Here is a 71,419-nt window from a genome sequence, read left to right on the forward strand (position 1 = left end):
TAGATAAATACCATCACCCTGAAATTTTCCTGAGGTTTCTTCAACTGAAGTTGCTTACCGAAAGGAATGTAAGTTTATATTGTGATGCCTAAATGAGGCAGACTGCCTTTAATATACAGGATTTTTTCCTGACAAGTTTAATTACCCTACTTTTAGCAAAAGGTGGTATTTGACTTACCTGTTTGTCTTTAGTGGTGTCTACATGGGGCCTTACAGAGAAGCACTGTCAAAAATACAGTGGGAAATGAATGGAATGAAGCAAGAAGAGTAATAGCAAGAATGGCAGATAGCAGAATAACAAGGGATGTGTGTGAACAGGTAAAGTTACTAGTCTCTTAGCTTTCTATTTGATGGAGATAACGGCTATGATTATACCAACAACTTCATGAAAAATGTGGCTGTAAAGGGATTTGAAGGGGGCACTGCACAGAAGTAGTTTAAAGGGAGTTCCAGGCATAAGGAGGCATGGGTGTTGTTTCAAGGTAATTTAGTAATACATTTAGGGAAACAGAGGGGTATAACTTGAAAAGAGCTCGCAGGTCCATGGGTAAGAACAAAACATTTGTACAAGATTTGAAACTAGGAAAGGACAAGGGAGTTGAATTGTTTCGGCAAATCTGAATAGAGATGGGTTAGAGCGTACTGGAAAGTCAGAATTAAATTTGCTTTTGCACAGTTGCTCTGTTCTTGGTCTGTTATTTTTTCCTCTCTCTGCATCTGGTTGTCTTCTCCCTATTGCTATCTTTTCTAGAATTAAAAAATAAATAAAACTCATACAATATTTTCGTTAGTAAATGCCAGGAAAATTGTGTCCAGGCAGCACTAGTGTAGAAAAATAATACTTGCTCCATAGTAGTTCCATTTCATTTGCCCAATTGGATGACAAGCATCCTGGTATTATTGACAGGAGCCCCCACCCCAACTGAAAACCTGCTTAATTTACTATTTCTGAAGGAGAAAGAATTGTACAGTGGATCTCTTAATATGTCCCAGAGGGAAAAGTTTATACTGTTAAAAGCTTTCCTTGTACTTCATGTGAGGCCTTGGAATAATATGTAGTTGTACAGTACATCTGGTTGGCTGCTGCATAACTGCACAGCCCTGCTTTCTGCTTGTGTTTAGAATTACAGGCAGACAAATATTTTCTTTTTATACAAATGTGACAGTAAAAAACTTTTAAAATTTTTGGTTACTCTATTATAAAAACCTAACATCCCAACTATCACTTCCAATATAGTTGTTTTATTAATAGCCTTGGTCTGAAAATAACTGCTTGAAAATAATCACACAAACCAAGATGTACCAGTTGATGAGCCCATACAATATTCTGAAGCATGGTTTGTGTTTGCTTTGCAAGCATATGTTTGAACATTTTCTGGATTGGGTAGTAAATGGGTGGATCCAGTGATCTGTCATCAGAATGCCCTGATGGTTGTGGATCTTGCATATATTCCCTGCCCCTCTTTGACCCTAAGAAAGTTGTTTGCCAGGTCTCATCTGAACTATAATAGCCCTGCAGGTCAGTGGGCTGCAGTGTGGAGGGGGGAGGAAACAACGTTCTATCTCTTTTGTCAGTGGATCTGTCCTGCCAAAAGGAGGATGAGAAAGTGACTTTGTCCCCTTCTCATTCTCAGTACATCCTCAGTACATAACAATTGATGTCATTGCAGCTAAGGTATTCCCATTGAACTCTTCCTTATATAAGGCCAGAGTGTTCTCAATGCAAATGTCGTTCTAGTCTTACAATAAAAGTCCAGTGGCACCTTTAAGACTAACAACATTTATTTAAGTATTTCTAGTATCATTTCTAAGACTCTTGTGAGCCCCAGTCTGATTTACAGAATGAGGCTAATACTGAATGATGTGAACAAGTCAACAAGCAGGGTTATCTTTATTAATTTTTTTAAGCAGCTGGTTCTATGCATACTCTGTATGCATTTGTGCAGTTAACAAAACTGGAACAAGCAGTTCAATCATTCCCAAAGCCATATAAGAAATTCTTACTGCTTGATTGCTTGGCAAGGTGGATAGTTCCCATGGTGGTTTTTCTTTTGGAAAGCATTTGCTTCAGATGTAGAGGAACTGGTTGCAATAAATCAAAGCATTAGGAGAGTGGATTATTTTTTGTATCACTAATTTATTTAGATCAATTTCCTATCCTAGAACATGGCTGAAGTCCTGTGGTAGCACAACATAAGAAATATTTAAAATCAAGTCCATATTTTGTATACTTTGAAAAATTATTTACATGTGATCATCATGAATGCATTTATGAATAGATTCATTTGGATTTTTTAAATCCTACTTTTACTCAAGGGGCCCCGTGGCGCAGAGTGTTAAGCTGCAGTACTGCAGTCAAAAGCTCTGCTCACGACCTGAGTTCGATCCCGACGGAAGTTGGTTTCAGGTAGCCGGCTCAAGGTTGACTCAGCCTTCCTTTTTGATAAAGGAAACTTTATCAAAAAACATCTAGTCCAGTTTTCATCAGCAGCCAGAATCCTGAGTGTTCACAAGAAACCCTGAAGCAAATACTAAGTGTTCCCAGCATAAGACAGAAAGAGACATTTCACCTCTGTACATAGGCTAGCTCAATCTTGTCAGATCTCAGAAGCTAAGCTGGGTCGGCCCTTGTTAATACTTTAGTTTTGAGACATACTTTTGAAGATCTACTCCACCTGCTCTGGGTTTTACTATCCTAAATGATTTAGGTTTACTGGCAAATTTGCCTGCCATTGTTCATCTCTCCTCCAGATCAATTTAGAACCAGTTAAATAGCACCAGTCCTAATACTGATTAATTGGGGAGCACATTATCATCTTTCAAGAGAGAAGTAGCCTTTTTTCCTTTGACAACCTGCTTCTGCAGCCATGGGATAGTTGCCTTGAGTCCTGTCTTTAGAGAAAGGCAACTTTTAAATGCCATAAATAATGTTATCTTTTCATGGGCTTAATACAGCATCCCAGATCTTTAAGCACACTACTATACCAGCACTGGTCGTCAGTGTGGGTGTACATGAATGTGTATGGGGAGGGGCCACAAGAGATTGGGTCAAGTCATTAGATGTCTGCAACAGTCCACCAAACGATATGTGTGTGTGTGTTAAGTGCCGTCAAGTCGCTTCCGACTCATGGCGATCCTATGAATGAAAGTCTCCAAAATGTCCTATCTTTGACAGCCTTGCTCAGATCTTGCAAATTGAAGACTGTGGCTTCCTTTATTGAGTCAATCCATCTCTTGTTGGGTCTTCCTCTTTTCCTGCTGCCCTCAACTTTTCCTATCATGACGGTCTTTTCCAGTGACTCTTGTCGTCTCATGACGTGACCAAAATACGATAGCCTCCGTTTAGTCATTTTAGCTTCTAGGGTCAGTTCAGGCCTGATTTGATCTATAACCCACTGATTTGTATTCTTGGCAGTCCACAGAATCCGTAACACTCCTCCAACACCACATTTCAAAGGAATCTATTTTCTTCCTATCAGCTTTCTTCACTGTCCAGCTTTCACACCCATACATAGTAATAGGGAATATGATGGCATGAATTAATCTAGTCTTGGTGGCCAGAGTCACATCCTTACACTTCAAAATCTTTTCTAGCTCCTTCATGGCTGCCCTTCCCAGTCTCAATCTCCTTCTAATTTCTTGGCTGCAGTCTCCCTTTTGATTGATGGTGGAGCCAAGGAATAGAAAGTCTTGAACAAGTTCAATTTCCTCATTGTCAACCTTAAAGTTGTGTAATTCTCCTGTAGTCATTACTTTTGTTTTCTTGATGTTCAGCTGTAGTCCTGCTTTGGCATTTTCTCTTTTAACTTTCAGCAGTAGTCATTTCAAATCTTTACTATTTTCTGCCAATAATGTAGTGTCATCAGCATATCTCAAATTATTAATGTTCCTTCCTCCAATTTTCACTCCACCTTCATCTAAATCTAATCCAGCTTTCCTAATTATATGTTCTGCATATAGATTGAAGAGATAAGGAGATAAAATACATCCTTGTCTGACACCTTTGCCAATTGAAAACCATTCCGTTTCTCCATATTCTGTTATAACTGTGGCCTCTTGTCCAGAGTACAGGTTGCGCATCAAAACAATCAGATGTAGTGGCACACCCATTTCCTTTAAAACCAGCCATAGCTTTTCATGATCCACACAGTCAAAAGCTTTGCTGTAATCTATGAAACACAAGCTGATTTTCTTCTGAAATTCTCTCGTATGCTCCAGTAACCAGTGTATATTTGCAATATGATCTCTAGTGCCTCTTCCTTTTGTGAAACCAGCTTGAACATCAGGCATTTCTCGTTCCATATATGGTAACAGCCTTTGCTGTAAGATTTTGAGCATCACTTTACTTGCATGAGAAATTAATACAATGGTCCGATAGTTGTTGCAATCTTTGATGCCTCCTTTCTTGGGAATTGGAATGTAAATAGATCGTTTCCAGTCTGTGGGCCATTGTTTTGTTTTCCATATCTGTTGGCATATTCTTGTCAAGATTTTGATGGACTCCGTTTCTGTGGCTTGTAATAGCTCTATTGATATCCCATCTGCTCCTGGTGATTTTTCTCCCGATTGCTCTCAATGCAGCTTTCACTTCCTTTTCTAAAACTGTAGGTTCTTCTTTAAAAGATTCTTCTTGGAAAGAATCTTTTATCCTTTCATTTCTTCTGTATAGTTCTTCAGTGTATTGTTCCCACCTTTTCTTTATTTTATCCTGTTCAGTTAATGTATTTCCATGCTGATCTTTCAGCATGCCTAACCGTGCTTTAAATTTCCCTTTGATTTCTTGGATCTTGTGGAACAGATCTCTTGTTCTTCCTTTTTTGTTGTTCTCTTCTATTTCTTTACACTGGTTATTATAATAGGTCTCTTTGTCTCTCTGTGCGAGTCGCTGGAACGTTGCACTTAGACTTTTGATTCTATTTCTGTCACCTTCTACTTTTGCTTCTCGTCTATCTCTGGCAATTTTAAGAGTTTTCTCAGACATCCATCGAGGTTTTTCTTTTCTTTTGGCTACAGGAATAGTCTTTGCACATTCTTCCTTGATAATATCTCTAGTTTCCACCCATAGTTCTTCTGGTTTACATTCACTTGAACTTAGTAATGCAAATCTGTTCCTTACATGGTCTTTAAACTCTTCCGGAATATTGCTTAGATTGTATTTTGGTGCTATGAACGTTTTGGTGTTTTTCTTAAGCTTTATCTTGATTTTCGATATTACCAATTCATGATCTGTACCGCAGTCGGCTCCTGGTCTTGTTTTGGCCGAGAGAATAGAGCTTCTCCATCTTCTGCTTCCAATTATATAATCTATTTGATTTCTATACTGGCCGTCTGGTGATGTCCATGTATACAATTGTCTGTTTGGTTGTCTGAAACGTGTTTGCAATGAACAGATTGTTGTCTTCACAGAATTCTACGAGGCGTTCTCCTTCTTCATTCCGTGCTCCTAGCCCAAATCTGCCAACAACATTTGATTCTGCTTTGTTTCCTACTTTTGCGTTCCAATCACCTATGATTATCAGCATATCTTGTTTAAGTGTGTGATCAATTTCTTCCTGAACACTGGCATACAAACTTTCAATTTCTTCCTCATCAGCATCTGTAGTTGGGGCATAAACTTGAAGGATGCTTATGTTGATAGGCTTTCCCTGAAGTCTGATTGATATTATTCGGTCAGACTTTGGATTATAGCTCCTGACTGCCTTTGCTACATCTTGCTTCACTATTAAAGCAACTCCGTTTCTTCTCTTTTTGTCATTCCCTGAATAAAACACTTTGTAATTTTCTGATTGAAAATGTCCTAATCCAGTCCACTTTAATTCACTTACTCCCAGGACTGAAATGTCCATACCTTCCATTTCTTGTTTAACAATTTCAAGCTTACCCTGATTCATGCTCCTCACATTCCATGTTCCTATTATATGCGTCGAACAGCTTCGGACTTTCCTTTTGCAAACTATATACATATCCAAACTATATACATATCCTCCATTGCTGCACTCCTGGTTTGTGCTCTTGTGAACTAGTTTTGGCTTTTCCTAGATTGTGTTTGAAGTGTTAGAGAAACTACAAAACCAGCATACATGTTCATTTTCCTATCCTGTCACAGTTTCTGGGCAGTGAAACTGTCTGAAAAACTGTTGTCCCTATGCAACCTCAAATTAGTATTTGGAACAATTCATAAAGGCAAAAAAAAATGACCATTAAAAGGTCAGACAGAAAATGTTTTTGTTTTATTGTGAATATTGACCTACCATTTTCCTTAGATCATCTGGAAATCAGGTGTTAGAGATTATATTTACACTGAAATATGTCAAAATGTATACATATAAAGTTTTTTCTCTCCTGTTATGCATAAAATGATTTATCTCCAGAGAAGATGAGCACTTAAATATATGCACACACAGAGAGAGTGTATATTCTGAACTATACTATGTAACCTAAACCAAAGAAAAGGAAATAGACAGCTGTAATCAACAGTGCATCCCTCCAAAATAAATTACATGGCCTTTTGGATTGCCAACAGTTTGCCTATCAAACGATTTTAGGGTTACAGTTTGTAACTGAAGACAATTCACAAATGGTATCCAAGTAGTTAGCAGTATTAAAATTATGTCCATAGCACCACCTACTGCCAGTTAACAGGTTTGCAAGTTCTTATTTGTAGCTAATTGTATTACACAGAGAAGCTAATTAAATAAGGGCCAAAATAGACATGAGCGGAGCATCAATGTGTGCATATTGCATCTGCCTGTTCAGATAGAAAGTGATGAATGTATTGGAGGGGGTTTCCTTTTTTTAAAGCAGACAAAATAGTACATAGGTGAAGGGAGCTGAATCTCGACCTCCTTCTGCTTTACTATGCTGTGCTCTGGTGTTCTACAGCGTTTTTTCTCCCCAGTCAGGCTTACTTTGAGTAATTGAGTCAGGCTCTCCATGGGAATGGGAAAATGCTTGATATATTTAATTTTTAAATTTATTTAATATTTTTATCTTCTCTTTACAAAAAGCTTGGTACTTTACAATCTATAACACGACAGCCTAAACAATACAGAATAAACATCCAAAAGTCAACAAAGAAAAACCTAGCCCGAAGTCCAAAATGATGTTGAATCTTTTTAATTATTATTGTTTAGGTTGGCTTTTGCTGGCTGAAATTAAGCCAACAGGATTTGTATTGCTTCGTGACATTTTGCGTTCCTTGAGCCATTGATCTGGAGGTAAGCTAACAATTTCTGCCTGCAGCTCACAACACATGATAGGGCAGTCAAAATGATTTGTGAATGGAGAAGTATGCGCAGCAATGTAACTAAATAATGCATAAATTAAAGCAATGTTGACCGTGTAGGCCATTTGTGATTATTTGCTTTCGTGCCAGGCCATCTCTATTCTCCCCCTGCACCCCATTTCCATTCCTTTTCTGTCAGTTGTTCTCCAGAGTTGTTCAGAGCTGCCCAGTTCAGGGAAAATAAATAAAAGTGAGCCGCATCTTCATTTTATGAAAAAGGTTTGTAACTAGGAAGTTTGAAGTCATATTCTCAAGTGCTGCTTCACAGATTTCCCTGAAGTCATAACATTATTTATTAATAGACTAATTAAGAAGCAAATGTTATGCTCTTGCTTCTCAGTCCATGTACTTTGAACGCCTGAAGCTTGCAGACAAGAATTACATGCGTTAAGGAGAGGTAGCCTGTCATTGCTAGTAAGACTTTAAAAAACCCCTCCCCACGGTGCTGCAAAGGGAAGGAGGGTGGCAGCACCCCACCCCTTAGTTTTCTGTTGAAAGACATTTTGGCACACTTCTGCACTTTAATGTACAATTGCAGCCTTGGGAACTATTCCTGGAAAAAGAAGGTGGCCAAACCCAGTGGTTCTAGGAAGCCCACAAGAAAGCAGCTTATTCTGCCTTTGTGCCACAGTCCCTAATACAATGGGCATGCTCCTCTGATACTGGAGAGAACACGTATGCATCATGACAAGTATCCATTTTGACTAGTAGCCATGGATAGCCCTATCCTCCATGAACATGTCCACTCCCCTCTTAAAGCCTTCCAGGTTGGCAGCCATCACCACATGCTGGGACAGGGTGCTGCACAATTTAACTATGCATTATGTGAAGAAATACTGCCTTTTATCTGTTTTGAATCTCTCATCCTCCAGCTTCAGCAGAGGATCCTGTGTTCTAGTATTATGAGAGAGGGAGAAAAACCTCTCTCTGTCCACTCTCTCCATACCATGCATAACTTTATAGATCTCTATTATATCTTCCCTTAACCGCCTTTTTTCTAAGCTAAACAGCCCTAAGCATTTTAACCGCTTACGGCTGTCCTATGAGGATATGACAGTTGCTCTAGCCCCCTGATCATTCTGGTTGCTCTTTTCTGAACCTTCTCAAGCTCTGAAATATCCTTTTTTAGGTGTGGTGACCAGAATTTAACACAATATTCCAAGGTTTGTATAAGGGCAGTGTGATAGCACCAGTTTTATTCTCTATTCCTTGTCTAATTATGGCCAGCATGGAATTGTCTTTTTCACAGCAGCAGTACACTGGGTTGCCATTTTCATCAAGCTATCCACTACCACTCCAAGATCTCTTTCTTAGTCTGTTGCTGCCAGCATAGATCCCATCCATATATGTGTGAAGCTGGGATTTTTTGCCCCAATATGCATCACTTTACACTTGCTCACATTGAATCTCATTTGCCATTTTAATGCCCATTCCTCCAGTTTGAAGAGATCCTTTTGGAGCTCTTCACAATCCATTTTTGTTTAAACCACCCAAAATAATTTTATGTCATCTGCAAACTTGGCCACCTTGCTACTCACTCCCACATCCAGGTCATTGATGAACAGGTTGAAAAGCACCAGTCCCTGAGGGACCCTGCTGCCCCCATCCCTTCATTGTGAAAATTGACTGATAGAGAAGCCAGTCTGTATGGACTGAAAGCATAAAAAGTACCGGAACAGAAGAACAACACTGATTTGTTGCAGAAGGGTTTTTCTCTATCTTCTATTTTACCTGCAGCAGGCAATAAAAGGAAGACTGTTTTTGTACCTGATAGTCTAGGACCACTCCCATTTCTGGGCCAAACTCATTTAGATTAGCAATCGTGCATTAACTCTGTCTCACTCCTGTGGCCAAATGAGCTCAACTAAGCAATGCAATTGAACCATGGCATAATATAAATCAGATATGTGTTGATAGTGATGCACAATTGAAGATTATCTGACCTACATTTTTTCAGACACAGCCAACGCCAAGGATTTCTACACAGTTGTCAATCTGCATTCTGTGCAAAACAGGTCTCCAAACTTCCCACCAAACTTCTTTTATGCAAATGAGAGTTCTTTAGTACACATGGAAGATACGCCAAAAGTGTTAATTATTGATTTTCAGTGTAAAGGGAAACAGGAAGTGAATCATAGGCTTTAAACTTCCACAGAATATGTCTGCTGTATCCTATCATTCGGATCAGCTAAGGACAGGGTGTGCTGTTGGTAACAGCATGCCTTGCAAGAGACTCCTCCAATGGCAGGTTGTATCTTGTGTGTACCGTTGGAATATGCCACCCTTAGATGAGCCAAGTAGTAGGATATAATCCATTGGTTTTGAAGATTAACAGCACAATCCTGGATACAGCTATGTCCTTTTAAGCCCATTGACTTCAAGGGCTTAGCAGAGTGTAATTTTGCATAGGATTTATTTATTAAAATATTCTCACCGCCGCCTTTCCTCTTGGGCCGAGGTAGGTTAGAGTAATAAAACATTACAAGTTGAAAGCAAAATAAAATAACAACCCTCACATACCTCCCTCCTCCCCTAAAAGATGCCTGATATTTATAGCCCAGCAAAAGCCTTGGCAAACAGGTCTTGCAGTCCCTCTTAAAGATCTCCAACAAAGGGGCACCGCTTACCTCTTCAGGGAGCCCATTTCACAGAAACATGATGGAAAAGGCCAAAGCTCTGGTTGATGCCAGGCAGGCTATTCTAAATATTGGAACAGCCAGCAGGTGACAGCCTAAAAACCGTAGTTGGCACACAGGAACATATGGAAGGATATTGTCCTTCAGATACGTGGGCCACCATTAAGGAGTTTAAAGGCTATCAACAGTACCTTGAACTCAGAAACAAATTGATAGGTGGTGTAGTTGTTTCAAAAGAGGCAACATATGCTCCCATTAGCTAGCCCCTGACAATAGTCGTGCTGCAGTTTCTGGGTTGTCTTCAAGGGTAAACCCAATGTAGAGTGTGTTACAGTAGTCCAACTGTGAGGTTAAGGAAGCATGGGTCAGCTTGGCTGGATTGGTTGAAACTAAGAAAGGAGAGAGTTGGCATACCAGATGCAGGTGATAGAAGGCACTCTTGGCCACTGTGCCAGCCTGCTTTTCAAACTGCAAGGCTAAGAGCACACCATGCTCTTAACCTGCTCCGAAAAAGCCAACTCCACTCTGCCCAGGATGAGTGGATCCAGTACCTAGAGCATCAGTCTTCCTGACCAGGATTCAACTACAGCTTTAGGTACCTGACTACAACCTCAAAGCACCAGTTCAGAACCAAAACTGACACATCCGGAAACTTGGATAACTGAATGTTGGGCTGGATATTGTTAATTTGGTCCCCTTAAGCAAATGGACTATCTTTTTTATGGGTAAATGATTATCAGTAGGAAGATCCAGGCTCCAAAGTGTTACTGATAAAAATTAAAAGGTTTATTGGAAGGCGTTACTGCAGAATACACTACAAAAGCAATTTGTACATTGCAACCTGATTCAAATGCATGATACATATGAAAAAACATGAATACAAAACCATCAGAAAAATGCATATGGCTACTATACAGCAAATAATATGGAAAACAAGCATGAATAGATAAAAAATGAGTTTTATCCAAAGCCATCGTTCTAAAACTTCCTTATGGAAGATCAGGCAGTTTCCTGGTCTGGCACAAACTTCGCCATAATCTTTCCTTCTTTGCTCAGTGTTTTCTATTAGGCCATTAGAGAATGCTGCCTGAGCTATATGTGCCTGTTTCAAATTATGCAGTAAAGAAAGCCTAAGGAACACCCATATGCTTCTCAGAGGATATTTGCTTCCCTGTCTTCCTCAAGCACTCAAAGTATGTAGCACAAAACTTTTTTGTAAATATTTTCACTGTTAGCATAGGAGGGTGAGCAGCATGACTAAGGTCTCTCTTTAAAAGTCTGTGCAGGCTACATGAGTGCACAGATCACATCTGATGTGCATCAAGCCTAAAGAGATGTGCATCAAGCCTAAACAGAACATTCATATTCAGAAGCAGTAGTAAACATCAGTTGCTGGGTGGCAGATGTTGACCTTTATTCTCTGCTTGTAGTGGGCCCTCTGGAGGGCATCTTGTTGACCACTGTGGGGAAGAAGATCCTGGACTAGATGGACCTTTGGGCTCTTACAGCTTGAGCCTGTCCATGTTAACTCAGAAATACATCCCCCTGGATTCAATGAGGTTTACTTACTCTCAAGTGCGTCCACAGGACTATGGCCATAGCAATTTTCTGATTATTGTAAGGTGCTTAACTGTGTTTTATCCTCTTTACACAATATGCATCACATACTATGGAGAACATGGTTGTCCATGTACAGGGAGCTGTTTACGTGGGGATTGCACAGCAGCTCCAGTCACCTGTCAGGATTGTGGGGGGTTGGCATGGAAACACAGCAGGGCAATTCCTGTTAAGAAGAATTTCCAGGTGATTCCATGGGGCAGCCCTAAGGTAAGTATTATAGTTCAAGAGTCCAGTAGCACCTTCAAGACTAACAAAAATATTTTCTGGCAGGGTATGAGCTTTCGTGCGCCACAGCTCTGAATAAGTATCTGAAGAAGTGAGCTGTGGCTCAGGAAAGCTCATACCCTACCAGAAAATATTTTTGTTAGTCTTGAAGGTGCTACTGGACTCTGGCCCTTTTCTACTACTGCAGACAGACCAACACGGCTACTGTTAGGTCTTAGTTAGCGAGTTTCATTGTATTTCAGACAGTCAAGGGTTAAATTGTTTGTAACCAAGCTGACCAGTTCAAAGGTGATGTCACCAACAGTATGTGTCAAGTAGCTATTGGTTAAACAGGACAGTTGTAAAAGTATTTGCATACTAGGGCTTCTTTGTTTTAGCAAGAAGAAGCCACCGCCATTGTATTTTAGATTTTACCATGTGAAGATGTAAAGTTGTAGCACTCCCAGCTGCTGGGATGTGATAGGAAACTTCAGCTACCCACTGTGAATTACTACAGTTCAGTTGCAGTGCAATCCGAGGCAGAGTGACAGCGGGCTTCAGAAGGTCACAGTGCTTAGGGCCGCCCTGTAAATCACACAGGCGGGCATCGGACCCTGATTCATTTAAAAATATATATATTATTTTTATAATAAAACATATAAACACAAAAAAAGAAAAAATATATAAAATACACACATATATATATAAAAAAGAAAAAATTACATGTACAGCACACTACTTATCCACTAATACAATATTCAATTCACTTTATAAATCCCATAGTGCCCTGAATCCAAATCCCACCCCCCACCACAGTGCTCTTCACCATTGGACTTCCGATGGAGTGTTATGACGTTACAAAAGAAAATCTCTATTATTATATCATATTTAAAATCATATTGTACTATAATTCGTTAACTATACTTTTAAAATCCGTTTTTTGCCACTTTATCCCAATATGCGGCGGCCTTTGACCGTGTACATTTAAATTCCTCGGACCCTGATGCAGACATCCAAGGGCCCCCCAGCAGCTGCAATCGAGATCGTCCCCCGACGGAAACCTACCGCCGCCGGCCGCGCTCTCCGCCAGCCGGCCCGCCACGGATCCCCGAGTCCTGGAAGGCGCTCCGTGCCCAAACCTGCGACACGCGCGCCGCGGAGCCCCCGCCCCACCTGGCGCCTCACTGGGTAGAAAGCAGCCCCAGCGCGGCGCTCCAAGAGGAGGCCGCGGACTCGCGCCTGCTCAGCCGCAGCCTCTGGGTGGGCGGCGGCCGCTCGCCCCGCCCCCTCCTCGCCTTCGCCCCGCCCCCTCGCCCGGCCTGCCTGGCGGGCTGGGCCTGTGCTCGCTGAGGGAGCGGAGTGAGGGCTGGGAGCAGCCATGATGGTAGGTTCCCGGGGCTCTGCGGCCGTGAGGTGGCCGGCTGAGGGAGAGGGGGCGGCGGCGTTGCCGGCCGGCACACTAACCTTTGTGCTTTCTCCCTTTTGTTTCCCGCCCCCCCGCCTCTTTCTCTCCCGCCCCCGCCCTTTCTCGGAGCAGGAAGGCTCGGACGACGGCCCAGATTTCCTTCCCGAGGAGGACCGAGGCGTAAGTGCGCCGCCCCCCCCCCGCCTGGGGAGGGCGGATATTTTGTCCGTTTGGCTGTTCGGGGAAGGGGGGCTCCGTCCGGGGCCGGGTGAGCCGCGCGCGAGCAAGGGCGGAGGTGTGGGGGGTCCGTTGAGCTCTCCCTCCCTCCCTCCCTCCCTCCCTCCCGTGGGTGGGGAAGGGCGGCTGGGTTGCTTGACTGCCGAGGGGGCGCGACGGACTGCGCCTATTCCGAGGCTTCCCCTCCCTGAACCAGCGGAGGGTCACGTCCCTTGCCAATCGAGCTGTTTTTGTTTGTTTTGCTTCATTGAAAACTCTTGGCTGTCAGGGATGGTTTAGATGCAGCATCGCCTTGGGCGACTCGGTTTCTTCACCTTCTGGGGCAGTTTTTTTTTTAAACGCATCTAGTATTTAATTAAACCTACTGTGGGTAGTAGTAGGAAAGGGCCAGAGTCCAGTAGCACCTTAAAGACTAACAAAAATATTTTCTGGTAGGGTAGGAGCTTTAGTGAGCCACAGCTCACTTCTTCACATACAGCTACAATGTGAATCCATCTGTCTTTAAGTAGAGGAGAGTGACAGATGGATTCGCGTTCTAGCTGTATCTGAAGAAGTGAGCTGTGGCTCACAAAAGCTCATTCCCTGCCAGAAAATATTTTTGTTAGTCTTTAAGGTGCTACTGGACTCTTGCCCTTTTCTACTACTGCAGACAGACTAACACGGCGACCCACTGTGAATTATCTACTGTGGGTAGTGAATACGTTGTCATTCCCCTCGTAGGTGAATGGGCTGTGTGGTTGTAGGCGCTTCTGTCGTTCCTGTCACGGGTGTATCGATTTTAGTGATGTTTTTGTGTGGTGGGGGAAAGCGCCATCAAGTCACCGCTGACTTATTTTAAGCTATGTCGGATGCATTTCAATTTAGTGTGTTAGGTTAAGTCTCTTCATTTTGGGTTGGTGGGATGTGTAGGGTTTCTAATGCTCCTTTTTTGTTTAGAGGAGGCATCGATTTCTTTTGTATTGTGTAAGATCTTTTAGAACCCTTGGAATACGGTACTTGGCACTCCTTGGGCAGCAAAATGTTTCCTATGTATTGATGAACTTCATGAATAATTGGTGGTGGGTATAAGGCTGTTAAGGATAGGACATTTTGGAGGACTTTCATTCATAGGGTCGCCATGAGTCGGAGGTGACTTGACCGCACTTAACACACACACACAATGCTTTAGAAAGCGAAGGAACAGAAAGTGATCAGAAGAAACTGTTGCTGGGACGGAAAGCAAAAATCGATCTATGGTACCCACAGGAGCTGGTAAAGTAATGAATACAGCAGAACTTCTAACCGGTTAAGCCAATGTAAACTGCTCTGTTCCATAGCAATTAACTAGCTTGTCGAAGGCTTTCACGGTCAGAGTTCATTGGTTCTTGTAGGTTATCCGGGCTGTGTGACCGTGGTCTTGGTATTTTCTTTCCTGACGTTTCGCCCGCAGCTGTGGCAGGCATCTTCAGAGGAGTAACACTGAAGGACAGTGTCTCTCAGTGTCAAGTGTGTAGGAAGAGTAATATCTAGTCAGAAAGGGGGGGGTTGAGCTGAATCATTGTCCTGCAAAAAGTATCAAAGGTAATGTGCTAATCATTGTCCTGTAAGTATCAAGATAATGTGCTAATGAGGGTGTGGTATGTTAATATGGAACCATTGTATCCTGAAGTGATCTGTTAATGTGTGAAATCCAAAGCTAATCCACAATAGCCATGCAGATTAGCTTTGGATTTCACACATTAACAGATCACTTCAGGATACAGTCACACAACCCGGATAACCTACAAGAACCAATGAACTAGCTTGTTTAAGGTGACTGATTCCTGTTATTGTCTGGGGCTGTATGGAATGCTTTGACTCTGTTTACACTTATCCCTGTAATAGGTATATGCTAAATGAAATCCCAAATCAATGTTATTGTTTGAGTTCTATAGGATACTGGTGGCTAAATCTCTGTAGATGCTTCCTATCTCTTTTGTTACCAAAATTAGTATAATTAAAGGAAAGACATCCCTACACCTGCTTAAGAGAAGGCAATCCATTCTGTAACTTTGAGTACTTTTGGACGCACAGTTTGTCTGCAAATGCTGGAGCATACTCAGGTGGTTTGCTTGAAGTCGGGTGGAAGAATTATTGGTTTAATGGCTTGGTTTGGATGCAAATCCAGTGATTGTTGCCTCTAGGAAGCAGATATTTTGTATTATTTCTGAATAAAGCTGAGTAGATGGCATGGAGGCTTTTTGTTTGTAGGTGATAATTTTTCCTTTTGTTTGTTACCATACTGATGATTTACAACTTTAATTGCTATGTTTCTAGCTGGCACAACTGAAAAGAGGCCTAGATAACTGTTTGTACTTTAAAAGATACAACAAAATACAATTTTATGTTAACTGAATTATGTAGAATGCATTTTTTGTTCCTGAATAACTTTTCACAAATCCCCTTGCCAACTTGCCAGTGATATGTTTTATCACCCTTGTGACTTGGACACATTTTCGTGTGCAGCCTCTGTTGATACAGGAAAGTCTCCAGGGTGAAGCCGGGGTATCCTGCAAAATCTGAGGGCAGTGGGAGAGGCTACAGCCCTGCTCACCATTTGATTGCCTTTACATGTTTGCCCTTCAAGGAAGCTGGCTGCCATGCTGATCAGTGTGTGGGGGAGTAAAGTTGGAATAAGCAGGAGGAGCTCCTGGTGAAAGAGATAAGAATTTCTGTAAGAGCAGGTGGGATTGATGAGAAGAAAGTATGGAAGAGACGTGTGCAAGAGTCCAGTAGCACCTTAGAAACCAACAATTTTTCAGGTTATAAGCTTTCAAGAGTCAAAGATCCTTTCATCAGATATGGACATGAGTGTACACAAGTATGAAATGCTTGTGTGTTCCCATCATCCCACTCCATTCATGACAATTTTGCTCATCCTTCAAATGGGCAAAATCAACAATGGCCTACACATACCATCTCCGTTGTGGCCCCCACCTTGTGGAATGGCCTACCTGAGGAAGTTGGGAAGGCTCCCATTCTCCTGGTTTTCCACAAACTGTGCAGAACTGAATTATTCCAGGCGGCTTTTCTCAGCAGGCAATAGGGTAGCACTGTACAAAAGGCTTCACAATGTTACTTGGATAAATTATTGGGGACTGTGGTCTTGTACTACTGTGTATAGTTTGCTTTGGGTTGGATCCTCTTGTGTAAATTTGCATCATTTAATGTGTCATGTTAACACATATGCTTTGCTTCAGTTCTGTTTTTTATACTTCTGGCTGGTTCTACAACACAAATCCTCTTTCATTGTTTATTGAATGTCCCATGTTGTTGGTTGTATTGAAATATGGACTATAAATAATATAAATAAAAATAAACAATGGGAGTGGAAATATGATATGAGAACTACCAGAAATTTCCCACCCCAGGCAATTATATGGGTGGCCTCAATTTATCTTTCCTCTTACTTTCCTGCCCCTTTTCTTACAAGGGAAGTCGTAATTTCTTAAGACCTTTCCTTCCCTATTTTCACTCTTCTCTTGTTCACTCTTCCCATTTGCCTCTTCCTTTCCTTTTTTGTTTTAATTTGCTTTTCATTTCCCCACACTATAGTCTGAAAACAGCTTCTGACTTTTATTGTTTAAACTCTTTTTTCACTTCCACTTGTTACGTTCTCTTCCTACTCTGAGGTTTGCTTCTCATCTTTCCATCTTTCTTAAATGCTTTTTATTGCAATGGGGGATAGTTTATCTGCATCTTCATTTTCCATCTCTTCCTCCTTTCATTTTGAAAGTAATGTCTGGCTCTCGTTTTTCTAGCTTTTTTGTGATTCCATCCTGCCGCCCTTCTTTCCTAACCTTTTCATTTGGGAGTGTCCTCTTTGCTTTTATTACCGTTTACTGGAAGATCTTTTACCATTCTCATGAACGAAAGAAACATTGAATCTATCTATATCACATATTTATCTTGCCATTTCTCCAAGGTATGCAGGGTGGATTACATGGTTCTTATTCTCACAAGTCTGAGGGGAAGGTAAGGCTGAGTATGGCTGGCTCATGGTTACCTGGAAACCCACATGGCTGAGTGGGGTTTTGAGTCCAAGGATCTCTTGTCCTGGTCTGTTGTTCTGACAAATAAACAGCACTGTACTTCACCCGTGTAATGGGATGGATGTCACAGCATTCTGTCCACATCAAAATATAGTGAAAGATCCACCTCCTTCCAAACAGTGTGAAGGTAGTTTCAACTAATTATTTACTTTTCTCACTCCCAAAACCTTTATTGTCTGTCCCACCTTCTATTTCAGCTTCCCTCAATTTGAACGTGGCTTTTCATTATTAGTGAGACTCTTGGATGGGGGATAGGCTGGCCCTGTTTTACGTATTTTCTTGATGTGCTATCCTAGTCTAGTGAAATGCTCCTCCTCATCTATTAACACAGAGTCCCTTTAAGCAGGAGGCTTCTGGTACTACAGGCTCCTATCACGTCTATGGACATGGCTATCATTAGGAAGTCACAGACTCCAAGGTGTTACTGATATGGACTAAATGGTTTATTGGAAGGCACTATTACAAAAGCAACCTGTTCAGCTCATGCATAAATGATAAAAGGCATGGACAGAGAAACACCAGAATGATGTAAATAAAATGGGACACAGAACTAGGCAGTACATAAACAGATAAGATAGGAATCTACAGTACAGTTTTAAACCAGTATCCAGAATAGGAGACACTAGGTAGTGGAGACAAAGTATAAACCACTAGGCATTGCAGATTCACTGAAAACAAAAGGCTACAAACATGAGAACAAAGTTAATCCATGTGATCCATTCTGACCATTAAAATACAAATTGTCTTCCTACTATCCTCTTGCCTTTCTAGTTAAGCTTAGTTCTCTTGCAAGCAGCTTAAAGCAGTTTCATAGCTACAGAGATCCAAGAAGGTTGAAGAGACCTGTAGGCCTGTGGGCCTCTCAGACTCCTAAGGACTAGGAGGAGAGGAGGTCAAGGCACTGCAGCTTAAGACCCTGAACTACAGAACAGGCCCTTCTAGACTCAGAGTTCTTTGGCCCTTAAAAAGCAACCTTAATGTAAAATCACTCTTTCAGGATGGAATGAAAAGATCACAGAAAAAGGAAAAACCCAAAACTTAAAAGGGAAAAAAAATGCCCAAGCTGACAAAAGGATGAACTCCACAGAGTCCATGTGATAGGCCTCATAAGGCATCAGGAGACAGCAGGACTGTCTACAAAGCAAGTGTACCCCAACTTGGCAAAAGCCTGTGCTCACCTGGGGTCTTTATATCTTTCCCTTGATTGGGGGTGTTATCAGGGTGGTCACCATCCCCTAGTGGTGCAGAAAGAGGGGTGGACAAGTAATTTCACCTTCATTTATTGTTTACTTTGGCACTCAGGAGATAGAATGTCCCTTTCCCATAACGTCTTCCAGTATCCTAAAACAATATGCCAGTTAGAGTTTTTCTTATTGTTCATAACACTGATCTATTGTCAGAGTTGTAGGTGTGCCTCTAAGTTTTGGAGACTAAGGTTTCTCAGCCAGCAGCAGTGCTTCTGGAGACTTCAGATGAGGACTTTCAGGCTGGGGTCTGAGGAATGTGTATAACAAAATGTTATAAAAAACATCGCTTTAAAAGGGTTTTTGGATACCACGGCTTTTAAATGGTTGGAAGACGTCTTCACAGCTAAAGGGGCCAAACAAAGTGCGAACAGTATTTTTTATAACGTTTTCAAACTCTTAATACATCTGTGGGAATACAAGTGCGGTAACCCCCAGAATTGAGGCAGCTTCTCTCCCCCCCCCCTTTCAGCTGCTGTAGTCACAGGAAACATTCAGAGCAGTAACAGTGGTGTCTGTGGTGAGCCTAGTCCATGTGAGACATCCTTTGTGTGGATCATTTCTCTTGATCCTGCGAACTGGCTGGAAGTAAGAACTCTCCAGAGTTTTAGGCATTTCCTGTGGTAGTCAGTATTAAATCATTCATTTATTCAACCAAGAACTCCTTGGGAAACTCTGACTACTCAGCAACTTCAGGCAGTTGTTAAAAATTCTTTTGAGTTGTTGAAACCTACACCCTTCCTCTCGTTTCACAGAATTATTTTATTAGTATGATAAAATACAGTAGGATGTTTCTGAATTCGCTATAGTTGCAAATCCTATTTTTTCCTTGCGCTGAACCTGCAGAACTGGCTAAGAACCTTGTGATTTGCCAAAATTTGATAACAGTGCATGCATAACTAATGATAGCAAATGGAAATCCTCCATAAATGGATGTGATTTTGAAAAATCAGTACATTTGGAGTCAGTACAGTGTCTTAGAGAACTGGCATGTAAGCAATATGACCCAGGATCTGTTTGTTTGATCTAGCTGGTCTAACCTGCCACCCCCCACCCCCCGGACTATCTTGTCATTACTCATAATAGTAATTCTTTATGCCATTAAAGGTTTGATGTATGTATAATAGTAATTCAGTAAGAGAGTTCATGCAGAAAACTGGTATAATACAAATTGCCGTTCCTGATGATCTATTTAAAAGGTAAATATACTGATAACAGAGTCATTCAGGAAACATGTCAGGAATATTACTGATAGCTTTTCATGATTGCATTCTTTCCTTCCCCCCATCTTATTTCCCAATGTAGTTTTCGTTCAAGCTGTCGCTTTGATTTGTAACCTCTGTCTGCAGATCTTTGTGTGGTGCTTTGGTTTGACAATCTGTCTATCTTGGAAGCATCTACTGAGTCACTTTGCTTTGGAAAGTGTTTGATCCCTTAGTATACTGTCTCTTGCCTTGAAAATCCTATGGGGTCTCCATAAGTCAGCTGCAACTTGATTGGAAAAAAAATAAAAGTATACTTAGGTCTTGAGTCAGTGCTCAGGACAGTTGGTTACTGCCAGATTGCTTGCTGAGTTACTTGAAGCTTGTCTTCTATTATGATTTTAAAGTGTTTAACTTGGAGAGTATTCATAGTTTTAAAAACCCATAGAATATAATGTTTGTGGAATGCATTAAGTATCTTAGAAAGGCAGCCATTTTAGTCTGTAGCCCTACTGTTTATACCTGTACCCTGGGTGAGTGTTAATGTAAGGCTTCACATGATACTGCTTTCCCTAAAAATTTGCAAGGACAGCATAGTTAATAAGTGATCAGGATATCCCATCTCACTGCACTTTCTTTGTTTGAAGATTAGCCTGCATTTCTAAACCAAAGTACTTAACAGCCTTGCTGTTTGAAAAGCAGGTTGGCAAAGTGGCCAAGAGTGCCTTCTATCAGCTGCATCTGGTTCTCCAGCTGTCTCCTTCCTTAGCCAGTCTGTCCACACTGATCCATGCTCTTGTAACCTCATGGTTTGTTTACTGTAACATGCTCTACACTGGGACGACCTGGAAACCGCAGCTGGTCTAGAATGCGGCAGCCTGAATATTGTCAGGGGCTAGACAATGGGAGCAGATGTTGCCTGTATTGAAAAAGCCACATTGGCTGCCAGTTTGTTTTTTAGTTCAATTCAAGGTGCTGGTTATGACCTTTAGAGTACTTCATGGCATGAGGCCCACATATCTGAAGGACCGTTTCCTTTCACATGTTCCTGTGTGCCAGCTAGTTTCCAGGCTACCATCTGCTAGCTGTTCCCCCACTTAGGGTGGCCTGCCTGGCATCAACCAGAGCCCTGGCCTTTTCCACCATGGCCCCCACTTTGTGGAATGGGTGCCCTGAAGAGGTAAGCTGAGCCCCTTTGTTGGAGATCTTCAGGAGGCACTGAAAGGCTTGTTTGTTTGCCAGGGCTTTTGATGGGATAGGAACAGCAAGTGTCTTTAGCGGGTGGGAGGGGTATTTGTTTTATTTGGTTTTTATTTGTCATGTTTTACTTTTAAGCCACTTTAGCCAAGAGGAGAGTTGGGATGTAAATATTTTAATTAATTAATATGAAACTTTTGAGAAATGTTTTGGATTTAAAACCGTGCTAGTACTTGGGATTAGCACTTCTTCTTTTAAAAAAAAAACTATTTCGGTAATTAAACTAGCTTGTGCATGGTAAGTGCTGGTGACATACTTCGCCTATCCGGCTGCAACTGACCAGAAACAAGCTGACCTGCCTTCTTACCTTTAGCAACAGTTTGTTCTAAAGAATTCATTTGGCACGTGAAACTTTTCTGGTATGACGATAAACATTAGCAGAGGACAATAGTTATAGCTCAAGTTGTTAATGGCACAGAAACTGATAAAAAGTTTGGCAACACTGTCAGGAGTGCTGGTGTCGATGTAGTCTCACACATTGCTGCATAGCATTAGTACATTGCTGCTTTTGTGAGAACGGAGAGGCTGCACCAGATGTGCATCATGTTTTCATGGCAGAAATGCATATGGACATGGTTCAGTGATAAAGGTGAACATACAGTTCTGACCATTCTTCATGGGACTATAGCTAGTCCACAGTCATGCAAACTCCCCAAAGCTCCTTGTTCACAGCCTGAACTCTGATATTGTAAGTGAAAAGATGATGAAAGAATTCAGTATAGTTGCATCCCCGCTGTTCCCAATATGCTGTGAAAATCTATTTCAGAATTATTGCTTGTATAGCTTAATTTGTCTTGGTAAACAGGACTAGAGAATGGATTAATTGGTGCAGACGTGATTGGGTCTTGAACAGCACTTATACCAGAGTGTGAATAATATTGTGATGTTGCATTGAGTATTATGACTGACTCGAGGCAATCCTTAAGAGACAGAGTATTTCTTTAGGGTGGTGCTGCCTGTTGCTCAGTTTGGTCCTAAACACTCAGAAGTCCAGTTGAGCTCAGTGGGCCAATAAGTATTTTTAGAATTGCATCACAATTTGTCTTCTCTCTCCCCACTCACCCCCAGTTTGAGAAGGCTATCTGTTTTGAATTTTTTTGTGTTAGAAATCCAGTTGCAATATATGTAGGGCCAAGTTAATGCAGGATACTAATCCTCAGAAGTAGTAATACAGGTAGCAGTTGTTAAAATACTGTATAAGAAATTTTCTGTTGTGTGGTATGATGCTTCATGGGAAGCCATAAGGAAAGCTGGGGACTGAATTTCAACTGACTCTGGCCAAAAACAAATCCCACACACTATAAAATGTCAGGTTTGTATGCAGTTAGGCATGACAGCTGGGTTGGAAGCCATTCTGGGTGTTTGAGAGAGCTAGACTAGAGCTGCAGACCTCTATACTCTTGCAAAGCTTTGTAGTGAAACTTGAGAGCGAGTGTAGAGCATGATTTTAGACTTGGCTTGTAAATATGAGTTCATTTATTTCAAAGGGAAGTTGAGGCTGCAGCTCTGTAAATTGTGAAGGAATGTGCAAGTTGCATCCTGAATTGTCACTAAATGGGAAAGATACTTTGGAAAATTAAAATGTGGGGAAAGCACAGTTCATGGTTGCTAGGAGTAAGACGGTTGCATACAGCCCTACTGTAGGCTTTGTCAAATTTGCTGAGCAATAATTGGAATATGTTTGGATCATCAATTCAAAACAGAACTTCATTTATCCAGGGTGGGTAAAGGTGTTAAGTATTGCCTTTTACCTCATGTTTTGTAGAGTTCTTGTGTAAAAAAGCCTTATTAAAGACTAGCTCTCCTGAAAAAATCTAGTAATGCACTTTCTGACATCCAGGTTAGATTGACGTCTACAGTCATTCAGTTCCCCATGTAACAACCATCTTGGGTCTGTGACTGAATATGTGCTTGACAATGAATGGTTGCAATCTTGGCACTCTGAATATACATATGTAATACTGTATATGTGTTTCCAAATACTTGTCTGTATTGGTTATCTTTTTTAGGAATACACTTACATAACCTATGAAGAGGCGCTTATACATGTCTTCATTTCTAGGTCTATAACCTCAAAATATAATAGTTGCATTTTGAAACTGTATTAGGATGATGGTTCTTGATTTTTGTTTTGCTTTAGTCCTCCTTTAGTGTCTGTCTTTTGACAGGCTATTGGACTCCTTTAGTCCTCCTTTAGTGTCTGTCTTTTGACAGGCTATTGGACTCCTCTGCTTTTGTCATTAATACATCAGGCAAACACAAAGACTAAGAGGATTGCCACTGATGTGTAGATGAATGTTTTTTACATGTTCTTGGGATTTCTATTACAGGTGCTGCATTGAGAAGATGGTAGGCTGGTGTGTCTATGTTTCTACAGCAGACCTAAACAACAGAGCCTTTTGCGGTCGCCTCCCTAACTGTGGTCCCTAGAAAATTCCAAATACCCACTACTTGCCACCCCTTTCTACTTCTTTTTGAGCACATGAGACATCGCTCCCCTTTGTTTTATCTTATTGTGCAGGGATATGGAATTCATTGTAGCACAGTTCCTATTTTGCTGAGATTGCACGAGAAGCTTCAAGGCCACACTCACTAACTATGCTAGCAGTGTGCCAGTTTCAAGGAAGGGCACTGCTGACATGGTTAAAAACCAAATCATGAGTTCTTCTGACACAGGTCGGGATTTCTAGTGGTATAGTCGAAGGACTATACTGCTGTGGTCTCCCACACTGCACGTGCAAAAAAAGAAGTTGGCCTGTGGTGGTGATGAGTTTGTGTCATGACAGAATGTGCATTCTTGCTCTTCCTTTCTAGATTCAGAGACATATGGTGAAGTTGGCGCCAGTTTGTTCATCCTGTTGCAGCCAGCCATATGATGTGACTCCTTGCAACAGATACTCTTCTGGGTGTATGAACTAATGGGAGAATAAAAGCCTTATGTTCTGTTGTCTGTGAAGCTCAGTGAACAGGATTAGAGCAGAGAGAGAGATGAAACAGAATCAGAATGAGGAGAGGGGGGACAGAGAGAGTGCAGAGGACTAGAGGAAATGGAGGGTAGCAGATGGAAGTACAGGAGGTTATGGCGCTCAGAGGACAGAGTTCTGTAGAGGGTGCATGGGGGGAAGGGTTAATAGATAATCACAACTCTTCAAGAAGTGTAGCAACAACATATTCCCAGCAGTGTGGCTTTTAATTAATAAAGCGAAAGTCACTTACCATAATCTAAATTTTCTGAAGAGTTTCAAAACATGAAGCATGAGATGGTGGCTTGTATGCAACCACTGTATTCTAAAGATGGAAACTTTAATCTTTGGAAGAAGGGACAGCAGTTTCTGCTGATTCTCCCCACCGATTGCAGCCTCTTACTTTGACCCTATGTTATTCCTGAGAGTCTTTTGATCCCCCAGGAATAAAACTTGGGGGGAAGGGGCTTAGTGGGTTGAAGCAGGGAAAGTGGCAAGGTGGGTCTGGTCCTTCAGTGGATCTCACTGAAGCCGAGCCTTTGTATTCATCTCTCTTTTTTTTACAAGCTGCTGTATGTGTACTACATATTGCTACCTGGATGGAACTTTAGTCTGATGTGTGTATGTTTACTCTTATCCAAACCTGAAACATATCCTAAAAATAATCGATGAGCATGTGTAGGAGATCACAGGGAATATCGGCTCCTGGTGCTACAGGGTTCTATTACCCCAAACTTTGCTGCCCTCTCTATGAAGAGGGAAATGTCAGAGTATCTAGAGGGCTGGAGAGAGAAACTGAACATGACTCCAGCCCCAATACTTCTGCAACCGCCAAACAGAACCTGGGCCATATTGCCATCTGTGACCAGGCAAGGAGAAGCTCAACTCTTAGGAAAGATTATTGGTGGTGGTAATAAAAGGCATTGTTTTCTTTAACCTTGCCACTAGTTCACTGAAGGAGGAAAGAGAATTTCAGTAGTCAAAACTGGGCTGTGGGGAAAGACACATATACCATAGGTCACGGTGCCTGCTTCTACTACAGCTTACTAACTTTATGGTTTTAATTGTAAAACGCTTGTGAGCCTTTATGGCTGAAAAGTTACCTGCAGCAAATGAGTAAATATGCTGTGAGCAGCAAGGAAGGTGAAGACGTTTCTTCTTTCTTTTACAAGCTTCTCTAGGTATGTATGGCATCCCAGCAGGAACAGAAGCTTTGGTAGACTAGAGCCCACTACTTCAGATACAGTGCAGGAGGTCCTCACTAGTTAGGTGTTCATATAGGAAAAAATAAACAGCAGGGTCAAAGAGCTGGGACATGCAGGGAATACAGGGCAAGGTATATTGATGTAAAATTAAAGTTTAAAAGTTCTTTAAAATATTCATATAAGTAAGATACAACTACATGTACAGTGTATATGTTCAAGGAAGTAGTAAATGAAACAGCTGTGTGTTTCCCTGCTAGAAACTTGTGTTGGGATTTCATTTTCTCCCAGTGGATTATTTTGTTCAGTAGCAGCAGAAGCTGTTACAAATTAAGAGCAGAAAAAACATTGATGGTATGGTTGCTGTTAAAATACCAAGTTTTAAATTGCTTTGAATATTTTTTCTTTATTATATTATTCTAAAATGCATATACCCCACCTATCAAGAATGGGTCTGATAGTATCTAGCAATAAATTAAAATGTTAAAAAACATCTTAACATAATATGCAAGCATAGGTTTATTAAATTATGGATGGGGTGGAAAAAGTGGATAGGGAGCTTTTTCTCCTTTCCCCATGATGCTGGGGTAGTGTAGTTGGTGGGCTATAGGTACAGGACTGACAAAAGGAAATGTTAAATAATGAAATACGGGCCAATTTGTGGCACTTGCTGTCGGTGGATGTTGGGATGGTCATGAACATAGATGTCTTTAGAAGGTAGGGATGCCAGCATCCAGGTGGTACCTGGAGATTCCCCAGAATTAAGGCTCATCTCGAGACTACAGAGATCATTTCCCCTGGAGAAAATGAATTCTTTGGATGGTGGAATCCATGGCATTCTACCCCACTGCGCTCCCGGTCTTCCTCAGGCTCTATTCACAAATCTCCATGAGTTTCCCAACCTGGATCTGGCTAGGGGTCAGGGTGGACCTGGCAATGCTATGAGAAGGGGGTTAGACAGATTCTTGGAGGATAGGTCTGTCAGTGGTTACTAGCCTTGGTGAGTACAGGGAACCTCCATATTCAGAGACAGTAAACCTCTGAAACCCAATGCTAGGAGGTAAAGTCAGGGGATGGCCTTGGTCTCTCTGTCATGTTTGTTGGCCATTGAGGGCAAATGGTGTGAACTAGGTTGGTGGATTAGATGGACCATTGGTCTGATCCAGCAGGGGTCTTCTGTTTTTATGTACAGCCAGTCTACAGTATCATTAATAAAGGTAAAGGTCCCCTGTGCAAGCACCGGGTCATTCCTGACCCATGGGGTGACGTCACAGCCCGACGTTTACTAGGCAGACTTTGTTTGCGGGGTGGTTTGCCAGTGCCTTCCCCAGTCATCTTCCCCTTACCCCCAGCAAGCTGGGTACTCATTTCACTGACCTTGGAAGGAGGGAAGGCTGAGTCATCCTCAAGCCGGCGACCTGAAACCAACTTCTGTTGGGATCAAACTCAGGTCGTGAGCAGAGCTTGGACTGCAGTACTGCAGTTTTCCACTCTGCACCACGGGGCTCCTCAGAGTATCATTAAAAGGACTCAATTTCTGTCTGATTTGTCTTTCAAAACAAAAACGTGTTACCATCCTCCTGAAGGACTATAGTAAACTGAGCACATGGATTTCCATGAGGGGGAGTTCAGAGAGAAGGCATCACCACAGAGGAGTCCTATTACTTGTCACTGACCATCTCATCTCAGGCCCTCTCATCCATATTTGCTGCCTCAGGCCTTGATCTCTGAGAAGATGCCTCTTATTATTCCCTTTAAGTGAGGTGTATGTAAAGTATTTGCATAGCAGCACTTAGTTGTAGAGTGCTGGCAATCAAAACTCTGCATATAGGGGCTTATTGGAGACCTTGAAACACAACACTGATCTGTATGGAACTTGGAATGGGTGAATGCTGTTTAAATCAGGCCTTAAGTAGCTTTCTTAACAGGATTGCGTTTCATACTAACTTTACAAACAGCTGAAGTGAATTTGCATTTCTTTGTTATATCAGAATAATTTCCTTTGGGCTGTATAATCTCATCATGGTACCTATTGCTGCAATATTTTTTAAAAACTAAAGCATGCGCTCAAAACTGTAAACTGAACTTGTTCCTGTTTTTAGGTCTTACTAAAGCTGAGTCCTTTCTTTGTTTAGCTTAGACCGGTCAATGTAGATCTGCAAACAGATTCTGCCTTGCAAGTGGACATTTCAGATGCTCTAAGTGAAAGAGACAAAGTTAAATTTACCGTCCATACAAAGGTAAAACCACCTTCGTGTGTAGCTTTTACATCTGCCATCTGCTCAGATTTTTGTTTATGTTATATATCAAGAGATGTCTTATAGTTTGCCATGCAAAGTTGCAATTGTAAACATGCTACTTGGAAATTCCATTGGTTTCAATAAGACTTATAATTATGTGTAAACATTTTTAGTGGGCAAGCAAATTCATTTTTATATAAGCAAAGTACATCAAGGTTTAATGTGGGATTCCTTTGTTTTTCTGTAATCCTTCAACTCATCCAAGACCATGCTAATCTGATTTTTATTAAATTCTTCTTTGGCTGCAACCATATTCAGAATTCTAATTTGTGCCTGAAGTCTAAATATCAAACCTCTTTTTGATACTTTGATTGTTTTGGAAAATGCTGCTGTTTTTCTTAGTAGTTGATACTTTAAGTATTTATATTTCATATATTTTTTAAATGTATCAAGACTAACCATGCAGTTCTGAAAGGGGGGGACCATAGGAGTGGTCACCACCTGACGACGGCCTCCATGCCACTTTGTGCTGTGATAAAGTGGCACGGGCGCTGGTATCGGCACTTACACTAGTGCTGCAGAGCTACGCATCAGCACAGCTGTTGGCTGCTGGCGCTGCTACACAGACAGCAAAACCCGGAAGTAGGTTCCTGCACAGGTGTCAGGGGCATTCCCAGGGGTGGAGCTGATGTTAGTCAGCTTCCAAACCCCTTTTGGCCTGGAAACGCCCCTCTATGCTGCAGCGTTGCTATGCCAGCAAAATAGCTGGTGTAGACCTGTAAAACTCCATGGAGAAGTTTCACGGTTTTTTTTTAAAAATACTTTATTTTTTAAAAAATATATTTTATTAGCTTTTTAATATACAAAGTAGGAAAGGAAAAAGGGTTTGGGAACAATTATGGTATGTTATACAAGGTTGACATTCGGAGCGGGTCTTTATTTTGTGTCTTTTCTGGCTGGGAAGCTTCTGAGGAGGTGGCACAGCTCTGCTGCTCCCAGCCATCAACTAACACCCCCCCTTCAGGAATGGGCTGTCTGTAATAAACTTTACCTTAACTTATGCTTTCCTTCCCATGTTTTGCAGAGTTCTTTACCAAATTTCAAACAAAATGAATTTTCAGTTGTCCGACAACATGAAGAATTTATCTGGCTTCATGATTCTTTTGTTGAGAATGAAGATTATGCAGGCTATATTGTAAGTGCTTTTTTTGTTGTTGCGAAGAACTGATGAGCAGGGAGTCTGTCCATGTGGTGGTCTCAGGTTGAATTGTTGATGTCTCTAATTAAAAGGAAATTGCAGTAGGTCCTGAGAAAGACTTCAGCCTATGAAGCTGCTGCCAGTCAGAGTAGACCACAATGACCTTGGTAGAGCAATGGGCTCTTTGAGTATTATAAAGTAGCTATATGTATTCAAGTGGATTTAAAGTAGCTATATGTATTCAAGTGGATTTATAGGCCCAAGCTTCTACAAGAGGCCTAAGCATTTTTCTCTTCACTTGGAGACTTCCATTATTAAATATAGTTTTGTAAGACAGATTCATGTGCATGTTGGAGATTGGTTTTTAACAGGTAGTATTACTAACCATTTTAGAAGGTAGAAGCATAAAGCACCATGTCTGTAAGGAAAAAAACATATAATATGAAAGAAACAGCATATTTTTATTATTTATTGCATTTATAGCCTGCCCTCATTCCCAGCAAGCCAGGCTCAGAGCGGATCACAACATTTACATTTATTGTTACGGCCATTGGCCAGCACAAGTGGGTGGCAATCTTAACTGAGTGAGGGTAATTGTTTAGAGTCCTTAGATGATTGAAAGGGTGGCTGGTAGAGAAGTTACAGACAAGATAATTAAAATGGGAGTACTGACTTCCCTTTTTTAGTTGCAAATTTGCATTTTCTTTGACTAAAACCAACCTCAGAAATGTGCTTTGGGCATCTGTTGGGGCTCAGGTGGAGATGCTTGTGCCACATCAGCAACATTTACCAAGTGGGGAATGGAGCTTGACAGCCTTTAAAATTGCTAAAGAACTTATGGTGCATTACTAGGGGGGCAGGATTATAAACTTTACCTAGCAATTCTTTATGTGGCATTTCTTGTTTTCATATTTATCTTTCTGAGTAAGTGGTTGGAACATGAACTTAATTAAACTTTCTTGAAATTATACATGTGATTTAGGCTCTTTAAAACCCATGTTAATTAGCTGTACTTATTCAGTACTGTTGAAAATTACTCAATACATTAAAGTACTCTATACTCGTATAGAATGTGCTGCATAGTAGTTTTAAGAATATATTATACTTCTTGTATGTAAATATCATATTTTACAAATTGAATGAAATTCCAGCTTACTACCAATAAGGAAATAAAAGGAGGGGACCCCCGAAGGACTTGTGGGAGGCATCTAATTTTTCTCTATCTCCCTACCATACTATTTAATTTGACTTCACTGGTGCCCCCATAGCCACTTCCATTTTCTGGCTTCTCTATTTCCCACCCATCAGCCAACCTACCTTTATCTGCTCTCTTATCTTCAGCTTTCCTCCTACCCGCCCCCTAGCAGCCTCTCCCGCTTGGGTGATGGCTGCCTCCATCAGGGATCATGGAAAGGGAGGAGGATGAGGCCTGTTTTGGCCACCAGTTCACCCCTCCTTCCCATTTTGCTTCACAGAAACCAAGTTTTAGAATGCTAGTGATATTGTTGTGGTAGCTGAGCCGCCTTGAAAATGGCAACTGAGAACTCAGTGGACGTTCTATTCTTAAGCTGCTGGTGTTTGCATTATTTTGGAAAGTTTCAATCCCCAATGTAATTTTTAAAAAAGGCTTTACATTTTTCTGGAATCCTGGGAATTCTTCCAGGTTTGCAGAAAAATCCTCCCATTTGTCCCTAGCTTCATCTTGCAGATCTGTTGATCCACACTCTGTGGCTCAGTTCAGAATTAGGTATGATATGCTTACAATGGTCAGAGTAAAAAACTTGCATAAAAGGAGTATTAAAATGGAAAATACCATAAAGTTTATGTATAACATGTTGTTCATTCAGGCTAAGTATATTTTATGTTTTAGGCTTAACCATTAAACAGTAACTTCATTGAGATGTCACAACTGTCCTCAGTCCATAATAAGAGTAAGTGCAGCTTCTTAATAAGCTCCCTTTCTTTCCCTTCACATGTTGAATGTGATTGAAGGCTTCCTGGTTGTAGAAGTTGTGATGTCTGAGTACAGGTGCTTTGCAAAGAAGAGTGTGCTTCCTCACCATAAACTGAGCATCTGAATCACAGATAAATCCTGGATTGTGGGGAGGAAATAAACTGTAAGTTGTTCAAGCACTTGTATTTGGAACTCAGAGAAAACTGGAGTTTTAATCCTTCCAATGCCAGGAATCCTTCAATCATGCTCATTGGGAGAAGGGAGAGAATCCCCAGCTAAATCATTCATGAGACAATGTGTCCGTCACCCCCCCCCCCCAACTCATAATGGTGCAGCGCTTTGGGCAAAATGTTCTTAAGCTGCTTCATATGTTGCTTGTTTAAAGAAGGCAAAGATTCAAAAATACATCATGATTGATTCATTTGACAGATCCCACCAGCACCACCCAGGCCTGATTTTGATGCCTCAAGAGAGAAATTGCAGAAGCTTGGTGAAGGAGAAGGATCGATGACCAAGGAAGAATTCACTAAGATGAAACAAGAATTGGAAGCGTATGTGCATATTTTATTACTTTGTATGGATTTCCTTTTGTGTGTGTGTGTGCTTTCTGCTTTTCCATGCATTCTGTTTTCACTCATTTCTGTCAGATTGCAACATTCACTACTGTATAACTAGTGTTATCTGAAAGATAATAAGTAAAAACATATACATTAATGAACCCAGTGGTAGGAAGTGCCGGTAAGTGGACAGTGGAAGCAGGAGGATTTTGAATCTGTTCATTAAATTTTTATCCCACTCCTCTCCAGAAAAGAAAATAATCTGTTACTCTAACAACATGTGAAATAGGTTAGACTGAGGCACTCTAAATTTCCAAAGGACATCCAGTGAGCAGGAAATCTTGTGTTAATCACCGTCTCCGAGCCTGAATTATCTCACAAGGCTGTTAGGATAAAGGGGAGAGGAGAAACCTGTACACATTGTCTGAATGCCTCGGAAACAAGGATGGATAAAAATGTGAACATTTTTGGATTTCGGTGACACCCATCCAATCTAGAGCAAGTTTATTGGATTGATTTACTTCCTAGTTGAACTCTTGTCTTCCTAGTCTGATTAGAGAACCTTGGCACATCAATCTTGCCAATGACAATTTTATGTGGGAGATTGTTCTTGGTAACTTCAGGGTTTTCCCTTCTCTTGCTGACTTCTGTATACTTAACCTTTCCTGAGGAAAGCATTCAATCACAAATCGCTCTCTGGTTGTTTCCTCTGCCTTGAAAAAAAACAGGGCAAAGGAGGCAGGAAACTGAGGCAAAGAAGTGCCTTATTTTTGAGGAGGTGGGGTTCTGAAGGACATTCTTAATGCCTAAAATCAGGAGAGGCAGCGCATTATGTGAAGAGGCTCAAGAGAAATGGCTGGGAGAGTGGCACAACAAAATAGAGCAAATAAGCTGCAGTGTGGAAAAACAGGAACTTGCACAAACAGCGGAAGGTAAAGATAAGAGATGCAGAGGGCTTGAGGCTGGTGCTGATTTGAACTAACCCATCAATCCTTTGCCTGCAGGTTTCTAATTTAAATGCATTGCTCTTTTGATAGAAATGCACAATTTATATAACTTTGATTTTTATTTCCACCATAGTGAGTATTTGGCAATATTCAAGAAGACAGTAGCCATGCATGAAGTTTTCTTGTGTCGTGTGGCAGCACATCCTATTCTGAGAAAGGACTTAAATTTCCATGTCTTCTTGGAATATAACCAGGATGTGAGTACAAAAATGTGTATCAGCAGCCCTCCAAAGCTGCAAAATGTATTCATAATAGTGACAAATGTATGCAAATGGTGTTGAATTGAATTGATCATCCATTCTTGACAAACATAGTTGTCTTTCTGTGGGGACATAAATAGGTTCTCCTCTTCAAAGCAGTATTATATACCAAGGGTTGCTATCTCATATTCTGGTTCTTATAGTACTTACTGTACCAGATCATTTGTGCCTTTCTGATTTTGATTCACGTTTTCTAAGGAGTTATTGTAATGCAAGAACAACGGCTGCACTTCACACTATCTAGACCAGTGTTGCTCCGTGACTTAGGAGCCCCATGTGGCTATTCTGATCACTGTTCCCCATGGCACCCTCCAAAAAAATATTCTAGGAAAGTGGGCAATTTCTTTAGAAATTGGAATAATTTCATTGTGACTATGGACCCAATATAATACTGTTTTATTTTTAAAAAACAACACAACTTGATCATGATGATTATATCAGTGTTGTGTAGATGTAGGGGTTCTGTGTATGAGGCTGAATCAACATATGAAGCTGAATAAGGTGGAGAAAAGGGGCATACCATTGTTGAATGCAACCCATAAAACAAATTGTTCCCTACTACTGGGAGTTAACTCTAGATGCTCTGGTAATTAAAAGGGTTATATTATATATAATTGTTTTTGCATGTTTGGGGTGGTGAGCAGGGCATACAGTAGTCATGTAGTACTTCTGGTGATGGGAATTGCAAATGGGGCTCTCTTGTCATCTATAGAGTGAATAGGGGCCAAAAATTAATTGTGTGTGTGTGTTGAGATAAAATTCACTTATATCAATATCTGGGAATGTTCAAGTTTAACATCTGTTTTCTGTCTGCTCATTGGACTCAGTTTTTTCCTCCCTGTGATTTGACTATAAATAGGTTGCATAGCTATTAATGAAAAACTGACTTCTAAAAGTGCAATATACGAACAACTTTTAAATAATCCACTGACTTCGTAGCAGTAAAATAGATCTAGTGTATCACAAAATCAAAATACATGGAAGTACATAGTGTTGGAAATAAACATTAGTAATTAATGGAGGTGGGTCCGAAAAGTCATTGTAAAGATCAATCTACCAATAGCTGTGAGAATTTGAATAATGACTCTTAGTACAATAAATGAGTGGACAGAAATGAAACAGTGAGTTTCTAGTTGGGCTTTCTGCCTTCTGTTCTGAGAAAGTAAAAATCAAATGTTGCTGACTCTAAACAAGAAAATCTAATGTAGTACTTTTCTGCATTTCAGTTGAGTGTCCGTGGAAAAAACAAGAAAGAGAAATTAGAAGACTTTTTTAAAAACATGGTTAAGTCTGCTGATGGTGTCATTGTTTCAGGAGTAAAGGTGATTTCTTAAGCTGTTTTAGTACTGTCTTGGAAGCTATATCACATCTATGATTTTCTGCAGAAGTATGATTATGAGCACAATGTACCAACAAACCAGCTCTAGTTTGTAATATTTAAACAGCAACAATAAAAATCCAAGCTTGAATTCCTTAAAAGAATGACTCTTTACACAAGGGTGGCTGGGGCAGATTGACCCTTTAACTTACTGGGAAGGCTTCCAGTGAGTTGGTGCCTTGAAGGGCCATTGCTAACCAGGAACAAACTGTGCCAAGTCTGGTATTGCTAAAGGAACTATTTGATTAGGTTTTTTCATGAGCCATTTTAATATTCTAATCTGTTCCTGGTGGTGGCCTCAGCTGAACTGTGTATATAGCTTGCAACATTCAAATCTACAAAGTAGCATGGGGAATACCACTGTATGCTTGTACCATCTGACTGTAATGGGTTTTTGAATCTCTCCTGAAGAAATGCAGACAACCTGTCATTTTAGCTCAGTTCAGACATAACATGGAACCATGGTTTATTTTAATTATGGTTTGCTTGTCAAAGCAGGATCCAGCTAATAGACTCAAATCCTGGTTTGCTTGACAAATACTGGTTTCACTTCCCTCTGTTGCTAGGGAAGGCATCACCAGAGAACAAGCCAGAATTCAACCAGGATTAAGCCAGTCTGTCTGCATTCAGACATTGCATGAACAAAATTAAGACTGTGGTTAAACCAATTTCACATCCTGGTTTGATGGACCGTAGTTAATAGAGTGGCCAGCATTCAAACAAGCACACTAGCAATTGTTAGTTCAGATATCTCACAAAACCATGGTTTAAACTAAGCCTCTGTCTTCTTACCCCTTTGGATGGGACAAAGTATTGGTCTCGGCTTTCCATCTTCCAGTTGCCATGAGATCTAGGCACTTAAACTTTAAAAACATACCAAGGAAATAATTCCAGTAGTTAGTTTCCTTATTTTACATGGGCTACTAAAATTGCATATGGTTACAAATCAAAACCATTTCAAAATCACTGTAGTACTCAATTCTCTTTATTAGAATCAAATTTGGGGGGCTTTACATACTGAAAAAATAATATTGTCTGGGTTCCAAACTGCTATGTATAGAATATCACCCAGGATTTTTCTGCTGTGCACCCTCCTCCCTGTCCAGCTCCTCCTTGCTTATGAGGCAATTTGGATCCCAGTTTTTGAAAAAGATTACCTTTGGACTTTTAAGAACATAAGGAGAGCCCTGCTGGATCAGACCAGTGGTCCATCTAGTTCAGCATCCTGTCTCACACAGTGGCCAACAGTTCCTCTGGAGATCCAACAGGTCATAGAGCCTGAGGCCTTTTCCTGAAGTTGCTTCCTGGCACTGGTACTCAGAGCTCATTCCCCAGAAATCTTGTTGACTTGAAATCTAGCTGTTCTACTTTAGAATATGTTGCCTTGCTTGGCTTTCGTGGCCTGGAGAGTAGCACACATAGCTGCAATAAGACCACACTGTTTCTTTTTCTGTCTTGCACCTGTTCCACTTGTTCATTTTAGGAAGTAGTTATTTGGTTGGATTAGGAGCTCAGCTGGTGGCTAACTACATCCCTGAAAAAAGATTGTTTTGTCATATAGGATGTAGATGACTTCTTTGAACATGAAAGAACATTCCTTGTTGAGTACCACAACCGTGTGAAAGATTCCTCTATCAAATCTGATAAAATGACACGATCTCACAAAAGTAAGTTGGCCAAGTGGTAATATAAGATAAGGTGTGTATATAAAAACATAAAAACCCAAATTCTTTCCTTGACATAAACAATGAAAATTGCCCAGACATTTTTGTATACGTTTGCTTAATTTGTAGACTGACTGTATTGTTCTGACATTTGTTAAATTTAGAATATTTTTGCCAAGGTTAGGGTCAGTGTGGGACAAAAAAGAATGCCAGCTATGAGAAAGGGTAAATAAATCTGGGTTTGATCCACCAGAGAATTTCTGAAGATGGAAAGATTTTCACTTGCAGTGCACAACTTTCTCATCTCCCATTTCCATATGCAGCCCAAACTGCCTCCCTCCCAATTTGGGGTTGCTGCAGGAAGGTAGAAGTGGGAAAGTTGTGTTCCATGTTCCTGGGAGCGCTATAGTGGATCCAAGAATAAGATTGTGGGTTAAGTAGTAAGTCCGTAGAGGTCCCATTCTTTCCTCCTTCCTCTGCCTCCACCCCCTGTGTGTGTGTGTGTATGAGAGAGAGAGACTGGGAGGGAGGAAGATTGGGTGGATGGGTTCCAGCCTTAAGCAGGCACCATCTGTCCTGCTTTTCAAACCTTGAGAGCTATAGAAATGTGGACTTCAAAAATGCAAGGTGGATTACAAGGAAAAGAAGGGGTGGGCTTTCACGCACAGTCAAGGTAGATGTCTCTGCCCAGTCGGATTTTGTAAATTAATCCAAAGGGGAAAAACTGAAATGGTTTGAGTATTGGATATTCATAAAGGGATGGAATGTTAAGAGCAGCTGAGCATCAGTTAGAGAAGGAATGAGTGGAGAAGAAATCTGCCTCGGAACACTTAAATAATCCTGAAGGGGAAGGCTTTAGCATGGGATGGATTTCCAAATTGTGTTGCCCTCTTCCCTCCCTAATTCTTTATGGTCTCCAAGCTTGCAGTTACTGCTATGGAAAATCTAAACAAAATAGATCCATGTTTTGTGGCCTCTATTATGAAGTAGTCTGGGATACAGTGACATCATAAATTATTTGAATTTGGTTTGTTTGGAATAATCCTGTAGCATAATGAAACGAGTTGAATCACACACGTCTCATTTTCCAGATGTTGCAGATGACTGCAATAGAATTGGGTCGTCACTATACACATTGGGAACACAGGACTCCACAGATATATGCAAGTAAGACTTTAAAAAAAGACAGAACTCTAATATCATTCTGTACAGGATAATGGATGTGTGCATCTCAGTATCAGTGGGTTCCTCTGCTAATAATTTTGTCTTTTAAATAAGAATATATATTTTTTGTATTTACCCCACAAACACATGATTAACGTGAGGAATTAGTTTGCATGTTTGTGCAGGGTGCAGCAAACCAGGATCTTTTACCTAAAATAGTGGCTGTGAGAAGTAAGTCTTCAGTAGGAAAAGGATAACAGAGACTTGATATAAAAGGAATATTTTTATTGAGGGATTTGGTATAATAGTGTGTGTGTGTGTGTGTGGGGGGGACTTATCCTAAGCAAACACTAGCAGTGCTAAACCAAAGCACAAACACATTCCTTATCCCAAATATTATAGCAACAACAACCAAACATTTAGCAGAGCTGTTCAGTTTGGAGAAGGAGTTAATCTTTGAGCTAAAAGTGTACATGTGGGGAAAATGGGGAATAGGAGAGAGGAAAGTTGCAAACAGTTGAAACAGAGGTGTCCAGAACAGAGAGGAGCGAAGTGCCAGCTCTCTGTGTAGTGCGAGTGTGATCTGGAAAATAAGGGGGAGGGGGAATAAGGAAAGCAAATATTACTCGTCCTATTCTGCAAATAAATCAGATGAAAGAAGGAAGGATCCAGTGTGTGTTGGGAGTCTCTGGTGCAGTTCAGTTAGTGTCCAGGTGTAGACTCCAATTGCTGGCTCTAACGCCAGTCTAGTTATACTGTTTTTGGCCTAAAATGGGTTATTTTCAGGAAACAAAAGATTACGACAGAGGATAAAGGAATACATGAGAGTTGGGCAATTAATCTGGTGAAAACTATAGAACTGACTAAACGGCACCAAGAAGGGCAACAGGAAGGGAAGTCTGTGATTGAATTATAATTAAGGATTACAAAATTGAAGGCATGAAGCTGAGTCATAAATTCAGTGGAAGCTTTGGGGACAATGGGAAGATTTGAATTGGAGGTTCCAGACTGTCATAGTGTGCTTAACATTCTAATTGTGTTAATAGTCAGTGATCACCTATCATATAAAAGAAAATGCAGGAAGAGGAATCTTTGTCTTCTAGTCTGGTGTGGTTTAATTGCTGTCCTCCTGTTGGCACTCTCTGATTTCTCCCTAAAAGGCTTTCTTGAAAGAATTTGCTGTGGTCGTTGTCCCAGGATCCTCTGCTGTATTCACTGCTGCTAGGTTCTCTGTGAGGCACAAAACATGTTCTGTGTGTGCCTCTTGGGACTTGCTCATGGTGTTACATGTGCACTACATACATTCAGACTGGGAGGGAAGGTGTGCAGATGAAAGGGGGAGCTGGCAACCTATATATGGTGTATTCTCTTGGTATGGTAAATATGGACAGAGAGGCATTTTTAATGAAATATTTAGTGTTCGCTTTCCTCACATAAGGAAATTAAAATAGCTATTAGTGAAGCATTAAAGCAGAGGGCTTTCTAAATATTGTAGTATCTTTTCTTTCAAGGGGCACACAGACAAATTTATGAGTATTGCTGAACGCATACAATATCATCAAAGACTTGAGTTTTCTGTACTGCTTGTACCTCAGTGTTCCCATAGATTGAAGCAATGTGGGAAGATCAGATTTCTGGCTCGAACTATCCATACTGTGCAACAGGGTTGGATTCTGTCAAAAAGATCTGCTGGGTGGTGGGTTGCTGACTCCCCGCTCCTCCAAAGGCCCTCAAATTCCCGCTGGTTGCTTCTGGGGTGAAGCTAGTAGTCTTGATGAACAGTGTTGCAGCATTCTTACTTATATTATCATAAATAATGATAATTAGCACGTAGAGTGCAAATAAATGGTCTCCATTGACCGCCCTGCATGATGCAAACCAAATAACTGAATTATGTAGACTTCTGTTAGTTACATTGGATCCAAAGAGGGTTTGCTGTGTTTGACCTTCATAAAGTACCAAATTCTGACTAGTGTGTGCTTCAGAACTCTTGTTTGTTGACCCTGAAAATGGAAAATAAACACCTGCAAGCGGAACAAATCCTTGTAATGCTACCCACATAATTGACTGTATTTTCTGAAGCAAAGCTCAGATCTGATCTAATGGGCAATAAATACAATTTCAAATAAGTTAATTATCTCTGGATGTTTTGGGTAGTTTTGTCTTGACTCAGTGTCGAAAATGCTATCTATGCTATTATCTTTGCAGCTCATCAGATACAGCCACAGATACATGCATAGAACAGTCTGTGCATATTTTTTATATTGGATCCCTTGGAGGTAGAAATCAACCTGCTAGAGTAGAAATGAACTAAGCCATTTTCTGTATCTCCTTTTCCTTTTCAGATTTTTTCTGAAAGTATCAGAATTGTTTGACAAAACAAGGGTACGTATTAGGAAAGACATATCAGTATCTTATCTGCACAGTGCTGGTTATCAAATGATCATTGTTGCCACTAACATCTCAATGACTCTAGTTTAAAATTGTTAATTGGAGACTCGAATAATAGGTGTGTGCAAACTGGTTTCTTCAGCTGCATGAAAACCAAGGAGATTAACACCTTTTCTGCTTGGGGTTCATTCTTGCTGGTCAGTCTCCATGTTAAAATTCTATCACACTTATTCAGTATGTACCTAAAAAACTGCCTCTTGAAGCTTTGTTGGGTTAGAGTTCTTGCAAGGCTGCCAAGCTACTGTATGAAGAAAGAGGTAGATGGTCTGCTAACTTGCTATAGAGGAGGTATATGGATTAGTATCATATACAGCTCTATCTTAGTTGTAAAGAGAATAGTGATAGACATATTCTTCACAGTTTAAACTGTGTGCAATAGTCCAACAACATTTTAAGTCTTTATGTTCACTTATTTGAATTTACCTTTTTGTCATTTTATTAAATGGGAATTGCTGGGACTTTACAGTTCCAAAGCCTGGAAAGCAGGCAAACTGGAAACGGCTCAGGCATTTGGAACCTCATAGAGATGCTTCTCCTTGACCAGTGCAGTGCTTCAACTGTCAGCTTGAATGGGAGAGGCAAAAACTGATGTGTGTTTAAAGATGTGATTTTTAATAATTAGAGATGGTCATTATGCAAGTTTATATAATGTTACTCTACAATACTGTAAATTTCTTTTCCACACTGAATTCCCACTGATATGTAGTCAAATAGGTCACTTATATAATGGATGTGTGGTGATGGTTAGTTGCATAATCTGAACCCCAGCTTGTTTTGATGGGCTTATCATGTAAGTAGGGGAGATACTTGACACCTTTTTACACATTCCTGATTTAATACTTGTATCTTCTTCCTGCTGTGTTGGATCTGTAGCTTGTGGTATGCAGTCTTAATCTGCACTGCAAACATAATTGCCATCAGGAATGGGTACAGGTTATTCTATTGTGGGTTGAGCTCAGCTTCATGCTGCCTCTCTGCTCACAGGACTCAAGTGCTGGATCAAATGTTGTCTTTTTTGTACTCTCCCCTAACTGTGCTTCAGGCAGGCTTTTTTTTTTTTTTTTGAGATCTTTGCCTGCTTAAAATAAATCAAAAAAGATTTAAATAGATAGAAGCATTTGTACACTTCAAAAATGCTTCAACAAAGCAGAGAGGTGGCTTTGTGAGTGATGTAAGGGCCAGCTAATCAGCACTGTCCAAACTGTGCTTGATCTATATAAGCATGTATATTTCTCCAAAGTTCTGAGAGCCACAGCAGGATCAACACAAATTAGGTAGTATGCTTACCTTTCAACCTCTATTTTAGTTCAGTGGTGTCTTTGAGGTCCCTTGTGTTTCAAAAGTAGTTTTTCAGAATTCTTCCATTCTCGACTTCCCATAAGAATGTATATGTGCATTTTATATATCTGAAGTCCAAGTGTATAAAAATTTAATTGAAAATAGAATGTGTACATGTGGGGATTACTATTTCAAAGTATGCTCTTGTGAATTTGTTACCACTTGATTGCTTCTGAAATCAATTTGTTTGGGTCTAGAAAATAGAAGCACGAGTGTCTGCTGATGAAGACCTTAAACTTTCAGATCTTCTAAAATATTACTTAAGAGAATCTCAAGCTGCAAAGGTGAATATTTACTGTTCTTTATTTTTAGATGTATGTTTTATGAAAGAGTAATTTCTGACTCTTCCAAATAGATAATTCCAACTTTTTAAGCTTTTAACAGTTTACCAGGCAGAAACCATATTGCAGAATACTTACAATAACTGATGAGTGGCTTTTGATCCTCCGAGTAATAGTGACAACTGACAGTTACTACACATATTTCAGCCATAGTAATTCCACTATTGTTTATTCTCCTGAAGCAAAATTACACAGGAGTTGAGTAGCATGTTAGACTAACAATATTTATTTCAGAATGCACTTTTTGTAACTCAAGAGCTCACTGGATATTTAGCCAAGCTTGTGGATATGCACTTTTATGCATCTGAGGAAGTGACTTCTGACTCATGTACGTTCATGCTGAAATAACTTTTGTTGGTCCTCAGTGTGCTTACCTGACCTATGTGTAACTATTTCAGCCAGTATTTGAAAACAGCATGCATAATCTTTTTGCCTCTACCAATTATTTTTTTGACATTAAATATGCTTCCTCATAAGACCAAAGCATTCTGCTTGTTTTTAAAAAAGGCTTAGATCCTGTAATTCCCTCCTCTCTTCACTGGCAAGCAGAAAGGGGGGCTGCATTGCTTATTTTCCCTCTCCAAATACAACTATACCCCCTCCCTGAGCCACTATGGGAGGAGTTTTTCAAATTTTGTGACTGGGATTGCTTCCAGAAAAAAATGGCAAAAACCCTTTGTGCAAGAAGAATTAACGCTGTGCTGCTCAGGGTCCAAGCAATCATTATATCAAAAGGGAATGATAGGATTGGTTATATTTAATTTTCTGTTCAGTTACTCCTAAACAAATGAATTTGTCTGGGAAGCTTGTCTGGCTTAGTAAAATTAAATTTACACTGTTATGAAAACAGAAATCTAACTCTGAGTAACATTACCCCATCTTGTTTGGGTGAAGATACATTTTCCAAAAGGAGTATATCTTATTGACTTTGTATGGTATACGTGTTTTGCAGGACCTTCTATACAGAAGATCTAGGTCATTAGTGGATTATGAAAATGCTAACAAGGCACTGGACAAAGCAAGAGCAAAAAACAAAGATGTCCTGCAAGCTGAAACTACTCAGCAAATTTGTTGTCAAAAATTTGAAAAAATATCCGAATCAGCAAAACAAGGTATTTGGAACTTGGTAGTGCTTTAAAGTTTGGTGTTATTTCCTTATGCCTTTCAGACAAATGTATTAATATGCATTTTTTTGTTAAAAGAAACATTCTAAACCCACAGAAGAATAACTGTAGAATATGCATTTCAAGCTGATTTCTATATGAAAATGCCTCTTTGTAACTGTGTAAACATTTGTGCGCGTCTCCTCAGTGCCAGCTAGTTCTTCTTATAGGTCTGAAGTCATAATGCGGGTAAGAGTCAGTAGATGGCAAGATCCTGAAGTACCACTGAAGTACTTTGAGATGCATGTGGCTCTTCAGCTCCTTGTGCTGAAACTAACTTGAGAGTCCAGTTAGTGTGTCTTGATTTCTTAGGGGAACAATTGGAGAAGCTGAGTTAATCACATATCAGATATTTTCTCCAATGTATCCCAAATGTAGCCTGACCAAGGGTGCATGTGTATATGAGCTAGAAAAATGTGTTCTCCCTGGAAACAGGTGATCATTAACGAATTGTCAAATTACATAACTACAAGATTTAGTGCTGTTGGAATTTATAATGCTAGACATGTAGACAAAATGAAAGGGGACCCGTAAGGACTTGTAAGGGGCATCTCATTTTCCCCTCCACTACTGTTTCCTCTTTACCTTCTCTGAAAGCCCCATAGCATCTCCCCTTTTCCAGTTTCCTTTTTCTTCTTCTCACCCATCAGCTAAGCTAACTTTATCAGCTAAGCTAACACCCATCTTCAGCTTTCCCTTATCCTGGCAGCCTCTACCCAGGAAAACTATGGCCCAGTTGCGAAGGGAGGGTTGCCAGGCTGGGCCCAGTTGCTTGGCGGGAAACCTTCAAGGACTCACAGGGGGCACCTCACTTTCCTTTGTATACCTCTCCCCACACTATTTCCTTTTTACCCGCTCCTGCCGCCCCAATCTCTTTATCTTTCCTTACTCTTCCCACCCACCAGCCAGCCTAACTTTTATCTGCCCCCGCATCTTCAACTATTTTTATTTACTATAGTTATACTGTGCCTTTCTTCACAATGGAGGCCCAGAGCATTTTACATCATTCTGCTCTCCATTTTATTCTCATAGCAACTCTGTGAAGTAGGTTAGGCTGAGAATGTGTAACTGGCCCAAGGTCATTCAGTGAGCTTCCATGGTAGAGCTTCCTGGGTCTTGCAGATCCTAGTCCATCACTGGCTTCCATGAGGTGGCTGCTGTTGAACAGTAGTAAGCAGCCAGTCCTGGGTGAGTCATGCAGGTCACATAGTATCAAGAAGCCCAGTGGTTACTGCTAGCCCTGATGAGTCCTCCTTCAGAGGCCAGAATAGCCCTGAAAGCCCCTCCCCTTTTACTGCAGAAACTTAGACTTGAAGGCTAGCAATACTGTTGTGGTTGCCTAGAAACAGCCACAGAGGGGTTTGTTGCTTAAAGTCACAGGTGCTGCTTTTATTATTTTGTGGAGTTTTAACTCTCCCATGTATTTCTTTTTTTTTAGGTTTCAGATTTTTCTACAAACCTGGGCCATTTTTAAGTATCCATAAGTTTGGCCATGTTGAGAACTAGATATATTGATAGCTTGAATTACACCCTTAAATTCAAAAGTGCTTCTAGGTTCATGCTGTTGTATGAGACTTTTTATTTTTTCTCGTAGATAGGACTGTTTATTAAATGTGTAGAAGTATAAACTTAGAATCCACTTACCAACTTTTTATTTTCTTGTAGAACTCATCGACTTTAAAACTAGAAGAGTTGCTGCATTCCGGAAGAATCTAGTTGAACTGGCAGAATTGGAACTGAAGCATGCAAAGGTGGTTATTCTCCTTGTATTTTCATCACTGTTACCTGAAAATTAGCACTCAAAAATAAAGGTCTACATATTTCTGGAAACCTTGAGGCCGTGGTGGAAATAATAGTTTTTGGTTTAGGTTTTTGGGGAGAACCTGAAATATATGCAAAACTTCACAAATCTAAATGTATTTTATCGCCTTACAGTGTAAAATGTATAATTTTACATACACATTTTGCATATAAAATTGTTTTATTTGGTATAGTTATGCACCTTAGAAGTATAAATACCTCATTTATTCCCTGACTTTCTTCCCCAATGGGGACCCAAAGCAGCGTACATCATACTCCTCTCCTCCATTTTATTCTCACAACAACCCTAACAGTATGTGACGGGCCCGAGGTCACCCAGCAATCTTCCTTGGCCTAGTGGAGATTCATACCTGGGTCCCCCAGAGCCTAGTCCAGCACTGTAACCAGTAGACCACATTGGCTTATACAAACAAAATTTTGAATGCACCCAATACACGAGAGAGATCTGCAATCAGATGCACTATATGCTGCCTTAGCATACCTCTTAACTTTTGTTATCTCAGAGGTAGGAAAAAGTCAGTTGAAAATAAACTACTTCTGTAGTAAACAGATTGTAAGTTAAACTTTGTAAGTTAAACTTTGTACCATTGAAAAAAACAAACTCATCAATAGTGGATTATCATACATACATCATCATATTGTGAGCAATTGTTCACATGTGAATAGGATTCAAGGAATTATCTAATCTTGCTTGCATTAAAAAAATCTTCTTACTGTATATATTTAGTGAAGTGGACTATAAATGAGCTAAATAAATAACAGCATTTCACTCATTCCAAAAGAGACTATTTCATATGTGTTCTACCCAGTGATGTGGGTTTTCAGCAAAAATTGAAATTGGAAAATTTTCTGAGGCCCTAAATAGAGTGTGATTTAGTGTGTACATTTTGGTTTGTATATAATACACAAAACTGAAGGAGAACCATGTTAATGTTATGTCCTAATAGCAACAAATACTTGAACTGAAATAGATGGGGGGGGAGCAAATGTGGACTTATGTCCAAGCAAATAAAAATGTTTAGATAAAGACAATATAGCATGTACTTCCGTTACATTTATGAAAACCCTCACAGGCGCTGAAAGCTGACACAATAATTTTAATGTATCAAAGAACTGTGCATGATATGCTGTGGATGTGGTTGTTAACTCATCTGTTGCAGCAGAATTTCACTCACTTCCACAGATGCAATTGTTTTCCAGTTTCCAGGCACTCAGGATAGCATAGTTTTCATTTAGAGATGTGAAGGCCCAGAATCCACCCCCCCCCAGAATTTTATGCAGATTCGCCCCCCTCCAGGAAACTTTGGAGAACATTGAAAAAAAACCTATGAAGTATGTTCTCTTGGAATTAGTGAAATGCTTTCTAAGATCAGGCTTTAGTCACTCAATGTATAGTATGGTTAGTAGATTCCTGTGTTAGATAGTTCCTGTGCAAATTGTAAACATATTGCATATTTTCAATCATATTTAAATGGGACTAATTTTGTCTACAGTTAATATGCTGTAATGTGCATGGTGATGATACACCAGTGGTGGCGAACCTATGACACGCATGCCAGAGGGGGCACTCAGAGCCCTCTCTGTGAGCACACTTGCCGTCGCCCCAGCACAGAGTTTGCCTGAGTTCATTATTAGAAAGCCAGAGGGATGCAGGGCCGAGCTGCTCCCCTCCCCCTCTCCACACACACCTGAGGGCGTTTCTCACATCACCCGCCCCTCTGCCCAGCAGCCCAATGGGAGCCCTTCTCCCTCCCCTGTCACATGTGGCAGGGCGGCATGTGACAGTTCTTATAGCCGTTCCCTTTCCCCCAGGGAAGCCTGGGAATTGTAGTTTTGGGGAGAGGGTTAAGGAACCTCTAGCAGAGAATTTTTACATTTGTATGTGTGTCAATTAAAGACCTTCAAAACATCCTAACATTATCGGCCTTGCAAACTGAAGGTCGTGGCTTCCTTTATACTATAGATGTGGGCCACTGTGAGATACAGGAGCTGGACAAAAGATGTTAATGTATGAGTTGTTTTTTCTAAACTAAAACCTCAGTATTCAGGTTAAATTGCCATGATGGCACTTTGCGATAAATAAGTGGGTTTTGGGTTGCAGTTTGGGCACTTGGTCTCTAAAAGGTTCGCCATCACTGTGATACACTATTGAAAATATCAGTATTTTCAGTGTTCTCAAGTTTAACTCCCCGTTCAAATATTTGCTAGCCCTATTATGATGGTATGTGACTGTGTACAAAAACACTATTCTATAAAATGTGTGTTCTATTTTCAACTTCAAAATTTAACTTAAATGTATCTTACCTCTCAGCTGGCAAAAGTAAAATACATGTGCTGCCAAGGTAGCATAGAGTGCAGAAGTTTGTGGTGCTCTTTATTATTAGGGTATACTCACAGTTTTTTTTTCTTTTAGAAAAGCTACAGCATTTATCCCTTTTTAAATTTCATAAATATGTTGGTTGCTTCTACACTCGGCTTTCCTTATATGGGCAATCGAGTGCTATGTGCAGGAATGCGAGAGGCCAAAACAGCCCTAGGCTAAGGTCCTGCCCTCTCCTTCTGCCACACCCTTCACCTGATGAAAGGCCAAGAGGAGGCTGGAGAGAGGGGAGATGCTGCCATGCCCATGCTCCTCCATGCACGCTGCAGTATTCCTGGGCTGGCACAGGGCTATGCCAGACACTGCCATCCTCTTCCTTGCTGGCCCAGGGGCAGTGTGGCCAGCAGTCAGGAGCACGGTGGTGCAGCTGGTGAGGAAGGAACACAGTGGTGTTTTGTTTCACCCTGCTGGATCAGGTGTAATACAACTTGCAAGGGAGGACTATGGCCAATCAGTTTCTCCTCAATGGCCACACCACGCCCAGGCCAGCACAGGACAGAGCCAGGCACCACCAGGTCCCTACTCCTCACTGGCTGTACTGCATCCAAACAAAAGCACAGGGTGAAGCTCTCTGGGACAGGTAACCCTCCAGGACTGCAGCTACCAGGATTTTCTCAGTAAAATAAATGGCCAGTCCACCCCGACTATATTATTTTCTAGAACTCCTGTGCTATTCTTGGCATCACCTGAATGTTTTACAGCTAAGGAGGAAAAAAATGTAGATAGTTTTCATCTTAATTTAGTAGACTGTATTTTACACTGTGCAGGACTAAATAAAGGCAGTGACACTTGTCTTGTTTCTACAGGGTAATTTACAGCTGTTGCAGAGCTGTCTGGCAGTGTTAAATGGAGACACATAAACCAGGATTCAACCTCCCATTAAAAGGGCTGCCTTCTGCTGGAGTTTATTTTCATGACTTTAAATTGGCATTTAAAACTTGATGGAAGTTGGTTGACAAAGGACACATAAACAAGCTCCTCTTTTTTTTTTCTTCTGAAAAAGCATAAGGTCACCTGAGTAATTCCAGACTATATGAAGCAATGGCAAAATTGTTATACACACATATTCACATTTGTTAATTTAATCATTGTATGCTCTTATTGTTCAGAAAACCAAACATTCTTGGTCTTTTTTTTGTGAAAGTAGCCAATATAATTATGTTCTTGTTAAGGTTAGTATTGAATATTGCTGCCACTCTTATTTTACTACCTTTTTGTAACTTCTGAAGTTGATAATTTGAAACAAATTGTTCCAAATGGATTAAATATTGCCACTAGATGTTTGAATATTGTTGTTATAAAGCATTGGCTTGGTTATTCCACATAACGTTATCAAGCATCTTAACTTTTTTCCCCAAATAACAAACATTTCCTAGAAATTTTGGAGCAAACTTTATGTAATCTTTATAATAGGAACTTCAAAAGAAAAGCAAATGCATCAGTATGTTTGCCTTAACTTGTAGACTAATCCCAATTATTGTAAAATAAACTGTGAAAAGTGATTTTTTTCTAAAATTCTGCAGTCATTGTATTGTTTATCATTTTCAAGTTTAGTGAATTCCCACTTAACTGTGAATATTGATTCTTTTAATAAAATGTCCTCATCTAGAATCCTATGTATATAGATGCCCAGGAATTAATATCACAGGGAGATGCCTTTACTGATAGTCTAAACAATCAAAGAAGCTCATCTGGTGGGGGCATACAAGAGAGGGCCTTTTTGGTGGCATCCCCATAATTATGGAACAGCCTCCCTGGGAAGGTGTGCCTGGCCCCTTCACTTTCGATCTTCAGGAGGCAGCTGACTAAAGCTTTATTTATGACTGCATTTGACTAATTTAGTTTTTATTTATTGGCAGCCTAACTGAGATTTTAAACTGTTGTCTTTTATGTATTTTAGAACTCTTTTATTTATATGGCAAGCCCCCTTGAGTGCTGAAAGGTAGAAAGGCAGCTGATGTTTTCAATAAATAAATACATGGTGCTCCACTGTGAGCTTCTCCAGCCATATCTATGGTAAGCACAAAAGAAGGAATATTCATAGCAGTTCCTTGCACTGAAACTGAGGTTTCAGAATGAACTGTGAATGCAGATGCCAGGCCTAGACCTTTCTATTCTTCCTTTTTCTTGGGGAAACTGACAGGAGCAAAAATTCCATAAAGCGCTCCTCCTCTCCTTTCCCTTGTCATGAGTTCTGTTTTTGCCCTGTTGAGCAGTTTCCTTTGCAATAGAAGACTGAGGAAAAGTAGGAATTGAGGAGTTCTGCTGTCTTTTCAACCGGTGATGAAGAGACTGCTCAACAGGGCAAAAACAGAACAGATAATGAGAGAAGGGAGTGGCAGCCTAAGGTAAACATAGGAGTGGTACATAAACACTTAGTTTCTTTAAATGAAACTAAGGGCCAGATGAATGGCATCCATGGGTACAGATAGAACTTGGGGATATAATTTTCTGAGCCTCTGTCCATTCTTTTTGAGAATTCTTGGAGAACAGGTGAGGCGCCAGAAGATTGGAGGTGGGTAAATGTTGTCCCCATTTTCAAGGAAGGGAAAAAGGAGAATCCGGGTAACTACTGACCTGTCAGCTTGACATCTATACTTGGAAAAGTTTTAGAACAAATAATCAAACAGCCAGTCCTTGAGCAATTAGAAAGAATGGCTGTGATTACTAAGAACCAGCACGAGTTTCTCAAGAACAAGTCATGTCTCTATGATTCTCTCGCCATTGTACCTATGATGGCAAAATCTGTATCTGCTAGAGTATTCAGATTCTCTCAGCTTTAGCTGTAATGGGGTTTGGACCAGAAACTGTTCTGAGGACGCCAAGAACTGTCTTTAATTTTCTTCAAATCGAAATATAAAAACCAGTAATATATGCTGAGCCCTGACCTGGATGGCCCAGGCTAGCCTGATCTCATCAGATCTCAGAAACTAAGCAGGGTCAGTCCTGGTTAGTATTTGGATGGGAGACCACCAAGGAATACCAGGGTTGCTGTGCAGAGGAAGGCACTGGCAAACCACCTCTGTTAGTCTCTTGCCATGAAACCCCCCCAAAAGGGGTTGCCATAAGTCAGCTGCGGCTTGACGGCACTTTACACACACACACACACACACACACAATTTATGCTGAATGCATTTGTGTCAGAGTACTTCCACACCAAACCTGAGCTAATATGGACTGTGATTAATCCAGTATTCTTCATTTTAACGTTCTGAAGTTTTTGAATTCTGTCCTAAGTCATCCACATTATTTTAGAAACAGAAAAAGTAAATACAGATGCCACTAATTCACAAGTGTGGCCTACCTCTTAAGGTCCTGAAGTTTTTCTCTGCTTTGGGGTAGGAATCAGATGAAGTTTGCTTATTTTCTGGGAGAAGCAGGCTGAAAGCAATCCAAGTAAGACACACAGACTCCAGTGTAGGGTTGCCAACCTCCAGGTAGTAGCAGATCCCCTGCTATTTCAACTGATCTCCAGCCAATCGAGATCAGTTCTCCTGGAGAAAATGGCCGCTTTGTCAATTGGACTCTATGGCATTGAAGCCCCTCCCCAAACCCCACCCTCCTCAGGCTCCACCCCAAAAACCTCCCACTGGTGGCAAAGAGAGACCTGGCAACCCTACTCCAATTCCATGCATATGGCTTTGAAGTATGCTGTGTTGAAAGAAGGGTTTACTTCTGGACAAGTATGCAGACACACAGTCCTCTGTGCACAAGATATGGGCAAATAGCTAGCAGAAGCACTGCAGTGAAAGCAAAATAAATGGGCTGTGCTTTATCAATTTACAGGAGATGAAAACAGAAAATCCTTTACATGTGTGATAGTTTTTTTTAATTCTCCTTTTGGATGTGGATCTTTGTCTAATTTTTTACACCCCCCACCCCCAAATTCCTTTCTTTATTCTCTACGGCATTTGCCCCTTGGACTTGGGGATACCCTTCTACTGTGATGCCATATTTGCAACAGAAATATGCTGCTTTCTCTTCTGCCTTCCCTGGTGGAATTTCTGGATTAAAGTCCAAACAATAAAAAAAACATATTAAATATCATTTACTCAAGCTGAATGTATCCGAAGAAGTGAGCGGTGACTCACGAAAGCTCATACCCTGCCAGAAAATATTTTTGTTAGTCTTTAAGGTGCTACTGGGCCCTTGCTCTTTTCTACTCAAGCTGAATGTGTTCTTTTGTACAGTGGTAGTGGGGAGATGAAGGCTGGATGCTTCAATGTAGCAGAGGAGGCTACTCCTCAAACAAGCTCTTCCACACGCAAAGTAAAAGTATAGGAGTCCTGGTTCTCATTTGCACCACTCACCACAATCCGTTTTAGCAGTTAGAACAACAAGGAGGCAGTACTTATTCTGGCTACATTAAGCTGGCGTCCTGTTTTGAAACCACCACCGTTTCCGGCACTCTGGTTACTCAAAAACTTGCAAACGCCGGCGCACCAGCTACGTGCTAAAACGGCGACTCGGCCGCCTTACGCTCTGCGGGCGCACTGAGATGACTCAATAACCGGAAGCACAATCTCCAGGCTAGGCGAAACCGGAAGAAGAAAGAAAGCATTTCCGAGGAGACCGAGTTCCGAGGGGCTTGTTTAGCCGGAAGGGTTCGCCATGAGCTGCTTGCGGGAGGAGGATGATCCCTATGTAATCGAAGAGCCCAGCGACGAGGAACCGGCGCAGAGCAGGTCGGGTTGGGAGGCGATGCAAGGCTATCCCTCCTGTGTGGGTGGGAAAGATATGAGGAGAGAAGTTCTCTTTTAGGAGTAAATTGCGAGAATGCGACTGAAGCCGTATCTGAAAATGAACATTTCTTGGGGGGGGGGGGGTTGGTCTGCCGAAACTCACCCTGTTTATCATCTCCAAATACTTCTTTGCCGCCATTGACGTCTTATTTAAAAAGATTGTGAAAGAAACTTGGCTTCCAGGCATTTCTCCCTGTTCTTGTTGCTTAGGTGACGCACAAAGCACCAAACTGTTCGTACCCTGATTTGCATGACAGTGTATCTGCTTTCCTCGAGAGTTTCTCGATTGATTCATGCTGTTTCCACACTTGATTTATGCATGAATCCAATGACTTGGGTATTCATAATAAATAATACATTCTGTTTTTCTCTCAGTTGGAACAGCCAGATGTGGGCTTTACTGTACATTTGTGACTGCTGTTGTTAGTAGTTTCACTTCATATCCAAAGAGAGAGACATTATGGCACCATCACATGGAACTCTAAATAAGGAGTGCGGTTATCATTTTTCTTGTGATTTTTTTTACACGGTTCTGCTTGTATGTTGCATCTCCTAGGTGTTGTATAGGTTTTAACTCTGGGTAGAGCTGGCTTTAGTTTCTTAGTTATTTGCCCATGTATGCCTGGAGACATTCAACCCTAGGGGCCAGAATTTTTTGTATAAAATCAGATGTTTTTTTTGTTGCTTCTGCAGGATTATTAGTACTGTCTTGTAATTAAAGCTTTAAAGTGGGGAGGGCAGATCCTTTCAAACGTTTTTACTAAACCAGTGTCAGGATTGGCATGACTGTTCTGGTATAAGGGTCCTGAATATTTCATTCTTTTTTAGCTCTGAAGATGAAGTAGATGTACTTTTACATGGCACCCCTGAGCAGAAGCGCAAGCTGATAAGGGAGTGTCTGACTGGAGAAAGTGAATCCTCTAGTGAAGATGAGTTCCAGAAAGAAATGGAAGCTGAGCTGGACTGCACCATGAAAAATATTGAAGGCAAATGGAAATTGCAGCTTACAGGTACATATCTTTACAACCTTATAAAGTATAAGTAAAATGTCTCTATTTATTATGTTGGATCATACCAAAATAACAGAATGATTGTGTGTCTCTGTTATGTTGGATTATACTGGTTTTGGGCTAGTTATAGTGTTCACTAGTTATTTCCTTTAGAAACATTATAGTAGGAATCAGTAACTGTAGGGCCCTAAATTGAATCCAGCCTCTTAAAAAGTGATATTCATCTGTTTCAACAGAATTAAATTCTTATCACTGAGGGGGAGGGTCCACTGGGACATCTCATAATCTGCATTACTTGTTAGTTCCATTTCAGGCTGGTGTTTACAGTATTTATTTAAAATATTTATGCCCCACTTTATCGCTGCAAACTCTAGGCGGCTAACAAAACAGCAAAAGCAGCAAGTGTCCAACAAGTTAAAACCAATGCAGAATTAAAACACAGAGGTAAAAGCCAGTACACAAAGCTGTCACAGCTAAAATGGTTTACCTGCCACCAATTGAACAGAGCATTCTTCTGGCACAGAGTATCCCTTTCACCACATAAGACATAGCAATAAGAATTTTAGTTTTGATTTGAGCTGCACAGCCAATTAGATGAATTCATATGTTTTTTATGTAGTTATAGTATTTGCGGATTTATCCCCCATCACTGTTTAAAAATCAATAAAACATATGTATTCTCTCACCCAATTCCTAGGGGTAAAACCATGAAAAACATTAATTACAGCTTTTAAACTGTCAAGCTTGGCTAATATTGTACTGTCAGTGGTGTCTGTTCATTGTTGTTAATTTTATCTTTAGCTGTGGAAAAATTTCCACCCCACATCCCTGTTAGCAACATTTGTAACTACAGTTTTCAAAACAAGTATACAGATAGTTCTGATTGGAGTGGTTGTAAAGGTTCCTGCAGTCAAGATGTGTGGAATATGTTTCAGCATGGATTGATGTTGCATTAACCAGTCCTGGTGCATACAATGCATTCCTTATGGCTGGCTGCCTTCAGATGACACAAGGTTGCTGGAAGTACAGAAGTGGTGATGTTTCTTTGAGATTCTTCCCATGCTCCAGGTTTCATGGGTCTACTCTCTGGGCATGTCATAACAATTACCAAGTTATTTGTGGTAACATATCTAGCTTATGTTGTTTTGATATTGAGAACCAACTGGTTGTAAAGTGTTTAGCACTTGGTTCAGAAGACATGGGTTTTCTCGTATTGCTTGAGGAACAGCTATTTAACCTGTTAGTCAGAAGACTACTGTGGCACAGTGGCTTAAATAAAGGAAATTAATTATGAAATCCCTCTTTGCCTCAGAAGCCTCCTGGGTGGGCTTGAGCAAACTTCTCAGATTTTTTGGGAGTTTGCTGTAACTGTGGAGAAAGTATGGTATACAATAAATAGTTTCCTAAGTAGCCACCTTTTAGAAAATAGAGAGTCCAAAGATTAAAGTAACTATATAGACTGTTACAAGGAATGTCAAACTGATGTATTTCCAAGATAATTAGATGACTGCTCCATTGTAATGATTCCATGATGACTTCATATTTCGTTTTCAACTTTGTGGCTAGATGCATCTTCTAGTGCTGGGCAATCTGGAACTGTCACCACTTCAAAGTACTATGATGACATTTATTTTGATTCTGATTCAGAGGATGAAGACAAAGCAGGTAAATAATCGATAGCCTAATAACATCCCTTTTCTCCTGCAAACCATTCACATCTACAGAAATGATGGCACATTGCTGTTGACAGCATAGATGCTGTCATAGTTGCTATTTAGGCCAAAAGCAGCCTGTCCTCCTTCTGTCTGGAGTGATTTTCATCTTTAACCTGGACAGGTTGTGTCCTCCCCCTGCTTCTGTCCTCCAGTTGAAAAACCGCCCTCCCAATTTTCATTAGTTTCTGGGCTTTGATAATCACATAAATGTAATGTGGAGGTGAGAGGAGTCATGTGCATTGGGACCTGTTCATCATGGAGATCTTTCATAAATGCCTCTAACAATAATATCCTTTATACACTATGAAATTTTCATGGATTATCTTTCATGTAGAATTCCTTGGTTTTCCTGACTATCCTGACAAAAGCATCCTTGGGACACAGAATGTAAAGCCATAGGGAATGAAGCAGAGGATGATAGAATGGGGGAAGTGGGGCAAATATTTAGTATATTGTATGGGAAGGCAAGGGGTACTCCTCTTGCTGGAGAAAGTGGATTGTTGGCAGAATGCTTTAAATTGGTTCCTCTGTAGAATTGCCGTTGTCCTAGATCACAAGTTGTGTGAATTTATACCTTAATGGTTTTGGAGTGATTTGTATTGCTGTCTTATGCCTTACCATTGGTCCATCTATCCCAGTATTATTGGGTCATACTGGCAGCAGCTCTCTGAGACTGGTTTTTCAGCTGCACTGGCTCTATTTGTGTCTGCCAGCCTGTTTGCCCTCCCAGTGAAGAGTGCCTTATGTCAATCAGGTAATCCTTCCTGTTGGGTTTGTGAGAAAGTGTTCTCTTGAATCAGAAATGAGCATTCCATTCCCCCCTCATTTTAGATTTTTATTTGAATACCAGTTACTAATAATAGCAGCAAATAACATTTCTTGCATAAAAAGAGCAGTTATAAAAACCATTCTTCCTTGCTACGCGTGATGTGTTCTGTAGGCTGAAACCTTTATAGGTTGGACTGCATTAATTCTTCTAAGGAACCACAAATAGAAGGATCAGAAGCTTTGTTTTAACTTTGTATGGCTGCCTTGCAGAGGCCTGGAAAGGAATGTAAATATAATATCGAACTGTAGTGCTGCTGTGTCATCATGTTCATTGTTTTCTTACTTTGTGTATAAACTTGACAGTTTCTCAAGAAGCCAAGAAAAAACGGAAACATAAACAACGTCGAATTCCAACTAATGATGAGTTGCTGTATGACCCAGAAGAAGATAAAAGAGACCAGGAATGGGTAGACAGGCAAAGAAGAAGGTGGAGTATTTATATTCAGCCATGGGGATACACTAAATTGACATATTTTATTATGCAAAGTGCCCTGACCTAGATGGCCCAGTAGCCTGATCTCATCTGATCTCAGAAGCTAAGCAGGGTTGGCCCTGGTTAGTATTTGGATGGGAGACCTCCAAGGAATACCAGGGTCGCTATGCAGAGGCAGGTAATGGCAAATCACCTGTTTGTCTGTTGCGTTGAAACAACCTACAGGGTTGCCATAAGTTGGCTGCATCTTGACTGCACTTTACACACATATTATACAAAGCTGCTGAAATTTCATGCTGTAACTCCAGTGTGTGTGTATTATAAATTTGCTATGACATCTATGGATGTTCCCTGTCCTGTAAAGTAGGTATAAATATTGTAACTAACAAAACGCTTGAATAGATACAGCCAAGTAGAACATTCTTTAGTCTTTGAGAATGCACTTTGAGGCCAAACTTCAACTCTTATTGGGGATGGCAAAGAGCTAGAAATGTGAAAACTTTATTGTAGTGCTCTTTTCTGAAACTAAGAAACTGCCAGGTTGTACAGAGTTACTCCAGCCTGAACCCATTATTTTGATAGGATTAGATTGGACTAACTATACATAGGATTGCACTGAATGTGTACTTCAGGTGCCAAATGTCATTTAGAGAATGCGGGCGCTGTTCAGATATAAAAGGAACTGTAGAAGTTTGTTTGCTCTGAGACAAATCGGGAGAACAGATGTCTTAAGGAGGGTTAAAGTGACAATGGACGTAATTGATGGTGGCAGGTAGAAAGTAAAATAATGTCTCAGTGCAGGATGATACTCGTCATGTAGATAGTTTCAAGGATGTCTGACGAAGGGAGCTTTGACTCTCAAAAGCTTATACCCTGAAAAATCTTGTTGGTCTCTAAGGGACTACTGGACTAGAATCTAACTCTTCACCTAGTATCAAGCACCTATTTGTGAACACTTGGTTGCAGTTTCACCTTCCTGCAAATTATGAAATTTGCTTACGGTTCAAACCCAAACCAAAATGAATAAATTATCATATAAATGTCTATGTTTGATTTTTTTTTGCACCAGGGTTTTGTTTTAATAATGCAGAGGGTGTGTGTCCAACCACTGACTCATGTAAGTTTTCCCACATTTCTGTCTGTTCCTGCAGCTCCTTTCAACCCACAAAAGTTTTTTCCTGCGTTCGCAGGATCAGTGCTGGGGAGCAGCCATGTATGTTGGTGGGGTATAGGAGGAGGGACAAGTCAAAGCCTTTCCTCTGTGGAGCTGTACCTATACAAGGAGGAGAGGTTTCACCCTCTTGCCCTTCTTCCCCCAGTCCCTCCCCCAACTTGTTTGGCTCTTCCTCCTTGTGGGTTCCATGACCCTGGGAATAATCTTTCCTAGGGTTGGAAGGGGCTGCAGGCATGAAGGCATGTGATAAATCTCTTAAGTTCCATGCACAGAGTGATAGGGTGTGCTGCCCATCTTCTGATGGTTCTGAGTTTCTCTCCCATTATTTTTAAAGAAAAAATGGTAACCATCACATTCTGGCATCATATTGCAAAAACTAATTTCTCATATATTGCAGAATTAATTTCTTAGATACTGGGAGGGTTTTTAGTAATGGGACAAAGAGTAATCCTGAAAGCCGCTCATTGTCCTTGAAGAATGTGATAGAAAAAGATTATTTTTATTTATTTTATTTATATTTTAGATTTATATCCTGCCCCTCCCCTACTACATCAGGGCTTGGGGTGGGTAACAACAAATCAAATACATTTAAAAACAGAAACAATAAAATTGATTAAAATCCAAATAATAAGATAGCACCCTAAGTTCCCAGCAGAGCTGACTCCCGAGAATAACAAACTCTCCACCAAGTAAGGGGGGGGGACCGAGGGAAGCATATAGAAAAGAGGGCCTCTGCCTGGTGACTGGTGGATATAATAGAGCAGCCAAGAGTTCTCAACTATGTGCCTGGTGGAACATACTCGTCTTGCAGGCCCTGCAAAACTGAGCCAGATCCCGCAGGGCTCTGGTCTCAGACAGAGAGTTTAACCGGCAAGGGCCATTGCTGAAAAGGCCCTGGCTCTGGTCGAGGACAATAGGGCTGCTTTCGGGCCAGGGACTTACAGTAGATTTTGGGAACTAGAGCAAAGCATCCTTGGGGGGACATAGCAGGACAAGCGGTCCTGCAAGTATGAGGCTCCCAGACTGTTAAGGGCTTTAAAAATTAAAACCAGCACTTTGAACCTGATCTGAAAGCATATTGGCAACCAGTGCAGCTGGTGGAGAATAGGTTGAACAGAAACTCTCCAAGGGTCCTTGTTAGGACCCTCACAGCTGCATTCTGTACCAATTGAAGCTTCTAGAGGAGTCTCAGGGGCCTGATTAACTGGGCAAGAGGGTGCATGCAAAAGTTGAAAAGCATGGGGGAGAGGACCGACCCTTGTGACACCCCACACAGCAGGGGGAGGCAGGACAATACCTTCCCCCCCCCTCCAGCACCACCCTTTGTCCCCGACCCTGGAGAAAGGAGAAAAGCCACTGTAAAGCCACCCCCCACCCTGAAGTCCAAGGTCGGCGAGGCAGTGGTTTATGAAAAACCAGGGCATGTGGTAATGTTTAGGTCTTATTTACATTTACCTGCAGGAGGCCTGGGAGCTGCTTCTCTTTGGTTCTACCATATGTGAATGTTTGCCTTCCTCTCAGACAGATGTTTAGGTGGGAAGGAGTCTTAGCCACTGGTCCTGTCCATGTAGCTATTGACTACATGGGCACTTCCTTGACGGTGGCATCTGTGCACTTCCTGGGGCAGCATAAGATTATGCTATGGGGAAGCAGCTCCCAAATAGTAAATGGCCCCTGATTGTCTTACTGGCTTGCATGTGCATGAAATAACTTGAAATGTTAGTATTAAAATGGAGAGAACAGAACTGTGTTGTGAGGGGAAAAAAGAATTTGAATTTTTCTTGCAGATTTGAGAACATGAAATGCTCATGGTCTTATGCTATCTTTATGCACTGTTCAATCCAGTAATTTCGCATTGGTGAGAAAGGTGGACGGTTAAATAAATAAATAAAGGCTGTCCATGCTCATGGTGCAGGGTTTGGTATGCTTCAGTAAGGATGCCTAACAAGTCAGAATAATTCCTTTGCCTGTATACTGTGTTATTGTAGGTATCATAATATAAGAAGTGCTCAGCCTGAAGGGAAGCAAGTCAGACTTCCAGCCATTCCAAGCAGTGATGCTGTTTTGAATTGTCCTGCCTGCATGACTACGTTGTGCCTCGACTGTCAGAGGTAAATACTGAAACAGAAGCCGCCTCTGTAATATATGTTCAGCCTCTGTTAATTAAGTAAGAAAAAGTTTGTTTACACAAACTTTCCTTCAAGACCTGGAACGTCGTTCACACAATAAGGGAAGCAACCATATCACTAACTATGCTTACCTGATAGGAGAGATATGCTTGTAAATAAATGCTGCTTTGACTGTTTGCTGACATTTTGCTTGTGAGCACTGAATTAACTAAAAACCTGACGATAAAACTGTTTCTAAGCAGATAGGCCTAGATCCTATAATGTGTAACGTGCTAATGGAGCAATCTCAGATTACAGTCCAATGCTCTAACCACTACACCACACTGGAGATATGCTGTGGATTATAAAGACCATTTGAAATGTTTCTAATGTGCCACTTACTCTTTTTCTGGGTGTAATAACATGACTTCTCTTCTGGAATGTGTACAAGGCTTTCTTTCCATTATCTTCCCTTGCAAATCTTAGATTCAAAACTTAATAGTTACTGTTTGTGTAGTATTCTACCAGTTAAATATTTTTGCCTTTATTTTTAGACATGAAACATACAGAACTCAGTACAGAGCAATGTTTGTGATGAACTGCACTGTTATCAAAGAGGAGATTTTGAAATACAAAGGCCCATTGAACAAGAAGACAAAGAAAGCGCACAAGAAAATTAAACAGAGTACTGAATCCGTCTCTGGCCAGGAAAAACAGGAAGAGGAGGAGATATATCACCCAGTAAAATGTACTGAATGTTCAACAGAAGTGGCTGTCTTGGATAAGGATGAAGTTTTTCACTTTTTCAATATTTTAGCAAGCCACTGTTAAAGTGCATAAACTATGTTGCTTAAGACTGTATTAAATTTCAAAAGCAGGGTTTTTATTTGTTCCTTTTTGTATTATCTGTAAAAAAAACTGCGATCTGATGTGGAAATTATGTCTGTGTTACACTGTCCGTAGACATAATACAATTGATCTAATTTATGTACATAATTAATATAATAGAATAGTCGCTTATGTGTATATTTTTATTTCAATTCTGCTCATCATAATAAAAACATTCTTCGCTAAAAGAAGATCAGGCCAGGTTCTACAGTCTGTAGGTAGTGTTTAGCTGATAAAATGTGGTGGCAACTAGCTACGTTGAAGGAAATAGTATCTGCTTTGTACAAATTGGCGGCATTAAACTCAGTTCAAAGCTTTTTGGATTTGATTTTGTTCTGTTCACTTACCCCAAATATCTTGAAACCCCAGAGTACTTGTTTTTTTCTGGCAGTTGAAAGTGGTCCCTGATATGAGCTAGACATATCTTCTTCCCCAACAGAAAGCGGTCTCAAAGGCAATTCCTGAATTTTGAGGTTGGAGCCACCTACTTTGTGACCCTGAATATTGCTTCATTTTTATTAAAGAAATTTAAGGAGATATATTTGGGTCATTTTTAACCTCATTTGCCAGCAATAATTTCCCCCTGACTGTGGCCATTTCCGTGCTAATTATTTGTAACGTTTAATGAAACATCTTTTTATGTCTGCACCATTTTTCTTCCATTTGGTTTAGGGATGTTTTCCAAGCGTTTAATGTTTGTGTTATCAACAAATGCTTATAGGGACAAGATGGCAACCTGAGAAGATATCTCAACATGCCGCTCCAGTTTGTTTTGCCTAGTTTGCAACTTTGAGATAAATATTTTACTCTGAACACTCAGTTCTGATAAGACACAGCTGCTATGTGCTCTAAACCTGAAGCTGCTTAGAGGTTCAGCAGCAGTGGGCCCTACCAGAAGCCCAGGCCCCAACACTTGCCCCATCACAGGGTATGCTGAAACCAGCCCTGGATTGTGAGAGTCTCTGGTCCATGATATGACCATTTTTGTGGTGACCTTTAATTGTAAAACAAACTGGAAAACTACATATTTCCTCTATGAAGTGGGTGGGGCGGTGGCTCAGTGGTACAGCTTCTGCTTGGCATGCAGCAGGTCCCAAGTTCAATCTCTACTATCTCCAGTTAAGGGTCAGGTAGTAGGTGATGTGAAAGACCTCTCTATCTGAAACCCAGGTGTGCTGCTGATAGTCTGAGAGGACCAGGGGTCCCCACCCTTTTTGAGCCTGCAGGTATCTTTGTAATTCTGACACTGGATTGTGGGCACAACCACAAAATGGCTGCCACAAGAGCCCACCAGCACATGGCTGTCACAAGATACTGAGTCAACCACAACATCTCAGTGAGTGAGGGCACACCTAACTCTAATAGTAACTCATCACCATTTCAAGCAGAAGCTCTGTTTAACAGGATCCCTTTTAAAAAATGTTTTAAAATATTTTGTTTCATGTACACAGCTTATCTTCAGTCATAGCAAGAATGTCCTTGTGCTGTGGTGGTTGCTGCTGCCAAAACAACTTTTAAAAACTGTACAGTTAATCAAAACCCCTGCTGGCCAAAAGCCCCACCTGGCCCAGGCCACTTTTTATACATACTTGGTTGGCACCAGGATAGGTGTGCATGGGTGCCATTGCACCCACCGGCATGTTGGGAATCCTTGCAGTAATCAATACTGATTTTGAAGCACTAATGGTCTGATTCCATATCAAATAGATACATGTTTGTGTTCAAGTGCCAAGCTATCTTTAACATTAATCTTTAATATTGAAACTGCTCCCTTATTCCAAATAAAACTAGTATCTGTCTCTCTAACATGATTATAGGAGGCTTTTTTTTGCTATAAACACCGGCGCCTACAGTCACTCCTTTAACCAACTAGCTGACTAGCTAACATTTCATCTCTATTGACAGCAGCTGAGCATCAGTTAAAGGAAAGGGTGGAAGTCAGAAAAAATCAACCTGCTCAAGTCCGTGAGAGAAACCTGGAAGGGAGATTTCCAACTTGTAATTTTCATTATTTACAGGCCTCCAGCTTGTTAATAAAACGGGAATGGGACATTGTACTGCCTCCCAAAAAACCCTAATGACTGGGGTGTGTGTAGCAGGTTCCACTACAAAGGGCTCACTCCTGGCAAAAGCTCAGCTTTGGTCCCTTGATTTATTTTTTTGTCTCCCAAGTAAGAAATCAGGGAGCCCCGTGGCGCAGAGCGGTAAGCTGCAGTACTGCAGTCAAAACTCTGCTCACAACCGGAATTTGATCCCAACGAATATCAGTTTCAGGTAGCCAGTCAATGTTGACTCAGCCTTCCATCTTCTGAGGTTGGTAAAATAAGTACCCAGTTTGCTGTGGGTAAAGTGTAGATGACTGGGGAAGGCAATGGCAAAGCACCCCGTAAACATAGTCTGCCTAGTAAACGTTGTGATGTGACATCACCTCATGGATCAGTAATGACCCGGTGCTTGCACAGGGGACCACCTTTTCCTTTTAAAGTAAGAAATCCAAAGTCCATTCAGTCCGACATTCTATTTTCCTACGACAGTCATCCTGATGCTCCTGGTAAGTCCACAAAGAGAGCTGAAAGTCTAGCCCAGCCTGCCTTTTCCATAGCCATTGGCACGCTGAGATATTCTGTGTGACAGAATGTGACCTCTTTTCAGACCATGTAAACGAATAGCCATTGCTACATCCTGTGACAGTGAATTCCATAATGAAGCCGAGTGTGAAGAAATACTTCCTTTTTGTCTGTACTGAACCCACTGCCCAGTCTAGTATTATGAAACAGAGAAAGAAAAGGAGATGGTGAATTTTTTCCCCTACAGAAAATTATCTTTTAATGAAGCATCTTGCACTAATGTCTATTTCAACTTGTCAGTTGTTTTTTTATTCAACAGTATGCATCTCTAAGCCACACCACACTTTGCTTCTGAAACTCCCCAGGGAGTTTTGAAAGTGGTTTGCCTTATGTTAGCAGTGGTGAGGTGGCTAAGTGAGGGTTCCTCACCTAGGAAATAAATTGAAAGAGCCCCACAGCAACGATACTGCTGTCTTTCTCACAGAATAGCTCATTAAAATGGGGACCAGATTGGCATCAGTTATAAATGTGACTACTGAACAATGAGAGAAGAGTCGCCTGTATGCAAAATGTCAGCAGGAGCCTTGGGGCACCCGAAACACCTGACAATTCCTTTTACTGAGACAGGCCATGGGTCAACCAAGGGCAGTATAGTCTGCTCTGACACGCAGCCCACTCTTCAGGGTTAGAGATGGAGGTCTTCCACGTCACGTTCTTTTAACTGGAGACCCTGACCTTCTGCACGCATAGCAGAGCCACGGCCCCATCCATCCGGGAGAAAACATGGTTGTCTTTGAAAGTGGCACAAAGTTACTGTTGCAGTAAAACGGGTTCGCGGGGGAGAGAGGGAGAAAACAGTTTATTTGCAGCTGCTGACTCAGAGGCCCTAATGGGCAGAAATCTCTGAGTCCCGATTATACTGGGGAAGAGAGATGTATCCAAATTCAATTGATGACGATACATCAATAAGTTATGCATATCTGATTGTATTAGACAGAAAGGCTACTCAGCACAGTTGCCGTTTCATCCGGCTCCTCCTGTCATCGTTTATCGTTCACTCTGACACTCCATGACTCTTAGCCCAGTGAGCAGGCTTGTAGCTAGGCAGAAATTCCTTCCCTGGCAGTCTGGAAGCCAATTATTACCGGGAGATCTCTGGGGTCCTGTCCCATTACCTCTTTAATTTTTACGACCCAGCGAGGCTGGAACGGGAGCCTTCTGTCTGCAGACTCGACATTCCTTTTTTTGTTTTTTAATAATTTTTTAAAATTATTTTTTTCCCAAAATTATTAATCCCATAGTTTAACAATGGCATAAACAATAAAAGATAAAAAGCAATAGGTAACATTGTTTATATATATATATATATAAAAAGCAATAGGTAACATTGTTTTATATATATATATAAAACAATGTTACCTATTGCTCTCTCTCTCTCTCTCTCTATATATATATAGCAAATATATATATAGCAAATATATATATAGCATATATATATATATATATATATATATATATATATATATATATATATATATATATATATATATATATAGCAAATATAGCAATATATATATATATATATATATTTAAATATATATATATTTAAAAAAAATAAAGAATTGTTGACTTCCCCTACACCTCCCTTCATCTTGTGATGGAGACTCGACATTCGGCGCGCCGCAGAGAAACCGCGATACAAGTGACAACAGGCGCACCGCGGGTATCTGTCTGCGCCTTCCCGGCTCCTCCGAGCGCGCGGCCCCTGGGAACTCGCCGTCGGCACACGTGCAAAGAAGCCTTGCGTCAGCTGCCCGAGGTGGAAACGCCCACCGGGCGAGGCAGGGGAGCGGCCCAGCCAATCCGCGAGGGAGCTGGCCGGCGAAGCTCCCTCCCTCCCTCCCGGCTCCTCCTCCTGCGCCCTTTTCTGCTCGGCCTCCTCTCCAGCTGGGTACGCTGGTTGCGCGCGGCAGCGGCGTCGGGATGGCGTTGGGCTCGGCCTGGAAGCAAATGTCGTGGCTCTACTACCAGTACCTGCTGGTGACCGCGCTCTACATGCTGGAGCCCTGGGAGAGGACGGTCTTCAGTATCCTTTCGCTCCCCGCGAGGGGGCCCCGGAAGAGGCAGCCGGGGACAGCTGACGCTGCTGGCGAAGTGCTGGTCAAACAGGGCGGGGCGGTGCTGCCGGGCAAAAAGGACGGCGAAGGAGGAGGAGGAGGGCTTGGAGAAAAGGCGGCCGCCGGGCTGCTGGAGCAGGGCGAGTCCGGGAAGGAGCCGCGCCCGGTTAGCGTTGGAGGATGAGGCGCGGGGGGCGGGGGCTCTAGGTACAGCACTGAGCTTAGGAGGAACGTCAATGTGGGGCGGGCCTGCCCGTCTCCGAAGGGGAAGGTCATTGCTAAACTTAAATGGTCATTAGTAGAAAAGGGCCAGAGTCCAGTAGCACCTTGAAGACTAGCAAAAATATTTTCTGGTAGGGTATGAGATTTCCTGAGCCACAGCTCTCTAAGTGCAAAAATATTTTCTGGTAGGGTATGAGCTTTCGTGAGCCACAGCGTGAGCTGTGGCTCAGGAAAGCTCATACCCTACCAGAAAATATTTTTGCTAGTCTTTAATGTGCTACTGGACTCTGGCCCTTTTCTGCTGCTGCAGACAGACTAACACGGCGACCCACTGTGAAGTATCTTAAATGGTCATTGCTAAGCTTAAATGGGCTTAATATTGTCGAAGGCTTTCACGGTCAGAGTTCATTGGTTCTTGTAGGTTATCCGGGCTGTGTAACCGTGGTCTTGGAATTTTCTTTCCTGACGTTTCGCCAGCAACTGTGGCAGGCATCTTCAGAGTAGTAACACTGAAGGACAGTGTCTTTCAGTGTCAAGGGTGTAGGAAGAGTAATATATAGTCAGAAAGAGGTTGGGTTTGAGCTGAGTATTGTCCTGCAAAAGTATTGTCCTGTAAGTTACAGGACAATACTTTTGCAGGACAATACTCAGCTCAAACCCAACCTCTTTCTGACTATATATTACTCTTCCTACACCCTTGACACTGAAAGACACTGTCCTTCAGTGTTACTACTCTGAAGATGCCTGCCACAGTTGCTGGCGAAACGTCAGGAAAGAAAATTCCAAGACCACGGTTACACAGCCCGGATAACCTACAAGAACCAATTAAATGGGCTTGTTGGTTGTACTCCTCCTGCTCTTTCTCGGGACGCTTTTTCTGCTGTCGCTATCCGGGCACCGACCGTATTGGTAGCTTTGCAAACAGGGTCGCTGCCGGGACTCGTCTGGTTGCGCGGCGGCGGCTGGGCCAGACCCCAGGGGCAGCCTTCGTGACCCTTGGAGGATGTACTAAAACAGGGGTCTCAAAACTGCGGCTCCAGAGCCGCATGCGGCTCTTTGGCCCGTTGAGTGCGGCTCTCCGAACTTGGTTCGGAGCCCCTGCTCTTGCGCCCACTCGCGCCGGCAGCCGGGCTGCGGAGCCAACGCGCCTGAGAAAGAGAGAGAGAGCGGGCAAGCGGGCGTGCTGTCTCTCCCCCCCCCCCGCCATGGAGAATGGCCGGGTCCCCCTTCCCCTCAATGGTTGGGAGGCTAAAGCCTCCCCTCTAGCAGCGCGATTGCTGGGCGGGCAGCTCAGCGGTTCCTGCTCCCCCCCCCCGCCTATCCGCTGTTGGGCGGGGCAGGCTTCCTTTGGTAGACCTGGCCTCCGGCTGAGTCCCATTGGGAGTGTACCTACCTATATAGTGTACCTACCTATATACAGTGTACCTACCTATATAGTTTAAGAAATTTGGCTCTCAAAAGAAATCTCAATCGTTGTACTGTTGATATTTGGCTCTTTTGACTGATGAGTTTGCCGACCCCTGTACTAAAACAAATGACAAGAAGGCCCGTTGGGTACCATGGGAGCCAGGAAGGCCCATTGACTTGTATGGGCGCTATTAAATACATTGCCGCGAACAAAAGTTGCAACAAAAACGCGGAACGGATTCAGGGAGACCTGTCCTGGGCCTGGAACGATGGTCCCTGGATGTAGCATAAGTGTTATGCTACTGGAGTGACAGGCCCCAGAGTGGAATAATGACCCCTGGGGGTAGCAGAAGTGTTCTGGGACTGGAATAACAGCCCCAGAGTGGAATGATGCCCCCCCCCCAAGTAGGCTTTATTGGTATTATTTTGGCAAGTTTTAATGCCCTTTTCTTTTAGGTTTCAGATTTTTTTGCAGACTTCCTAGAGGTCTGTGAAGAAATCCTCCCCCTTCTGTCCATAGATCCATTCTGTGGATCTATTGATCATATACTCTGTGGAATGATTCTGAATTAGATATGGTTTATAGCTGTAGGTTTATATCTTAAGAGGATGTGGATTTTGCAGACAGTCTGTGTCAGAATGAAGGAAAGGTTAAACCGTTTTATAGCATGTTGTAGCTGCCCCACCAGCAGTTAGAATGAACATTTTGGGTTGTGGTGGGCATTTGGATGCTTATTAAATCTGCAGACGATACTAAATTGGGAGCGGTAGCAAATACGGTAGAAGACAGAGCTAAGATGCAGGATGATCTTGACAGGCTGGAGAAGTGGGCTAGAACTAATAAAATGCACTTCAACAAAGACAAATGTAAAGTTCTGCATTTAGGTGGGAAAAATCAAATGCATAATTATAGGATGGGGGAGACTTGTTTGAGCAGTAGTGTGTGTGAAAAGGATCTTGGGGTCTTAGTAGACCAAACACTGAACATGAGTCAGCAGTGTGATGCTGTAACTAAAAAGGCAAATGCAGAAATGGGCTGCATCAACAGAAGTATAGTGTCCAGATCACGCGAAGTGATGGTATCGCTTTACTCTGCTCCGGTTAGACCTCAGCTAGAGTACTGTGTTCAGTTTTGGGCACCACAATTTAAGAAAGATGTAGACAAGCTGGAACGTGTCCAGAGAAGGGCAACAAAGATGGTGAGGGGTCTGGAGACCAAGTTCTATGAGGAAAGGTTGAAGGAGCTGGGTATGTTTAGCCTGAAGAGGAGACGACTGAGAGGGGATATGATAACCATCTTCAAGTACTTGAAGGGCTTTCATATAGAGGAGGGTGCCGAGTTGTTTTCTGTTGCTCAAGAAGGTCTGACCAGAACCAACGGGTTGAAATTAAATCAAAAGAGTTTCCATCTAGACATTAGGAATAATTTTCTAACAGTTAGAGCGGTTCCTCAGTGGAACAGGCTTCCTCGGGAGGTGGTAAGCTCTCCTTCCCTGGAGGTTTTTAAGAAGAGGTTAGATGGCCATCTGTCAGCAATGCTGATTCTGTGACCTTAGGCATATGGTAAGAAGGAGGGCATCTTGGCCATCTTCTGGTCACTAGGGGTGTGTGGGGGGGAGGTAGTTGTGAATTTCCTGCATTGTGCAGGGGGTTGGACTTGATGACCCGGGTGGTCCCTTCCAACTCTGATTCTAAGATTGCCTACTAATCATAATATTGATTCCATTTAGCAGTAGAGTTCATATGGGTTCAAATTTTACTCACCTTGATGAGTGAGAGCAAGAAATGGGCAGCCTGTTCCACAGTACGATGTTAGTAGTAAATTATCATGTTGTGCTTTGTCAGCTTCTTCCATTTTTTTATTCAGTAGCATTGCATACTCATGCATGTCATCACCTACTAATAGTAATGAATTTGGTATAATTACATGGTGCCCACACACCATATGCTGCCTTGCAAAAATAATCATGATTCAACATATGCACTCTACTGCTCTTTGTATACTCCATTTGGCCATGTGAAAGGGTGGTGATGGTCACAGATGTCACCTGCATCGCTATCTGGTGTATTTTCTGGGACTGTTGGTTCCAATCAACAGGGAGCATTTGCTGCTTATAACTAGATAACTGGCAAATGATGAGGTTAGTTAAAAAGGTATTATCAAACATGCACTCTTTGGAGTTAGTGTCAGCAGCTGGTAGGCTTTTCCAGACAAATTTGGATTCCAGAGGATACTTGCTTTCTCCAAATATCAAACCCCAAACTTTTGGGGAAGGGCCGTGGCTCAGTGGTAGAGCATCTGCTTGGCATGCAGAAGGTCCCAGGTTCAATCTCTGGCATCTCCAGTTAAAGGGACTAGGCAGGTAGGTGATGTGAAAGACCCCTGCCTGAGACCCTGGAGAGCTGCTGCCGGTCTGAGTAGACAATACTTACTTTGATGTACCAAGGGTCTGATTCAGCTTAAGGCAGCTTTATGTGTTCCCCCCCTCTGTTTTTCCCCAGATGGCTCAAGAGAGCAGGATGGACGGATGGATGGGAAGAGAGGTCTTATTTTTCTTTCCTTTGTTCTGAAATGACTCTGTGGGAAAAGAAAAACTAGAGGGTTTTCTTTCTACTCAAGTGTATTTACCTGTTTCTCCATTTAGAGATTTGATGGCACACTGCTGGTAGCAAACCAAAAAAGGGGGGGAAAGATGCCAGGTGACAATTGACAACTTTATTGCCTTGCAAAGCCCCAACTTGTTTCATTGTACGAGCTTCATCAGGGGGATCAGAGTTCCGGTGTGCTGACTTTAATCACAGCAGTTGAGTTGTATTCAAGTTGGATTCAACCCATGTGCTGTGGAGAGAGTCAGAAAACAGGAACTTTGATCCCCCTGATGAAGCTTGTACAGTGAAACACGTTGGGGCTTGTACAGTTCAAGGGGGTTACCGCACTTGTATTCCCAGCGATGTATTAAGAGTTTGAAAATGTTATAAAAAATACTGTTCACACTTTCTATGTATTCCCACGGATGTATTAAGAGTTTGAAAACGTTATAAAAAATACTGTTCGCACTTTGGCCCCTTTAGCTGTGAAGACGTCTTCCAACCATTTATAAGCAGTGGTATCCAAAAACCCTTTTAAAGCGATGTTTTTTACAACATTTTCAAACTCTTAATACATCGCTGGGAATGCAAAGTGCGGTAACCCTCCATGTCTCCCCTTGACCCCCCTCTGGGTGCTGAGCTCAGCCGTCCCAGCAACAAACAAGTCAGAGGGGCATTAACTTATTTGCTTAAGACTGGTAGCTTCCCTGACGAACAGCCTTAGAACCCACACCTTAGGGTTCATTTCTGGGGTGAAACTCAAGTCTCTCACTTCTGTTGAAAATTAAGTTTATTAATTAGAGAGCAAAGGATGAACTCTCATACAATAACAGGCACATAAAAGAAAAGAAAAAAGCTTCTAATTGCTAAATAACTAACCTAGCTAGAATACCAGCTGATTTGCTGAACAAGGGCAACTTACAACCAGTTCCCTTCATTCCTGCAGTAGGTCCACCTACAAAGAAACTAAGAAGAGGAGTTGGTTTTGATATGCCAACTTTCTCTACCACTTAAGGAAGACTCAAACCAGCTTACAATCACCTTCCCCTCCCCACAACAGACACCCTGTGAGGTAGGTGGGGCTGAGAGAGTGTGACTAGCCCAAGGTCACCCAGCTGGAGGAGTGGGGAAACAAATCCAGTTCACCAGATCACAGTCCACCACTCCAAACCACCTCTCTTAACCACTACACAACTCTGGCTCTCAAAAAAGGCTTCCCCCCTCAGTGAAGCCTGCCCCCTTTTAACCTCATGGGGTGGACCTTAGAAACGTTAAACAATCCATTGAATTAGCTATTAACTAAAGCTTCTCAGCTGTGACCCTCTAGGGCATGAAATGCCTCCCCCCCAACAACTCCCAAGGCCAAATTGCCCTTCTCAGTCAGCACAGCTGTCCCAATTAACTTTAGTGAGACCCTTTTTTGGCATCCACAGCTTATTTGGTTAGCAATTTACATACACTCCTGTTACTTGGCCGTTTGTCTCCAAGGGCCTGATGCTAAGATAATTTCTTTTTTACAGGGCTTTACAAGACAATAAAACTGTAAACTGTCACCTGACATCTTTTTTTTTCTTTTGATTTGCTAGGGTAGCCCTATTTTTCTGACACTGCTGGTAGGTCACATTGCGTCAATAGAGAACAATCTGTTTTTGGTAGTCACCTACCTTTCTTTAAAGGTGGGTGACTATAGCAGAGCCTCTGAGAAAGATCAGATCTAAACCATGTTAACTAGTTGTTGCCATTTATCTTATTTATAAATGCATCACTCTTTATGTTTCAAAAGAAAATCTCCATCTGGCTAAAAAATATGAAATGCAAATGAATGAAACAGGCTGAGAAGTTAGTTACCTCCTCTCCCCTAGTTGCCTGTAGCTGGCTAAATAGATGCATGTTTATCCTTCTTTTCTGAATGTTCTTGCATTATGAATTTTAGTGAAATGTTGGCATATGGTTTTCCTTTACTGTCATTCAGATTCCATGTTAGTGTCCATCCTTGGAATGGCACTCTACACTGGCTATGTGTTCATGCCTCAGCATATTATGGCAATATTGCACTATTTTGAAATTGTGCAGTGATACAAAATGTCCCAAGCCAGGGATCAGTTGGAAACTGCGGACCAGATGCCTAAGAAGAACTGACCATCTGCTATTAAGGATTTCTACAGTCAACAAAACATGCAAGACATGATAGCGGCAACTTTGAAGACGAGGCAACCAGTTGAACGCACACACGTGGGATGCAATATGTCCTGAGTGTTGGTGGCATTTTCTTTTAGTTTTACAAAATTTCCTTGTATAATAATTTTTGTCTATGAACATTGTGATTGTTTCTACCTTTGATATCAGTATTTTCTTAACTTTGTGAGTGTCTCAGTATTATACTGTGAAAGCTTTTCTTATTGTAACTTCTTAATTGCCTTCTATTTTTAATCAAATCATATTAATGGGGCTTTTGCTATTGTATGGTTATATGTTCATCTGGGTATATTTCCAATAACGCATTTTGTAAGAAAGTGTTTGTATGAATCTAAAGTTGTGGATATATTCATTGAATCTTTCTTACAAAAACATGTTTCTAAAGACTTAACTCAGGTGCTTCAGTTGCTATCAAGGCTGTGTTTGTATCGCTCTAATTTGCTTTAACAATAACTAGAAAGCCTTTTATTTTTCATATGGAAGAAGGATGCACTCATAGAACTGTATGTATGGCACAATGCTGTAAATATAGTGGGCCGCACCCTTCTGTGCACATAAAGGGTTAGTTTGGTTTCTGTATGCCACCTAATTTTTCATGGAGTTCTGTGACAGCACTTTAATGCTGCCATTATAGTTTCAAACTGATCTGTACTTGTACATGTTTATTTCTCAAGGAGTGTAACTTAATATAGATGGAGTGAAAAGACCGTGGCTGTAGCTGTTGTATAATCATGCTTACATTATAAAACATTTGTTATTGGTGTGTAAATAGTGTTGAAACCTTTTTGAATACTTAAAATCAAATGACAAATAAAGTTTGAAGTGGACTTGGGTTAAAACTACAGCAATAAGGGGCTGTCTTCTAGGTTGAAGACTTGTTTTAGTTTTTACAGGTTTTTCCAGATTTTATTCTGAAATGTAAGATGGCAGTTTTTAAGGTGGGGGTAATTTTTTTCTTCCAAATAAAAGCTGAAAGAGTTGATTGTACATGTGGATGTCGTTTTAATTTTAGAACAAGTTATAGTTTCTGGTTCACATGTTATTTTAGCTCAGAGCTTAGGGTTACACTAGACGTGACATGTTCCTCACAGGGACTGGCAGACAGGGCAAATAATGACTCCTGCTGCCATTTTGGGCCAGGAGAATGGAGCCCCTCCTTGCCCCTAGCTGCTCTCATGACCA

At 41.3% G+C, this 71,419-nt stretch overlaps 3 protein-coding genes across 3 annotated transcripts; all 3 read left to right on the forward strand.

Annotated features, from left to right (window-relative positions):
• The first annotated feature begins 13,066 nt into the window (after positions 1-13,066).
• Positions 13,067-47,756, forward strand: SNX6 (sorting nexin 6). The gene is made up of 14 exons (XM_056851313.1): positions 13,067-13,129; positions 13,283-13,330; positions 27,461-27,565; positions 28,650-28,760; positions 31,147-31,268; positions 32,355-32,478; positions 33,768-33,863; positions 35,481-35,586; positions 36,675-36,750; positions 39,093-39,132; positions 40,734-40,820; positions 41,830-41,989; positions 43,706-43,791; positions 47,048-47,756. The coding sequence occupies exons 1-14, from the start codon at positions 13,124-13,126 to the stop codon at positions 47,099-47,101; spliced, it is 1,221 nt and encodes a 406-aa protein (XP_056707291.1). The 5' UTR covers positions 13,067-13,123; the 3' UTR covers positions 47,102-47,756.
• Positions 47,757-50,852: 3,096 nt separating this feature from the next.
• Positions 50,853-59,142, forward strand: EAPP (E2F associated phosphoprotein). The gene is made up of 6 exons (XM_056851288.1): positions 50,853-50,926; positions 51,812-51,993; positions 53,560-53,658; positions 54,840-54,963; positions 58,132-58,254; positions 58,806-59,142. The coding sequence occupies exons 1-6, from the start codon at positions 50,853-50,855 to the stop codon at positions 59,080-59,082; spliced, it is 879 nt and encodes a 292-aa protein (XP_056707266.1). The 3' UTR covers positions 59,083-59,142.
• Positions 59,143-63,672: 4,530 nt separating this feature from the next.
• On the forward strand, positions 63,673-70,220 carry SPTSSA (serine palmitoyltransferase small subunit A). The gene is made up of 2 exons (XM_056851746.1): positions 63,673-63,792; positions 70,014-70,220. Exons 1-2 carry the CDS (start codon positions 63,690-63,692, stop codon positions 70,115-70,117), a joined length of 207 nt encoding a protein of 68 aa, XP_056707724.1. The 5' UTR covers positions 63,673-63,689; the 3' UTR covers positions 70,118-70,220.
• The last annotated feature ends 1,199 nt before the right edge of the window (positions 70,221-71,419 follow it).

This window comes from Euleptes europaea, chromosome 6 (assembly GCF_029931775.1).
Source record: "Euleptes europaea isolate rEulEur1 chromosome 6, rEulEur1.hap1, whole genome shotgun sequence".
Classification (NCBI taxonomy): Eukaryota; Metazoa; Chordata; class Lepidosauria; order Squamata; family Sphaerodactylidae; genus Euleptes; species Euleptes europaea.

What these genes read in the sequence shown, in the direction of transcription:
- SNX6 (XM_056851313.1), top strand. An exon ending in AATTTACCGTCCATACAAAG is followed by an intron (nt 27,566 to 28,649) that starts GTAAAACCACCT and finishes CATGTTTTGCAG; the next exon opens with AGTTCTTTACCAAATTTCAA. An exon ending in GACTCCACAGATATATGCAA is followed by an intron (nt 36,751 to 39,092) that starts GTAAGACTTTAA and finishes TTTCCTTTTCAG; the next exon opens with ATTTTTTCTGAAAGTATCAG.
- EAPP (XM_056851288.1), top strand. Translation starts at nt 50,853, where the DNA reads ATGAGCTGCTTGCGGGAGGAGGATGATCCCTATGTAATCGAAGAGCCC. An exon ending in GAGGAACCGGCGCAGAGCAG is followed by an intron (nt 50,927 to 51,811) that starts GTCGGGTTGGGA and finishes ATTCTTTTTTAG; the next exon opens with CTCTGAAGATGAAGTAGATG. An exon ending in TTGTGCCTCGACTGTCAGAG is followed by an intron (nt 58,255 to 58,805) that starts GTAAATACTGAA and finishes CTTTATTTTTAG; the next exon opens with ACATGAAACATACAGAACTC.
- SPTSSA (XM_056851746.1), top strand. Translation starts at nt 63,690, where the DNA reads ATGGCGTTGGGCTCGGCCTGGAAGCAAATGTCGTGGCTCTACTACCAG. An exon ending in CTGGGAGAGGACGGTCTTCA is followed by an intron (nt 63,793 to 70,013) that starts GTATCCTTTCGC and finishes ACTGTCATTCAG; the next exon opens with ATTCCATGTTAGTGTCCATC.